The sequence below is a fragment of the Arachis ipaensis genome, chromosome B7 (genome assembly GCF_059453495.1).
Source record: "Arachis ipaensis isolate K30076 ecotype BB chromosome B7, ASM5945349v1, whole genome shotgun sequence".
Lineage (NCBI taxonomy): Eukaryota > Viridiplantae > Streptophyta > Magnoliopsida > Fabales > Fabaceae > Arachis > Arachis ipaensis.
The window spans coordinates 28,301,238-28,373,326 of NC_142442.1; the positions used below are offsets into that span (position 1 = coordinate 28,301,238).

The following is a 72,089-nucleotide window of genomic DNA, read 5'->3' on the forward strand; positions in this document are numbered from 1 at the left end:
TTGATTTACTGAGATTAATGGTTCTTGTTTAATTAAAATTCAAAGTTCTAGTAATTAAAGATAAAAGAGTTTTATATATAATTTAAATTACATAATTGAAGGTTTTGATTAATTTTATGAACTAAAAGAAAATTTATTTATTTATCTTTAAATTGTAAATTAGAGTATTTAATTAAAAATGATTTGTAATTTGAAAAATAAATAATAAATAAGTATTCTTAAAATTAATTATATTGAATTAAATCTGGTTTTGAATTAAAACTCTACTCAAACCCTGAATTCCCAATTCCAGACCCTAATTTCACTAACCCTAACCTCTCTTACCCAACTTACATACACATGTAATTTCCCTTTCACACCTGTTTGCTACTCAATGAGCCACGTTACTAACTCCTCACCGCTACTCACTCACCATCACCATTCCTTTTTCCTTTTATCCCACCCACACCCACGCAGAAAGAAAGGAAGAAATCAGAAGGAAGAAACGAGGAGGGATTGAGAGTGAGGAACCAGAGCTGCGGGAAGAGAGGGGAGGAGAGGAAGGGTGACGTCGGAGGAGAGAGCGAGTTCGCGGAGGAGAGCCAGAGGAAAGACGCGCCGTTGCTGTGCGAAGACCATCGTCACTGTCGAGCTCGCCATTCCATCGTGGAGCCGTGACGCTGTCGCATCGCCATCGTGCTTTCTCGCCGCCGCTACCGTCGATGGAACCATTATCGTCGGAGGAGCCATTGCTGGGAGAAGCCCTAGCCATCACCGTCGCAGATGAACAGGGGAGAAAGAGAAGGAGTGACGTGACGGGAGAGAAGGGGGACCTCCGCCACTGCAACGGCCGCTGGCGAGTTGCACGCCACCATGGAGTCACCATTCTTGCCACCGTTTAGCTGCTGCCACTATTTCTCGATTTGACGAACATGCTCCTTGTTCTAATTCCAGTTTTTTCGATTTCCGAAACCTTCATTGCTAATGCATCTCCGGGATAATCATAGTTGGTGCGGTTGTCGTTGTTGCTGCCTTGAAGGAGTTGAGGCTACTGCCGCTGCTCTGGCTGCATTGAGGGTTGCTGCCGCTGTTGAAAATTAAGGGATAAAGAAAGGGGATTATCGCGGTTAGTTCCTACGGGTTCGACAAATCAAGGTAGGGGGTTTATTTTAAAAATAAAGGTTTTAAAGTATGAACGCCAATAACATTAAATGAGTAATTGCAAATAGTTTATGGCTTCTTTGTGTGAATAATTGTTGGAATTGAGTTGAATCATAGCTGTGATTGGTGATTGGTTTAATGATTTCATGTAGTAATTATTGATGATGTTGTGTGTTTTGAAGTGATACATGATGTTAGTACTTGTTGATGGTGGTTTTGAGTATGGAATATTGAGATGGCTGCTGGAAATTTATTTGATGAATCATAACTTGAGATATGTTGTGATAGATGAGATGCTAAAGAATGGATGCTGTGATAATATGATTACATTGCACCTATAATGTGAAGTGGTGATATATTGAATTAAGCATTCTTGGGCAAATTTTGTTAGTTTAAAGAAAGTTAGAATTATGGTTTTAGAGGAATTTTAGGCTTGAATATAAAATATGGTATGAAGGGTTGTTAAAATTACTTAATGCAGAATTTTCTGCATAATTGGCAGCAGCTTAAAATAAAAACTGGGAGCAATTTAGACATAATTCTTTATCCAAATTATTTTTCTGTCAAACTTCAAGAAGTCAAGATTTCTCCATAAAAATTTCAGGGAATTTGGCCAAGTGGTTTGGAAGATATGAATTTTTGAAGTTTAGTGGTTGCTGCAGAATTTTCTGGTTTTCTGGTTCTGCAGTACCAACTTTCAGACGCTATAACTTTTGATTTATTTGGAATTTTGAGTTGCTTCCAAAAGGGTTTTAAAGATATATCAGTCTATTTTAAGTGAGTATAAATTTCACATCCATTTCTATTTTGTAGAGTTAGTTATGTCTCTTGGAAGTTGGGCTGTTTGCAGGAAATTCAGAACTAATTTAAAGAAACAGGACAGCACTTCCAACTGACTTTTAATTAACCAAACGAGATGCTATGGATCTGAAATTTATTTGTCCTAAAACTTATGAGTGTTAAGTATATCCTCACCAAAATTTAGAAGTAATGGATTAGAATTGAATTTATTACAGATTTATTAAAAACAGAACTGCTTGCTGTATTTTTTTCTAAATTCCCTTTAGTGCAGCAACAGATTTTATTAAGTTGGCTATCTAATTCAATTCTAATCCAAACGTGGTGAAACTTGGCTTAGACCTAAAGGATATGTACAAATTTAGCAGAATGTATAAACTTAGTTAAACAAAGGTGTGTAAGTTATCCCTAGGAAACGTTTAAAGTTAAATGGTGATGCGGATGTACGCCTAGTTTCATGGTGATGTGGAGGTACTTTTAGCTACTTGGTGATGCGGAGGTGTGTTTAGTTGTAAGACGATGCGGAGGCATAATGGAAAGGAAAGAAAGTAAGAAATAAAGGATGGAAAAGATACTTAAAGGGAAAGAAAAAGAATGAGGAACAAGGAATGAAATAAAAGTTGAGAATTATATTGAATGGGCTTTTGTGCCAAACTGCTAATGCGAAAGGGCCCGCCTAACTGATAGCTTGAGATTGCTAATGCGGAAATGTTTGCCTAATTGATAGCACTGTTCCTTACTGTGATACACATTGAACTGTTATTATAATGAGGCCTAATTGACACAGGTAACCGTGATGCCAAGGTGTCTAATTGACACAGTAAAGGGACCATATTCGGGGTTCACTCCGAGTAACGTCGGGTTGCGGGTAGACAACCGACGCATGAGCTCATGGCCTGCGCTAGGAACAGGCATGCATCATCTTGTTTGCGCATTTACATTTGATTGCGTTTGCTTTATTGTTCATTTGTGATTGAGCTGTTGTTTTGGTGATTTGCTTGTGTGCTTGATGAATATTTTACTTGTGTTGTAGTCTTAATAATGTATTTAGGAATGTTGTTTATGGATAAGGAACTGTTAATGTGACTGAATTTTTGTGTAAGTAACGTGATTTAAAGAAAGGAATTTAAAACTGTTTTAAGTGAAATTGTTTTTGTGATATGAACTAGCTATTTGTATTTACTTTGTTTATTGCGGCATTCACGTTCCCTACTGAGAACGTGTGGCTTTGTTCTCACCCCAAAGTTTTTAAAAAAACATTTTCAGAGGTACAGACAGGATGGCTAATTAAAAAGCTACGGACGAATAGAAGGCTTGTTTGGCTAGTTGCTTTTGGGTTTATTTCCCTCGCCCTTGATGTTGTAAAGTGTTGTATTTTTACAGAGGGGTAGGTTTGTATTTAAGTCTTGTATGAATAATTATTATGTATTAATATTAATTATGTGAGTATATGTTTATCTGACATAGTTGAGCTGAAGTATATACAATTTAAAAGGAATTTCGTTTTTCTTAAAATCTATCGATCAGTTAACGTGTAGAGGCTCAATATTAAATAGCTAATAAAAGAAAACTAGAGTCGTAACGCCTTACCCTTAGTACGATCATGACGTGCTAGAAGTTAAGGTGTTACAGTTTGATTACTTATGATTATGACTTGTTGGTTTGGATTACGGTGGAGTATGGTGGCTTGTAAGTGATTATGTTTTGAGCCGGATGCCGTGGTTTGATTATGTTTTAGGTCGGAGGCTGTGGTTCGATTATGTTTAGGGCAAAGACCATGACTGTTTGGGCTGGAGGCTGTAATTGTATAAGCTATATGTCTTAGTAAGTTGGTAAAAATTTTGATATACACATTGACTTGTGGTGGCGTGATGGATGATTTTGATTTTGAATGAATAATCGCATAACTTTGAAATAAAGATTGAGGTTAGAGAATTAATGAGTAACGGATTGGATGGATTTAAGAATGAAATAAGTTAAATTAGAGATAAGGATTTATAAGACGAGCAATGATGACTGTTGTTACACATATTTTGATTATACATGTATATCCTTCTATAGCAATTATAAAATTTTTCTGGTGAGACCATGTGGTTAGATTTTCACTCCTACAGCCTTATCTTTTTCAAGAAATGGATGAGAAAGTCTATGAAGAATTTTCTGTGCCTTATGGCTATATTATCATAGATGTCTTTTTCCTCGCCTTTGTTATCAATATTTACATTTTGTAAATAGTAATAGGAGTTGTGATTTTATGACATGGTTTTATATATATTTACATATATTTGAATGTGAATGTAATATTCTTTGTATATATATATATATATATATGTACGTGCGTACGAACAAAAGGAAAAAGTATTTCCGGTTTTTCAAAGAAAAGTCGATACGGTTTCGAGTTAAAGGCTCCTATTTTATTACTAAATATATGTATGTTGTCGTAATATCCTTACTATCAGAATGGTGTAGGCGAAAGCGTGACATTTTGGTAATAAGGGTGTTACAGTTATCAAATTTACAAGTTGTTGTAGTATTATCAACTACATTAGCTGGATATATGGAAGTTACGCAATCTTGTAAAGAAGCAATTTGATTGCAAAGGTTAATGGAGGAACTCGGGTATATTCAGGATAGGATTCCAATATTTTGTGATAGTCAGAGTGCCTTGTATATCGCAAGGAATCCAACCTTTTATTCAAGAACGAAGCATATGGGCATTCAATATCATTTTGTTCGTGAAGTAGCGGAGCAAGAAAAAGTGTATGTGAAAAAAATCTATACCAACAACAACTTTGTAAATATCATGATAAAATCAATTAATACAGATAAATTTGATTGGTACAGATCTTCATTTAGCCTATTAAAAATATGAGCAACATGAATATATCAAAAGAATGATTTTGATTGGGAGATTGTGAAAAGAAGAAGCGAAAATCTTCTTTTTAGTTTGAAGTAAACAATAATGCTTAGAAGTTACAAATGGTACAAGTAGAAGTAGTGGAACAAGTTGAAGTTTGAAAAAAATTAAAAAACATTATAAAATTTTGACTAGAATCAAAATATAGTGTTACAACTTGATCAACTTGAAGATGATACATAAACATAATCATCCTAATCAAAGATTATAACTTGATAAGATTAAAGTGAAAGAAACTACTAATACACACAACTTATGCGATTTGTGTAAGAGGTTCATAATGTGCAATTTGTGCACAACTTGATCAATTTATAAATCAAATGCACCTCCATAAAAAAATTATATATAGGTTATGTATTTGTTTGTTGAAAGTGAAGTTTTTCATGATCAATATTAATGTGAGTGAAAATTAAGAGAGAAAAATAATTAATAAGATTGTAATTTCTTTTTATGAGTATCCATAATGTATAAAATAGTATTATAACTTCTTTATATATTTTAAAAAAAAATTCAATTTTATCATTTTATTATATTATTTTTATTATTATCTAAATTTTTGTTTAATTTTATTTATTTTTTGTTTATAAATTTTAATTACATTATTCTATCCTTATTAATTATGGTATCTAACATATAGGAGGTACAAGCATTTGGAGATTGACCTTTACAAAAAAATGGTGAATAAAAAGAGATGTATGTAGAGCCATCCTGTTCATTAAGCCATTGTCCCTCAAGTTATTCACTAAGTTCAAAGACGTTTAAGGTGCAAGATTATGACAACCTAAATTTGAAAGGGTGTTAATGATTAGTCAAAGCGTTAATTATGCCAAGTGTATAAGTTAGTTATTCAGTTTTGATAATTGGTACACGTTCTGTTATTAGATTAGCTTGTGATCTTAGTAAATAAATAACTTAAAGAACGTAAGGCAAAGTTACCAAAGTGTATATTAGTCGACGATCAATGAAGAGTAAACCTACATTTCTTCTTTCACAAGAAAACGATTCTACAACTTTGGTTTTCTTTGATTTAACATATTGACACCACATCCAACTCAAAATTTTAAAGTAATAAGTAAGTGGATCTTTTATCTTATAAATCCCTCACTCTTTCTTATTTTTTTTGATGTAGGACTAATTTTATACATTTCACACTTACAACATTAACAATCATAATATACATACATATATATTTAAAAATACAAATAAATACAGCTATTACATCCCAAATATAAGAATCAAATTGTGATTTGTGATGTTATAATTGGTAATAACTCTCTATATAGTAAGTATAGATTTCTATGGGGAAGTGTATCCATTAGGAAAAGCATTTTCCCTATAGTACCTTATCAAATCTATGTTCTCATATTTTATTAATTACATTAACCAGAAGCTAACTTGTTCAAATTTACTTATACATAAAATTCGAAAGCCTAGAGGGTACAATGCAAAAATGCAAAATTGCAAACAACAGTGTTTCCTATAATAATTATTATTGGAATTATATAAGAAACTCTTTGAAATATACATGAGGACACTAGCTAGACACATATACAGAAAATGTTGGTGCGTGTAAGATCAAATTAAAGATTAAGTTATAGCACTAACAGTACATTTTACGTTTCGTTAAAGAGAATGGCAGCAGGAGGAAACTTCGTCTTCTCTAACCGTATGGATTAAATGTTGGTTAAAATCTTTTACGTATGAGTAAATTAAACTAATCATAATAACAATAAGGTCAGAGAAACAGAGAAAAGTAGCATTATATATGTTTGAGGGTATGAAAACAATCACTATGTTTTTAAGAAATGTTTTCATTCCATTTTGGTTATCAATTAATAAGTAATAACCATACGTATATAAATAAAATTTAATTTAATATATTTTTAATATAAAATAATTTTATATATATATTTAATTATGTAATATTATATTAATAAAAATAACTATTTTTATATTAAGCACATGAATATTCATCTAAAAAATAAATGCAATTGAATAATTATATAAAAAGTCAGAGTATAAAACTAAACCCATAAATAAAAGATAGAATGTGATATACATACAAATTTATCATATCACTTGCATAAACACAGAGAGGCTAATTAACTAGTAACAACTATGGTGACTGGGATCACTAAAGTAAATAATCCAATTAATATATAATTAATTTAATAGAATATAATGCTGAAATTTAGTGGATTGGTGTCCATTTGTTTAAAATATGGGTAGAAGAATTTTGTAGAAAAATTAATTTATATGAATTTAATAGTATTAAAATTTTCTTTTTTTATAATAAAATTATCTTACTTTTGTATACTTAAGGGAGTTTATAAAAGAAAATTTTATTTTTAGTTTCATGCTATTATGTAGATAACTATTTAGATATTTAAGAAAAAAATACTAAATATTCTCAATATTTGTTCAAAATTTCAATTTTATCTCCTAAATTTAAAGCGATTCAATTTTGTCCCAAAATGACCAAAATGATTTCAACAAGTTTCTATTTTAATTTAAATTTTTACTTTTAGATAATATATTATTTTTTGTCTTCAATGTTTAGATCAAATTCTAATTTAGTTTCTAACATTTTAAATGTCTTACTTCAACTCCAAAAAATTTTAAATGAATTTAATATTATCCTATCATTAAATTTGACTCGAATAATTAACCAAAAAACTTTTATATTAGTTATTATTAGTGAGTCAATTTTATTTATGTACTAAAATCGAACGTTATATTGACTTTTAAATATACTAATTTTTTTATGTCAAATTTAATTGTGAAACAACATTATTTAATTTAAACTAAAATAGAATGTTTGAAATATTAAAAACCAAATTAAAATTTAACCTAAACGTCGAATATCAAAATAGTATCTTATTCTTTATTTTTTAATATAATTATTCTACTCTTCTATATTTAAAGGTAATTGCATTGTTAGCAAAATTCATTTTTAATGTCATGCTTTCATATAGATAACTTTTCAGATATTTAACAAAAATAATATTAATTATATATTCTCCATGTTTGATCAAAATTTCAGTTTTTTCCCCAGGTATAAAATGTTTCAATTTTACCTTTCTATTAAAATTATTAATAAACTATTAATCGACATCTTTTTACTTTTTAAAAGAGAATTCGCTAGTGTTTTATCCACAAATTTGCTCTATTGAAGAGTGAATGTTAACATTCATTTTATATTCACTGTATAGGATTAATTGAAGGTTAGCAAAGCCCAATAAAAAGATCCCAACTTAATGAATATTGCTAATTAACTTTCACCTTATAGAATTTATCAAGATTAACAATATTTCCATATATATATATACTTCGAATATTTTGTCGGATAAAAATCTTATTAAGTAATTGAATTTCATGTTGCATTTACTTTTTATAATAAAAAGTTGAAAAGGGTTAACAATTGTTCTAAGTATTTGATACAAAATCTAGAGTTTCAATAATGATCAAATTAAAATATTTATATGTAAAACTGATGAATACCTGTTAAGAGAGTTGGTATACGTGGTTAAAAACTGAAATAGACCAGGTGATTGCTGTCCATTTAATAAAAGACTTTTATGAGAAAGAAAGAAAAAAAAATCCTTAATTTAAAAAACTTAATTTGAGAGTTTTAATTTTTAAATAAAAATATTTTATTCTTTTAATGTTTTCAAAAATAATTTATATAGAAAAAGTTTAGAAATCAGTAGTTTTATTAAAATTGGCCAGTACTTAATCAATAAAAAAATAATTAATCTCACACTATTAAAAATACTAATAATAACTAATTAATAGTTACAAATTACAAAATTTGTTAGATTCCCTAACCCTCCTCATTTATATATTTAAATTTGTACTATCTAAAAATTAAAAAAATTAAATTAAAACTGTGAATTATTACTCATCTCCAAAATATCTGTAGGTACTTGCTAAAAAAAACATTCAGAAGTCAGAACTGAAAAGAGTAGTGATATATGCAAATTAGGATATGTATATATCTTTCAATATGGCATGGCATGACCCATGGTGACGACATAAAAAATGACAAATGAAAAATGATCCCCACACTTGAAAGGAAAACCTTGTTGACACACTGACACACATGTACCAATTATAGGAAGATTCATTCTTCATTCATTAATATCACCCATATTATATATAGTAACAATAGCCCGTGCGCCCATGCCTCATTTCACATACAAATATGTATAGTACTAATTAATTAGTAAATTGATTAAAATTCTTCTAATTTTGCTCCCTACTATATCTCTTGCAATAAAGGTTAAGATTTCGCCGATTGGCATGAATATGTACCGCAATAAAACACCTATCACTATACGTGGCTCATGCAATATATTGTTTGAGAAAATTCCACGAAGCTTCATAGCACTGCACTGCTACGGACATTGGAAACACACCATCTATGTTTATTACAACTATTTTTCCTAATAATAACAAAACATTATTATTATTACTATCACATATTATTATGGTCAATTGGTTAAGAAAAACAAACACTATATTAATTATTCATTTCATAATGCTAACTTTCGCACACATAATATTTAATCTTCACGATATATAATCCCAATAGAGAAAGAGAAACTAACAGCAATAAAGAAACTAAACCTACATATATACGAACCTTATTATATAGTTTTCATTTCATCCGTTCTTCTTCTTATTCTCACTCAAATGCACATTCTAAGTTATTACTCATCACAACAAGGCAATAATAATAATAATACAATGCAACCCTCATCCTCTATGGAAAACAATGATTTGGAGAACAACAATAGCAATAAGGGAGTTTCAAACAACATCAATGGTAGTGGTAGTGGTATTTTTGCAAAGACACCATCAATGGTGGTGAGAAAGAAGTCATCATCAGAAGATTCAATTATTGTCACAAACAATAGCAATGGTCGAATGGAAATGCTTAGGAATTTCGTGACAAATTTGAGAGAGGTCATTCTTGGAACTAAGCTTGCTGTGCTTTTTCCGGCAGTGCCTTTGGCTGTTGCTGCAGATTTGTATAGCTTTGGAAGGGTAAGCACTAGCTAACCATCATTTTTACTACATGGTTCTTATGATTTTCATTTATTTCTTTTTTTCTTTTTTATGTCAAGCCGTTTTATGGTATTGTAATAAATCCAAAATGTCATGTATATCTAATACTTTTTTTTTTTTTTCCTTTTTATTTTGTTACTCCAAGTGTCACTATAAGTTTCCTTCTATTTCGTTTTATTCATAAATTTAGTTATGTATAAGAATTAAAAAACAAAGTTAATATTTAATAATGATACAAAATCATTTATTGGAATGTATTTGTTTATTTGTTAGTATCTGATTAACTAATTTTACTTTATATTATTCCATTAATACTATATGCCTTTTTGTAATTACAATCAATTTATAAGTCTCCTGTTTTAATTTTATAAGGTTAAAATTTTGACTTAAGTTTTTTTCTTTTTTTCAAAAAAACTACTAACTTCTTTCTGTGTCTTTATTAAAAAAAATGTATAAAAAGCCATTTTACACTAATGAAATAGGCAGTTTAGAATAAGTAAAACTAAAAAGTACATATAGTTAATCACATTTATTTTTACTTTTTTCTTTTTTATATATATATAATGTTTAAGTCTGGCATATATCTTACCTGGCCCAAATATGTAAACTAGTATGTTTGTGAGATGATTATCAAGCACTAGTTGTATCATATTATTAAATTTATCCTATTTTATAAAGTGTCTAATTTGATGAAATGACAATATAACATTTCATAACTATTTAACCATATTTTTTTTTACGTTTCTTTCAAATGATCATCCTATAATTATTATGTGCATGTATATATTCCAACGGTATATTAAAATTAAATTTTTTTATAAATATTTTTTATAATATTTAAAAATGTATTATCAATAGAAAAATAAATTACATGGATATTAATAAAATTAATTATTAAATAATAATCTAAATCTATATATATTTTATTTAAGGTAGAAATTTATACGTAAATATTTTTATGTGAAATTATAGATTAATAATTATTAAATAACTTGATATATTTAATTAAATTATTATTTAATTATTTTTATTTATTAACTTCAGAAGAAAATATCTGTATCGGAGTATTTCTCTATATATTTAAATATGATTTATTTTGAAAACGGTTGTCCTGTCCTATGCAGCCGTGGATATTTGCATTAAGCTTAATCGGACTTGCCCCGCTAGCAGAACGTGTCAGCTTCCTCACTGAGTATGTTTGCCATGACAACTCCTATCTAAGCTATATATTTATTTATAGCGATAATAATTTAGTGATTTATGATTCTTGTTATCGTGTTTCTAACTCCTTTTATTTTTCATTATTCTCATCCAACATGAAGGCAAATTGCCTACTACACTGGTCCAACAGGTACAAACACTTTAATAGTATATATGTTACACAAAGATATTGCATATTTTGAGATAGTTAATGGAAATTTGTGTATTATTAGTTGGAGGGCTTCTGAATGCTACATGTGGAAATGCAACGGAGATGATAATTGCATTATTAGCACTGCGCAAGAACAAAGTGGATGTTGTCAAGTTCTCCCTTTTGGGTTCCATTCTCTCGAACCTTCTTTTGGTTCTTGGTAGTTCACTCCTTTGTGGTGGCTTGGCCAACCTTAAGAGGGAGCAAAGATATGACAGGGTACAATAATAATAATATTTAAATTCTATAATTAAACTTAATTAGTTGTTCTATTTACACAAATTATTATTATTATTATTACAGAAACAAGCAGATGTGAACTCACTGCTATTGTTGCTGGGGTTGCTGTGCCATTTGCTGCCATTACTGTTCAGATACGCATTAGCAGGGGGAAGTTATTCAATTGCCACTTCTACCCTTCAGTTATCAAGAGCAAGCAGTGTTGTCATGCTAATTGCATATCTTGCATATATTGTTTTCCAGTTAAAAACTCATCGAGTAATATTTGATGCACAAGAGGTAGTACAATAATTCAAATTCAAGTTAGTTAGCAAAAGGCCAAAATCAGAAACAACCTTAGCTTGGACTATATATACCACTTTATTAATTATTTGGTGTGGGAATTTCACGTCTACAGGAAGAAGATGATGAAGAAAAGGCCGTTTTAGGATTTTGGAGTTCATTTTCATGGTTGGTTATTATGACATTGGTCATATCTGTGCTGTCCGAATATGTTGTGGGAACAATTGAGGTATATATATATATATATATGATTATTGTGGTAGCTATGAATTTTTTTCTTCAGTACCATGCATGATCAATTAATCCCCTTGTTTGTTTTAAATAGGCTGCTTCAGATTCTTGGGGCATTTCGGTTAGCTTCATTAGCCTAATCTTGCTTCCAATTGTTGGGAACGCTGCTGAACATGCTGGTGCAATCATATTTGCTTTTAAGAACAAGTTGGTATGGTTTAATTTTTGTCAGTTATATACACAAACTATATAGTTTAATAGAAATTTCACTCCGTATCATGCTTGACTTAGATGTATTAACTGATATTTTGAAATAAATTAGTGGGGGCTCATGGTTCAATTAATTATCATGTATGCAGGACATATCTTTGGGCGTTGCTATGGGATCGGCAACTCAAATTTCCATGTTTGTGGTAAGAATGAATTAATAGTAAGAGTTTGTTGTTATTGTTATTCTTTTAATAGAAATATTAACGTGACTTATTTTCTTTAACTATTGGAGTATGAAATCCCGTTATGTAATGTGTAAAACAAATAGTGTGAATATAACTTAGTGTAAAACAGAAAAAGCGTGATGGATCATTATTGAAGTATAGAAAATGTTGAAAAAATTGATCATGAATAGTCGATTTTCATCAGGTTCCATTAAGTGTGATTGTTGCATGGATAATGGGCATTCGAATGGATCTGGACTTCAATCTTCTTGACACAGGGTGTCTTGCTTTGGCAATTCTTGTTACGGCATTTACTTTACAGGTAAAGCTATAAATGCTCTACGCCTTCTATATATTAAAATTAAGAAATTACTACGGTAATTTTTGAAAATTTGAGGGTAAATTATCCCAATTATATATTATATTATTGTATGATGAGTCTATTATGTGTCTTTTTAACATATGAAATAATGAATTCTTTAATTAGTATAATTTTTAGTTAAAGTTTGTACAAAATAAGCTTGTGGAACATTCATAAAATACACTTTTAAGATTCCGGATTTTTTTGAAACTATGCGATAAGTTAACTATTAGAGATTTAGAGTATGATATTCCAAGTTCAAATAAAATGCGTAAAGAAATTTATTTTTACATGTTAAATATGTGTATAATTAGACCTACCATATAATAATACAACACAAGATAATTTCCTCCAATTTCCTGAGGGTACAAGAACCATTGCCGTAATACTATATGGCCAATTTCTGTTTTCTTTTACCTTACAGAAGATTTTTGTTGTATCTCTTGCAGGATGGAACTTCACATTACTTGAAGGGAGTTGTTCTTACCCTATGTTACATTGTAATTGCTGCGTGCTTTTTTGTTCTCAAAACTCCATTTACCGGTAAGTTATAATCCTAACGTATTGCATCTCATATTGCAACTTAAATTTCAGTATGTGCATCTCAATTTAGTTTCTGATTTCTATGTTGAAGGACAATAAATTAGATATGCTGCTGAATATAGAAAATTTGATGTTGGGGAAAATTCCCTAGGAGATCTCCGTTTATTGAATAGAATATCTAATTATGTACTTATCCAATTAGCATGTAAACTATGAAGTGGTTCTTGAATTGACATGGTTTCTCTTATGATGCAGACGACCCTGACATCGAAACTAAAACATCCTATCATGCTGTGGCCTAAATAAAATGGTTTTGTTCCCAGAAGCTAAGCTATGTCACCCTCTTTGCTTGTAACTGAAGCTCCTCACCTGGATTGGAGAATGACACCTTTTCTATGCTTGGTGGAACATAACATATGTGCCTTAGTAGCCGAGGGTTTGAGACTAAACATATTTCAATGCTTTGTATAACTTTTTCTTTGCAATAAGGTTAAATTTACTCTTAGAAAAAGAAATAATAAGGTTAAAGATTTTGGGTCTTCGCATATCCAAACCCCCCTCCTCCCCCCCTTTTTTTTATTTTTTTGTTTCTCCTATTATTCCCTCTGTTTTAATTCCCTAACTACCTTTTCCTTATTTTTAATGGATATTACTTTTTCATGTATTTAATTTATGTGCTTCGCTTTCATGTACTTATATATATATATACTTTACCAAGGAATAAGAATTCCTTTTGAATAGTGAAATTCAAAGTAGTAGTTCAGTGAATAAGGAATGTTGTGTTAATCAATATCAAAATGGTTAAATATTATGTTGGTAAATCTGCAACACTTCTAAGATTATTGGTGTGTACAAATAAATCCTGATGGGTTTATATATTCTAATATTAGCATATCAAGAATGGTGATCGAGGGAGACAGGGTGGAAGCAGTTTCAGGGAGGTTTGTGGAAGCTGCAAGAAATTAAGGTAAAATCATTCACTATATGTATGCTGAATGATTGATTACGGAGTGAATCAGCCTGTCTGAACTATATTTGTATATAATTAGTAACTACCAATCTACTGAAAACTTATTCTAATTGACTGGACACCTGGTAACAGACTGAAAAACAGAAGAACTAACAACTGATCATAGCTAATCATATCAGAAAATCTCTTCATGTAAGTGAACTGTTGGGTATTACAGAATGAACATCCTAACTTTCCTGTTTGTTTATACTTTATACTTTTACAACATTTTAAACTCACTCGATGAGGAAGCTTGTTGACTGAATTTTCTAGGAGCTATTGAACTAAAGACTAACTGTAAATGACTCAAAAGTAAATGTAAATAAAACTACATCTATAAAACTCACTTTATTTAAGGTTATAGTAAATGTACATACCTAAGCCTATACCCTAACCCTCAATTTTGTTTTTTCATAGTTCTAAAACCTATCTAAAACGCTCATCTCCTTTGAAAATTCAAAACTTTGACTGATATGGCAAAAGAGCCGAAGAAGATTAAAATGAATCCAATAAGAACTATCACTGAAAGTCCCACAGATGAAATACCGTTGATTTTATCATCATATCCAAGACTCGCTGATAAGTATCCTTTCACAGTGCCGTTGAATCCGGGTCCCGAAATTGTGGTTCCGACGTCGCCAAGCTGAGATGTGACTATGCCACGTAATGTCCACGAAACCGGGCAGATATAATAGAACCAAATCCACCATCCTGGAATCCTCTGAAACAATAACAAGGGGTCAATAACATCAGAATCCATAAAAGAGAAATGAAAAGTTTCATGGTTTGAACCAGCAGTAAAATTATTTTGCAAGCAAAGGATTACTCACCGATTTTGGCACAAGAAAACCAGAAAGAAGATTCCACAGAGAATAAAATGCTGAGGAAAGAACAGCTGCCAAGTGTTGAGAAGGAGTAAATCCAACGGCCATCATGCCGTAAAAGGTGAAGTAGGTGAAGGTTAAGAACATGAACAAGAGATAGAGAAAAAATTTCGCTGCAATGAAGAAAATATATTCATTGATCAGATGCATATTTTTTTCTCAATGAAGAAAGTATATTCATTTTTGCTTTGCTTCTTTTTTCAGTTACTACGAAATTTCAACACACTTTTTTTTTCCTGTGGAGAGGAGAAGTAGGCCAGATTCATTGTATAGATTGTAAAGGGAGAAATATCTACATACGGTAAGTTGAAATATTACCAGCTGTCCTTTCAAATTCGACCATCAAATATGTGATTATACCAAATAGAATAGTCTGAACAGCAATGTATGGTATCTCTATCAGCCCCTGTCAATGAGATTTAAGTAAAATTTAAAAAACGTTAACATTGGAAATAGTTTCCCGTATTGCAATATATATACCTGAGCGGCAGCGTATGCGATTGGAGAGTACATCCCAGCTGCTTTCTCCCTGTAAAACACTGTTCTTTCTATAGAAACAATGGGCTGCACAGAAGAAGCATTGTTTACCCCGAGAAACAAGCATGCAGAATACAGAGCTCCCATAACCACCATAAGATCCTGAGGAGTTGACCTACAGAATGATTATGATAAGTGTTTGATTATTTGGGTTAGAGGGAATGACCCCGAGAAATTAAATTTTATCAACTCTCATAAGGAGTCATCCTTTGACTAATGGAGAATAATTCTAACTTTTTGTCCCTTTGATTTAGTGTTCGAATTATTGAAAGCATTCTCTTTACAACAAATGAGAACATAGAGGGCAGTTACCTTTTTAAGCCAACTTTCCAAAATACAGTCCCAAATATCAGAGCACTGATTGCGGTGAAGAATAGCCTCATGGCATTATATGGTGGGCTTCTCCAGTACACAAGGTTTTGTTTCCATATGCAATAATAAAATTGGGAGAACAAGTTTTGTGAATATGTGGTGTCAAACTTCAGTGGTTTTGAGCCAGCAGGAGGGTCTCCATTTTGAAGAATCGAAGCTTCCACCTCCCTGGTAAAAATTTAAAAGAAATAAATATTGACAACAACAAAATTGACTAAACAGATTAATCATTCATTTCCAAAATCAATTTTCCTCTCCTAAAGGATAGTGTTTTTCTCCCTAAATATCACCCATCACCAGTCTGTTCTCAAATTGTAATGAAAAGATTATGCAATATCAAAGAAACTATATATTAGAAAAAAACAAGCACCTAAATTGGTCAGAACTTGTATATATGTCTGCAAAATCTGCACCAATTCTTTCTTCGACAGCCGAAGTAGTAACCTCAAGCACCCAAGTAGCTGGATTGTAGCCATCTGGAATGGGGGGAATTCCACTGATTCCCTGCAAAAATCACGGAGGAAAATAATCACAAACCAAAGATATAAACAACACAGCAGAGAAACTTGCATCCTGACTCGTTTCAGAAAAGAGGCTAAAGTGTCATTTCACCTGAAAGTAGTCTATCATTATCTGTGAGCGCACACCAAGCTTTCCCCCATATATTACTCTTCCCCCACGTTTCATAAGAAGTAACTGGGAATCAAGAAAACCAAGTATTAGGCTCATAATAGAAGCTAGTGCATCGCTAATTATTGGAACATTTAACTGACGAAAAAAGCTATAATTGAACTAACTTCATCAAATGCTTCAAATATATCAATACTTGGTTGATGTATGGTGCAAACCACAGTTCTTCCAGTATCAACCGTATTACGAACAGTTCGCATGACAATTGCTGCTGCACGTGCATCTAGTCCAGACGTAGGTTCATCCATAAAAATAATGGAAGGGTTTGCTACAAGCTCTACTGCAATTGTCAATCGCTTTCTCTGCTCTGTTGATAATCCAGAACTGCCAGGCATACCAACCAATGCATGTCTCAAAGTGTCAAGCTCAACAAGTTGCATTACTTGTTCAACAAATTCCTGTAATACCTCAGTGAATCAAAATTTGGAAACAATTCAAACCAATACGGTACATAATGTGTCGTTAAACAACTTACATGTCTTTGACTGATGCTGACTTCCTTTGGCAGGCGTAAAGATGAAGAAAACCATAGGGATTCCTCAATTGTAACTTGAGGAGAATGTATATCATTTTGTTCAACATATCCTGCTATTCTAGCAAATGTCCGTTGCACTTTTGGGTAACCAGATATTTTAATGTCTCCTTCTATCTGCCCTCCAGTTTTCCTGCCGGCAAGTACATCCATTAAAGTGGTCTTTCCAGCCCCACTAGACCCCACAAGTGCTGTAAGGACACCAGGTGAAAAAACTCCGCTCACATTTGACAATAGCTGCAACCGAGTTTCTGGTATGCCTTGCTTTCTAAACACCTATTTGAGAAAAGGGAAAAAAAAAATCCAAACCAGTTAATGGAATAGACTTTTTTCAGTGGAATGTATAAATTAACAAACTAGTTTAGACCTAAAGTACAAATTAACCACCTTCGGCATTTCAACAAAATAATTAACATTGTGGAATGTCATTGTCAGTGGTTGAAATGGAAGAATCATTCCTTTCTTATTACTTTCTTCTCTAATAGTCAATTCATGGACCTGATTCATAGCTGCAAAACCAAGTTATGGATTGTTAGACAATTTTGGTCAATACATGATTAACCCTGCACATTATATTTGGCTCATTACCATCTCTAGAAGAGTTATTTTCTGAATCATCGTCAGAAAGAATAACTGTCCGTGCTTTCTGAAGTGCTGTATTAAAAATAATAAAGACAAAAGGATTAGAGAGAAAGGAAAATGGGGATTATGAGAAGATGGCACAAAGAAAACATTGATGAACAGAAAATAGAATTTTAAAAAGTGGGTCGAAGGAATGACAGTGATAATTATATAGTAACAGAGAATGCATGCTATAAAATGGGAAGAGGAAAAGAGTGTGCGTATGTGTGTACAAAGAGAAAATATATTCAAAACTTACGATTTAGATAGGCCAAGGCCACAGTAACCATATTGTTGAAAAAGATTGCATAGAGTGCCAAAACGCCAACACCAATCCAATACCAGTAACCATCACTTGGTAAGCTGTGTAAACGGAGGATATTGTCACCAACTGTGTTGTGATTAATTGCAGATTTCTGCAAAAATTTACATAATAATTTATAAATATTCTTTAAGCCAATTCCAAATAAGGAGTACTTATATAACGATGAAATCAAAGGCTACTCATTGGTCAGATTGCCTACATTAACATCATCATCATTTAGTAAATTTACCAATTTTAGATACAAAAATCATTGTTGCACCTACACCATCAGCTGAAGATTTTCATACGAATTGATTCTTTGGAATGAAAACCTTCCTAATCAAGAGTCAAGAGTTTATACCAAACAACTAATGATTCGCTTCTGCCATGGTTACAGACTAAAATCAAGTGAGAAGGAGCTGAATGCTGAATATAAAGATCAGTTGTTACAGAAAGAGGAAGAGTTGCATTGCAAAACAAAATACCTCCATCCATCTTGAAGCAGTAAACTCATTAACAGAAATTGCGCGTTGTCCATATGTAAGGGGGGACAACCAGTAACCCCAAATCCACCATGGCTTAATCACACCTGAAGGAATAGCACAACAATCACTAACAGCAATATTTTCAATTTTCTTTGCTAACATTGTGTTGCCACCTACCTTTCGGGATAATAAACCCTCCAAGCAAGAATATAACTAACAGTGCAGCTGATCCAAATGTATTCGCAAGAACCATGTCCCGTGCAATAGAAGCCATCATCCGGAATAGACCTAGTGCCATTTGATGCACTGTAAACAGTAAAATCATATAGCGAAAAAACCTGAAACATTTAACAGAATTCAATGATTACAAGGGTAAGAACCTGCAACTGAAAGATGTAATGAAATTAAGGTACCTTCCCGCAGAAGGGGCAAATCCAACAGTGTAGTATACAACAGCAGACCATATTAAAGCCTCAATAACAGAGTAGGGTACACGGAGAATCCAACTAGAAAGAGACCATGCCCATGCAGGATAGAATAAATTGTCTCTTTGCTTATAAAATACTGGAAGCCGAGTTATCATGAGAGGTAGCTCAGAGAAACCATTAAACATCATGTGAATGAGCCCAAAAAATAGAGCAGAAAGATAAAGGTTTCCGTTAACCTCATCTGTGGGATGTAATCTTGTTCGCAGGAATATTGTGCATGTGACAAATCCAACAAAAGCAACCTTCAAGCGGAAGAGAAACATAAAATAAAACACAGAATTACTGAGAAAATAGACAGGAACAGAAGAAATAAGAACAACAAACATTTAACAAATTACAGAAATCAGAATCCGTAACATCTAAGTTATTACCATTTCAGAGACTCTATCATTTTAAGATTATTAGGTTTTATCCTCAGAGTTCGTCAAGGACAGCTAAGCAGGAAATCTATGTAGTCACCAGCCAAAGTCAATAACAGTCATAGATGTGAAGAAGTGCTCATTTAGTACACTGGCTTCCATTGAGTCTTTATGGGTTTTTCAATGAAAAGTGGAAATATGCACTCTAGAAAGAGATATAGATCAGATCAAGAGATTGTTGAAGGGAAACCTACATGATATGATACCGATACGATTGAATCATGGTAGAATTTTAAGAACAAGAAACCATACGTAAGTTTATATTTCTTTGAACTATTTTCCTTATTTAATAACAGTACTATCCGATAGAAAATCATGTGATGCTTTGGGTTTGGTTTCTTGAACTCTGTGCTGCTACTACAACCATATCATGTAACTTTGAATTGATAAAGAGATTCTATGTTCTGAAAAGAAAAAAGAAGTTCAAACAATCATCTTAAAATACCATATCAAATCAAGATTACCTGGAACGTCCTAAAGATATAAAGAAAACTGTGCCTTTTGATCAAAATAATTTCTCGTGAAAAGCAAGCTTTAAAGAGCTCCCACTTCGACACAGCAAACTGAGATTTAGCCAAAGCTGAAGGATGACATTTTGATTTATCAAACGGATGAGCCTGCATGGATTCCATATAGCTTCCAAATTTGGAATTCCTGAAGGCTTCTGCAATCTCACGAACTGAGACATATTGGTATGGCTTCGAAGGATCAGCCCAATATTGTTCCTGATCCTTTTTAGAGGTCACCTGACAAAAGAAAGATGTTATTAATAAGCAAAAATTTAAGGATGCTATGGCTTCGAAGGATCATAAAAAGTTTTGTTTTAAAATATACTACCTCCTGAAGAAAGTCTGCAACCCCCTTACGTGGTGGAAGTTGAAAACCTATTGACTCAAAAAACTCAAGTACGTCTTCTCTTGGGCCTTGATATACCACGTAACCTTCTGATAGGAGTACCAGATCATCAAACAGGTCAAATGTCTCAGGAGCTGGCTGAAGGAGGGCCATGAGCACGGTAGCCTCCATTTGATGGACAAAATTCCTTATGCATTTTACTATCTGGTATGTGGTAGAGCTATCAAGTCCAGTTGATATTTCATCCATAAATAGTGTTTTTCTTGGACCAACAACCATCTCTCCTAAACGATGCAATGCAACAACTCATTGATTGCGGCTTAAATTGCAGTAATAGTTGAGATACAGTCAAAATATTTCATTCAATTCATCATTAATGGATCATCTAGAAACTCCTAGCCAATCCAGGAACAAATACACCAACTACAAGCACTATTACCAACAAGTATCAGTATGAGATATAACCCAACTTTGCACAATTAAGAATATCTGTATGTATAGCTATCGTTCTACCTGATGTAACTGACTTCCCCTTTTAATTATCTCAATACCTTACACATTATAACCAAATACGGCAACCAAATGCAGTTACTTCCACAAAAAGGGTAAAGACAAACCTGTTGTAACTCTTTTTCTTTGTCCACCTGAGACCCCCCTAATCATTTCGTTACCAACTATGGTCTCTGAACAAATATCAAGACCAAGCACTTTCAAAATGTAATCAGTTATTACACTGTGCTTTTTACCACCAATAGATGATGCCTGTGGAATAAATCGAATTTCACATTCAACATTAGAGAATAGCCTTGAGGCACGTATTATTTTCACACACATTAAAGATGATAACCTTCATAAATGCGTCGATTTCTGGACTAGGTCGTATGTTCCTGTCCTTCTCTAAGCGGCCCAGGTCCTTGGTATAAACTGTAAGAAAAAGATGAAAGAGTTGTCACCACGTATTTAACCTAAGAAATTTTTCTGTCAATAATTTAAATATTTAATTTTACCTGCAAAACCTTCTTTTGCGCCTTGACATCTAGCAGCAAAGTCAAGAGTTTCTCGCACGGTCAGTTCTGCAATATTATTATCTGTTTGGCTAATGTAAGCAGATGTCCGTTTAACATAAAAGTCATTTATATCATAGCCGTTGTATGTTATGCTGCCAGTTTTCTGTAGGACATATAACAAAAAGATAAATCAAAATAGGAGCGCTTTATAAACAAGGGACCGTTAATGAACAATCAAATTGAAACAAGAAACCCAGGTAACATTCCAATTCCCGGAAGCCATTGCTTTTTTCCTTTTACATAATAAGTCTTACAGGTATTGTGGTAATAAGACAGAGATTAGATTATTGACATTGAAAATTAATTTAGAATATCTTTCCTTCCATCTTGAAACTGTTATCCTTTTTGAGCATATACTTCTATGGTTTTTGCTAAGAAATCAATTATTTTAAGTTTTTAACCAATAACTAACAAAATAGCAGATGATGAACAAGATTCAGAGTTTGAGTTGTAATTGTTGGTTGATTTCCATTTTCCCCCCTAATTTTTATATGAATTTGAAGAATCCTTAAGAGTTCAAAATTGTCACTTAAAGCAAAATACAATCTAATTTAAGAGTGTACAAGGAGTTTGAGAACAGTCAGCTACAGTTATTCAGCATAGTACAATACTTCAATAATTAGTCATTAAATATTGTTAAATTAAACTTTACAATATCATTATTGACCACTTATTTCAAAACAGAAAAATGTTATTTATTCTGTGGTGTAAATTTTTTTTTTATCCGCAATATCTACTATTTATTATTTATTCCTTTTTCTTTTATCAAAATAAATTATTAAAACCTTTTTATGGAGTATAAAAAATTTAGTTCATGGAATATTAAAAAAAATATCTCTACGAGTATATACTAAAAAATAGGCAAATAATTAGAAGCCACTATTTTGCTCAATTAACCAATCATACTTGAAATGATTTTCAGTGTAGCACGCAGAATTTTATCAGTCGACATGCTTAGATTTTGCTTTCTTCACTCTTAATTGTGTTAGTAATATTTTGGAAAAGAGAGGTAAGTATCTTCTATACTGCTTTTGTTAGTGATATTTGCACCTTTAGGTTCTTATCAAGCTTGCCCGCTAGAGCCGAAAGTAAAGTGGACTTTCCCGATCCCGGAGGTCCAAGTAGCAAAGTCATCCTACGCAACGAAAGTGGGATACATATTATTAGAACAAAGCACACACATGAAAATACTGAACCCATAGCTACCAAAAAAAAGGAACCCTTGACTCGTGATAACAACGTCATCACGTTCTGTTCCAAATGCCAACTACTAACTATATAGCGCTATTGATATAGGCTTCAGCTTAAGGTTTGAGTTTGGTAACCTAATTAAGGAAGATTGTTAAGAAATTTATTTTTATAAAAAATTATAATAAGGTAAGTATTATTTGAACCTCGATTCAGATTTTTCTGTTTAATCTAAATTAAAAAATATAAATACTTTCTAAATTATTAGCATCTAGCAGTTTTTTATTGACGAAAATCTTCTCATTTTTTTTTATAGAATTATGATCTAAGTGAATGAGATTGTGTGAATCTTATTCTTGTTGCTTTAAAAAAATAGATATAAAGTAGCAAAATGCATAATACATGTTTTAATGGGATTCAAAATTAACCATATTATAGCTTGTCCTATAAAATATTAATTATTTTGTCTGTTAAAACATGTATTTACTATCCATTTCTCAACACTCCATTTCAAAACACGCAAACTAGAAATGGAAAGATTATTGATTGCTAATAAGTTACCTTATTAACTTATTGGCCTGTTAATATCTACCACTTGATCAACATTTTCAACAGGATTATTACCTTAAGTGTCAAGTATTAAGTTTATTACATGCTCTAGAACAATTGCTTTTACGGTAATTCTAAGTAAATAAGAACTTTCAATTAAACATAATTTCAGTACTGTTGGACAAATTCTTGGAGATTCTAGTTATAGAAATGGTAAATGGTAAATGTTATATGAACTATTTTTATATAATCTTTTGAATATATCTTAATTATTTTAGCATTTAAAGTGAAATGTACCTAAATAAAAGTGAAGAATTTGTTTTTTAATATAAAAAAGAAAAATATAATTTTAAAATGTACTAAAAAAAACTCATAAATATCATTTTTCAAACCTGTAATGCTATTTAAGACTCAGTGCATCAGCATTACGGCCAGTATTTTCTTACTTTTGTTGCCATAACGATTTCGATGCAATGGCATGGGTGTGCTTGAAACGGCCAAAAAACATAAATGATTTTATTTGAATTTAAACTGAATTAGATTGAATTTTAACTATTATATAGAAGAAATAAATGGTTATAGCCTTATAGGTACTTATTTCAAAGTACACAGTATAGTTAACATATTTTAAAAATGATAATTTTAGAAAGAGAAAAAAAAATCAAAATATATTTTATTTAATATTTATTAATTATTGTAATAAATATTAAATAAGGTAAATTCTAATTATTTTTGGCTAAATTTTTTTAGTTATCAAATATTTTTATTTTAAAAAACAAGTAATTTTTTTAAAGCAATTACTCAAATAAAAATACTAAAATATCTTTTTATAAAGATACTTTGTATAAAAGTATGATTTATTTATTTGACCGTAGTTTAAATAAAAATAATATTTTTATAATATATTAAAATTTAATTCTATAATTTATTATCCAAAAATAAAAAAAATCACATAAAAATAATTATAAAATCTTCTTTTAGAAATATCCTTTTTTTGAACAATGTTAGGGGAGTAATTTTGGTGTTTTGTAATCATCGCCATCAATAGTGTTTTTAATGGTGTGAGATTACATCTAACGGTAGGAGATCAATCACTTTTGTTTTGATAGTTAAGTGCTCGCCAAAAAATACAAAAATTGCGGGACCCTAGACCTTTCCTTTTTTTTAATATAATTTTCCTTTTAAACTTTAATAACACAAATCAACTAATTTTATCAAGGTTGACAAAATTTCAGTTCCATTATTTCTTGTCAATTTCATCCATGATGATTTTGAAATGAGAAAATTTCTACTTTTATCACACATTCGTAACACACAGATAACTATTCTTCGCTTCTTGGTTAGAGAAGCATTTGAGGATTTGAATTTGCGGTGAATTAGTTTCGTCTAGTTGGCTTAAACTAGTATCTACGAAAGACTATTTACCTTCCAGGTTTGATAACACCACTGACATTGTTCAATATAGTAAGTGAATGCCGTCTAGGTCGAAATATCCTCAAACTCGTTAGTATATTCTGCGCGCAACCACACGAAACAATTTAATTTAATTTCAAAATTAGAATGATGCACATAATAATCAGACAAAGAAATACAGAAAGAATAAATCAAGGAAATAAGGAATTATGAAATTAAACCTCAATGACGTCACGAGTGAAATTGATCAGAGTTGGGAGAGATCTAGAACCGATTTGAACATCAGCATGCACATTTAAATCCTTGTACCTCACTTCAATCTTCGGCACCTCCAATCCAACCCTATCATTATTCAACAAAATAGAAGAAAAAATCACGGATCCATAATACGGTTCTGATTATTAGAGATAAAGAAAAAAGGGAAGGAGAAAGGAAAAAAGAAAAAGAAAGAAGATCGTTTAACCTATCGAGGCGTTCTTTGATGGCGAAGAGGAGGTGGTAATTATCTTGTTCATTGGTAGCAAGGGCTTTCTTGACGACGAGCTCACGGTGCTGGCGACTGAGCTTCCTGACGTCGATCAGTTCTTCTTTTTCACCTCCGCCGGGTTTCGACTTCTCCTCCGAGCCGAAGGGAGATCTCCGGCGAGACGATGAGGCTCGGAGGACGGCGTAGTTGCTACGCTTCTGAGACGGCAATCTGGAGAGAGCCGCCCACCGGAGCTCCTCCTCGTCCTCCTCCACCGTCTCAGCGTTCGACGCCCTCGCAAAGCTCTCATTCCCGATCGATACTATCTCGAAGTACTCGCTCCCATCGGAGGTCGCCATTTCCTCTCGGCCTTTCTTTCTCTCTAAACCGTTGTTATCTCTCTCTCACACACTCTCTTTAAACCGTTATTCTCTCTCTAAACAGTTATCTCTCTCTCTCTCTCTCAATCGCTGCCGATGTAAATGTAGCGTTTCTCTTTCGCTTTCTCCCTCTCTCTCTCTCATCTAGAGAAGAGTATTAGTTACAGTTTTCGGTTTAGATCGGAGAAGAACGAAAGAAGTCGCATGAAAAAAGAGTAACGAGTGCGTGTGTGAGAAAATTGTGATGCGTTGCTTTGTGTTATGTGTTACATTATATAACAAGATACTACCGCGAATTTTGAAGGTGGATGAAATTACGGAAATGCCTTGAACTACAAGGCTGGGTCGACCAGTTAGGGAAAACTGGAGAGTTGCGAAAATGCAATTAGCTACTGTAGCTTAGCTGGCTTTTTTCAACTCTGGAGTGTGTTTTATAGTTTCATGCAATTCACGATTTGTAATGCCATGTGTTTTTATGTATAATTGAGCTTTGTCCTATTCTTCAGTGACTCATGCCCACACGTGTTTTTTGGTGGGAAAATTAAAAAAAAAATTAAAAGATAAAGTATGAATGAAGTTCAAAGGCGATGTTCTAGAGACTTATTAGAGAGTAGAGACAATCCAAATCAAAGATGTTTATTCATTTATTAGAGAGTTGTATTTTTCCTTTTTTTTATTTAACATTCTTTCTACTTATTTGAGAGATTCTCTCTATCAAAAACAGAATTGAGTGGAAATTAAAAAACGCCATGACGTAATGAGAAGCATATGTAGGGAAGGTTATTTTTTTCCCTTCGCATGCAAGTATATTTGTTTTCAGTTTCACGCTTGTAAATTTAATTCCATTTTGATGGAGTCTAGTTCATTATGGACTTGTGGACTTGTGGTTATTTAGTACCCACTTCAGTCGAGCTGTAGAGAGGAACTAAAGCTTCATTCATATCGTTTTAATTCTTTCCATTTCAAGTTAATTATATATTTGTCCATAACTATACAATTGATATTTAATCACATTTCTAATTAAGTCCCTATTGAACCTCAATATTCTTTATTTTCTTTTTTTTTTTTAATTTCTTTTTCCTATTCTATTTTTCTCTCTCACGTTTTTTCACCCTCATTCTCCTCCACTTTTTTTTTCTTTTTCTTTTTCCTCTTCCCCGTCTGTACCCTTCAACTTGAGCTGTAGATCACACCATAAATAAGGAAATAGTTGTAAAACTAATAAATGAATTTTAAAATAATGGTGCTCGATTACTTGAAGCATTTTCTTTCCTTGCAACTACATGATAATAGTGTATTGTTTAATTATACGGCTGTACTCCACAAATTATTTTGCTGTGTAGATGGATGAAGAAATAATTGTGTTAATAATTTGAAGTTATTTTTGTGTTGTTTATATATATTTTGTAAGTTGTTTTTCGTGTTTCTTTATAAAATTGATGTGTTATTCATAATAATTTTCATGTTATTTTGACAGATTTTTTGTGTTATTTTCATAGAATGAACAAACCCTTATTTTTGAATTACTTAGTTGACAATTACTTGTAACCGAATTTTTCTCACCTCATCAAACATACTTCCTCGTTTTAAAATATTTATCACTTCAAAATTTTAATTCATTGAAAATGTAGTGTATCTAAATGTATATTGAACTTTTACTGTACTAATATTATAAATTAATAAATATTTTGAAACAATAAGAGTAATTGAATACTAATATTTATGATTTTATTTAATAGTATTTTGAATTTAATTATTATGAATTTTTACTTATTACTTGAAATTAATAATGCCTATAAAGCACGATAAATAGTGAAAAATCCCATATCTGATGAATTAATAAATTAAAGGAAAAAGGTGGCAAAAGCTATATGTAGAGACTTATAGTTTCTCTACTTAAACATGTGTCTGACTTTAGTTTTCTACTTTTCTTACTCTCTCTATACTCTTTTATTAGAAAGGTACGAATATTATATTGACTGGATGGTTATTTTATAGGATAAGGAGTGAATAACCGAATATGATGGGACAAGGGGTTCTTTTAGAGAGACTTGTATATTGTACAAATTAGTTTTCACATAATAAGTGTTATTATTTTGGTCATTTTACGATAACAGCCATCACTCTTTTTTTCCAATTTAAAAACTTTTCCATATAAAAATTATGTATAAATTGGAATTTTTAAATAATATATATATATATATACTCTAGGATGAATTTTAATATTTATACTTACGGTGCTTATTATATGCCCGTTGTTAAAATTAAAGTTGCAATTTTTACTATTTTGGTACCACTTTTTTAATAATATTTTTTTGAGTTAATATTTAATTTGGTCTCTCGCGCAAATTTTAATTTAGTTTTTAAAGTTTCAATTAGTGTATGACCCGTGCTCAGCACGGAAAAATTTATAAAAATAAAAAAAATTATATGCTTTGATATTTAAAACAAAAGTACAAAATAATTATTATTTTAAGAAATTTATAAAATTATTATCAAAATCAAAGTTTAACTTAAAAAAAATGAGTAATAATTATTTTATATTTTTTAAGGTAAAATAATTATATACAGAATTTAAAATAAAATTAAAATGTTTACATTAGAATACTATTTTTTCAAAGGTTTCTCTATAAACAACATTGATGGTTGAATTTGCAGACATTTCTATGTGATTCATAAGTAAAACTTTTAAACCTCTCTTACTCTTAACACTTGAAAGTGCCACATATACTTAGCCATGTGTAAAAACTGATTTGGGCAAGTACAATCTAACATGAGATAAAGTTTGTCCCTGAGACTTATTAATTATCATGGAAAACGATACTATTATGGAAACTGTTTTCGTTGGAATCTAACTGGGACGATTTTATTTGTTGGTACCATATTCATTCTTGGAATCAAAACAATATGACCAACATTGTTACCCATTAAGACTTCACATTCTATGACATGATTTCCAAGCTTCCTAACTTGTAGCCTTGTACCATTACAAAGACCACTAGATTGGTCAATATTCCTCAATAACATCACCGAAACACCAACCTTGAGTATTAATTTATGTGGAGGCAAACCAGAGCAATTTATGCTATTCAGTAATTCAAGACCATAGAGATCTAGTTGACTCTCCGTATTCCCTTCATCCATACAAATGGAATTCGAACTAAGATATAATTTTTCCCTCCAGGAATGATAGCCATCAGATGGTTGTTGACCTCTTCAACGATGTCTAGTTCTTGCTTTGAAAAAATTCTTTGAGGACATATTTTCCAAAATATTTGATAAGAAAAATGAACCAACTCATCAAATGCCTGGTCCGAAGAAGGAATAACAATATCTCCTGGAAGACATATCTCATATTTACCATCCATATTGTCTCCTATTAGACCATCACCAACTTTCAATAACCACTCACCAAATTGTTCTGTCTCATCTTGATCTGAAGCAGTCGTCCCTACAGAGTCTCATATTTTTTGTTAGTTTGAGCACCTGACGAAACTTCTAAAGGTAAGACAAATTCACGGTTGAATGAACGATATCTTGTCTCGATCCTCGTGGAATGACAGAAAGAATTTATCTAAAGTCTCCACCTAATACAACTACTTTTCCTCCAAAGGGAAAATCTTTGCTATATGTTGGAGAACAACTCATGATATCACCCAAGCATTTATCAAGTGCTTCATAGTAGTACCTACTAACCATTGGAGTCTCATCCTTATAAGTTTGGCTTTCAACAGCAACATTGCTTGAGAGGAACCAGATTTGATGTTACATACAGAATCCTCAGTTATATTCAGTGGTATTTTGAACCTTGAGTGTGCCGTTCTTCCATTGGAAAGCAGTAAAGATGCAATACCACTCGAAACAACGTTTAACACTATATCACCCCTTGAGCGAATCTCAGCAGACATAAGATTCCAGAGAAATATTTTTCCAGTACCCCCATGACCATACACAAAGAAAAAACCCCTTCATCACAATACACAACTGTAACAATTTTATTGAATGCATATCTCTGCTCAGGTGTTACGATGGCTAACATGTCTGAGGCATTTTTCTTTAAATCATCCCTGTTAAAATTTAGCTCTTCCCTAATAACCCTTTCGGTTAACAAAGAACTATCAACTTCAGTTGCTAAAGGCATAGGAGGATAGTCTTTCAAGGTTTTACCATAGGAATGTAAAATCTTATCTATATTCATTAAGCACAACTGCTTAATCTCATCATCTGACATTGTTAACTCTGCATATTATACAATACTATAAAAATTCAATCAAACTAAAAATGATCAATAAGGAATAACTTTTATCATTGTAATTAATAAAAACTCACCCCTCATGTTCATCACGGCTCTCTGTCGATACAAAATATCATCTGAGAGTTCATGCCAACATCTATCCCAGACATGTTCTGGTCTTGAGATATTGTTGGATGTTAATAGAATGACAAATAACCTCCTAACATATGATCCTGAGGCCCATGAGCTTGCTTCCTTAATTGCATCAATGAATTCTTTATCATCTTGCAAGAGTCCAAGGGCGAAGCATGCATCTCTATACGTAGCATAAATGGTTCCTCCTACTATTCTTATATCTCGAAAACTCATACATTCTCTTTGAGTATTCAAGAGAAGTCGTTGGTAATATTCTTCGGTATTTACTGCAAAATACTTGGTTAAAATTCCATTTTTAAGTTGTTAAATGGATTAAGCTACACTATTTTAATTATTATGTAGCTACACATCCGCATAAGAATAATTTTCCTAAAAATATAGAAAAATAAAAAATTGTATAATCTACAGATTATAACTGTTGAAAGTTATTTGAACATTTATTTTCTATTGTAGATAAATCGAATAAAATGGACGTGGGGTACAGGCTGTTAAGATTTTAAATTTAAATCATTAAATAAGTAAGATCAAAATTGAATATAAACTCGTCATTACCTACATGTACATGAGTCAACCTTCCAATGGCAAAGCCTTTCTTTCGAGGAAACCACTTTGAAGAATCGTCCTTCCAAACAAACTTGGTTGGAAACTCAGCATAAATCAGACTTCGAGCATAGGGATATGACATGTTCGCCGCCATCCATCCCAAAAATATGGACTTATGAGATATTGCTCTTTCAACGATATCATTCACATTAGAAGTTTCACCATAAACCACAGGTTTCTCATCCTCCAAATGGAATGAAAGTCTAATCACAAACAGTTTTTTCTCTTGGATTTCGTATCCAAATAGACGCCAGACTGCCTCACATGCCGAAATGTACCTACAATCGTAGTAATTCCTAATTTCGTCAGCAACTTGTGTGGCTTTTGACGGATCACCCGAACTTGAGCAACAATTCTGGATTATACAGAACAATGAACTTATTGTCTAGTATACATTCTCTTTTCTTCACTGTTCGACCGTTATCAGTACGCCTATATTTGGGAAATTCGGCCTCATCAATGAGTGTTCGTTGTCTAAACTCTTTAGGATAGAACTTTGAACAGGATCCATTCTTCATGCAAGGTAAATTCTTGTTGTACGGACCACATGGACCATGTACTATACAATTTTGAACAGCTCTATGTAGATTTGGCCTTTTATTTTCATCAAAAATCTCAACTGTTATATGTTTGTCTATGTCATATGGTGTTTATAGCTTGAACTTGTTACTCATGAATAAAAGGATATGTGCATGCGAAAGCCCTCTCTTTTGAAACTCTACAATTCAAACGTCTGAAAATTGAAAAAGACAAATGAGCAAAACATTACAACATAAGATTTTAATAAAGCGTTGCATAAACACAGACTTACATCCCAAAATTTTGCCAAAGATTTTTCCCTCTTTTAGGTCATCAATCAAACCATCAAGCCTGATCTTAAAAACTCGACACAATATATCAAGACGGTCTACTGCCTTCAATCCAATGGAAGTCACTTCTCTTTTTTATCTCATCCCATTTAGGGTTACAGGTCATGGTGATAAAATAACTAGGATATTCTGCATATCTGTAAATTGCAAATGTATCTTTACAATTATTCATCATATACCTAGGTCCACTGGTAAAAGTACTGAAAAGAATGATTCTTTTGCTAAGCCTTGCAGCATCTACATCCCCGTTTATAAGACTTTCATGCAGACATTTGTATTTATCAACCCTCAACTGTGGTTGTTTACACCTAAAGAATTTTTACCTCTCTGATTCCACCATTGTGTAAGCATCTATCAGAAAATGTTGGAATAATCTCTTTGATCTCAAAATTAACGGAGATTCACCCATCCTTTTCTGTAGTCAAAAAGCAAAGAATTGTCGCAAAGTGATTGTTTTGTTTTTCTTTGTAGGCCTAACAGAGATAGAATTTGATGTTGCAATACCCAACTGAAATCTATCCTCACCATACGAAAACAATAATGGATATTGCAAGGCTAAATAAGATGGATGAAAAACATCAATCCGCTGGAGCTTTCTAGATTGACTCTCTATAATAATATCTCTATCTTTGCTAAATTATTCGACATCGCCAACAATCAATGCAGCCACTTCAGATGCAGATGGCAAGTTGTATGTCCTGCCATCTGCAGTCCTTTTACTAATTAACTTAAGCTTTATGTTTGTGCAATTTTCTTGTTGGTACCTATCTCTTGCATAGCGAAAACTCTTTACCAAACTATTATATTTGTCTAGCATGTTTCTTAATATTGCCACAATTTTTCTATCCCGCTCATTTATAGCTTCACTGGAACTATGAAAAAAAAAATTTATGTTATTTTCTCTCACAGATAAGAAATAACTAAAAAATTTGACTGGTTGCATGAAAATTACCGAAGTGTACCTATTCGATTATCAATCTCATTTTCTGTGTCATAGATATATAGTTGGACAAATGTTGGTCACAAACTATCAGGAGGAAGTAAGCTACCAATGCTATGGTAGTTTTGACCCCTAAACTTAAAAATTGGAGGAGCAGTCCCATTGTTTACCCCATGGTCAATTTTTTCGGCCATTGATGTAAAACAAAACATTGAATTAAATGTCCTTATATTTTTTAGGAAATGAATACTTCTTTGATCTCTTTCAGTATGAAGCTGAATGAGCTCATCAGGAGGCACAGAAAGTAGAGGAAACTCGATCTTTCCTTCCATACAACATATTGAAAATTTTGGTTGGGACGACTGTTTGGATTGAGCAAGCCTTTCTCCAGACCACATCCATGCTTTACAGTGTTGACATTGATAAATAGGATTTCCTATATCTCAGACATCTGTCGAATGAACTCTCTTTAGATACTCAGTTGTCATACCGATGCAATTTAGTCCATGATTTACACAAAGATGCAATAAACGTACAGATAAAATTTTTACATACCGTCTAAATTTTCTGAGGATGGTATAAAATTATCTTCCATATCCACATCCAACATTGAATCATCATAACCATTCAAAACTATAATAAATAAAAATTATAAAAAATGCAAACATATATGTTGATGTATTACTAATAATTCTTATCTCTTGCAAACTACAAACTTAAATTCTTGGTATAATGAGAAATTACCTTCATCATCAACAAAAGGGTCAACATTTTGGCCACTTTGTGTGTCACCGCTTGGTGGGTGCGTCTTAACAGTCGATAAATTTACATCTTAATAAAGTTGTGCCAAATTAATAGCCACCGAAGCAACAACAGAGGAAGATTGTCTTTTTTGCACCTCAATTATAGTAGAACTTCTTTACAAAAAGTTTAATTTTATTCAATTAAATGTTAGACACTATAGGAAAGAAAAGAATATAATAATGATAATCATCTTTTTTAAATTACTTTTCTGTTAAGCACGATCTGTGGGAATCGCAGTGTAATGGAAGCTGATTTTGCGGAACGACTTTCGTTAGATTATTCGTGGGTCCTTATACACTGGAGTATGCTAGAATTGTAATAAATCTATGTTATATAAATGATTTTCGATGAAGTATACTTTTTGTTAAATATTGGGATATGAATCATTTGGCAATCATTAATTATACGTACTATTTGTTAACACGGACAGTAGAGTTCTTGTCAATGAGGGATCCGTCCGTAGAATTAAAGATTTAGATCTTATCTCTGATGTAGAAGGTCTTACATAATTAGGAGGAGTATTTTTCTGTCCAATTCCATGCAAGGCACAGTGTACACCATACATAGATAGTTGCTTCTCTATGAATTAGTAATGAGAAATATATAGAAAATTTTCGTCATTAAACTGATATAAATTAAATTTAGATAAATATGAGTCAATTACAGTGAGAAAAATGTCACCTTTATTTTCATTGAATTGTAAACTGAAAATATTAGATGAGGTACCAGTTTTTCGACACACTATTTTTTGACTTGTAGTAATATGATGCACATTTTTATGTACGTCAAAATTTGTATTATTGTTGTCTTCAACACTGTTAAGTCAAGAAAAATAAATGAAACAAAAATAATAATTATTTAATTAACTAATCTCGTATTTGATTTTATACAATTTTAGTAGTATACTTTCGTAGTTAAAAATTTTTTTTGTATTGGTTTAGTTTTATTGAATTATTTTTTAAATTATTAAACTAAATCAATGAGTATCTATATCATATTATTTAAAAGCTGGGTTCTCTGGTAGCATGATTTTAAGTGGCTAAGTGTGGCTAATGTTTGATTGGCCAATGACATATTAACATGTGGCAAGTGGTGAATTTTATCTATGAGTGCATTAACTATGTGTCAAAAGGATCTCTTAGTGTTGAGCGCCTAAGTTTGTGAGATTTACTGTAGGGACAGTGGAGTAATTTTGACTTCAAAAAATGACTATGACATGGACTGACTAAAGTGTGAGTAGACAAAAACACTAAAATTAAGGTGAAGAGGGCAATGTAGAAGAAAAAAAATAAAGAAAGGTTTTTTTTATTATTATTTTAGGATTAGATGAATAGATTTCTTTAATGGTGAAATTTAAAAAAACGAAAATAGTTCTTTAAGATTTGAATTGAAAAATCTAAAAAATCCGTGTTAATACAAAATTTTCTTATATTAATTATAAGTAAAATTAGATTCAATTACAAAAAATACTAATTCATCTTTTCTTGTGATTTTTTTTTTGGAAATAATGAAATTTTTTATATAAAAAAAATTTGAATATTTTAAAATAAAAAAATTAGTAAAATAATAAAATAAAAAATTAATTATTATTAATTTTATAATTTTTATAAAATATATGTTTTATTATCTTTAATTTAAGAGTAATTAATTTTTTATTAACTTTTTTATTTTAAAATATTGATTTATAAAAAAATCAACTTTTTTTTTTTAAAAAAAATCCTGCATATGTTGTTGTACAAATTGCACCCAAATAACAAGGAGATACACAGCCGCAGATCGGAGGAGACTTCGATGTTGTCAACTATCCTCGCCACGGCGCTTGGTTGCGGACCTAGAACGGGACAGTAGTGGCTGAATCTGCTACTGTATGTACCGAATGCGCCCAAATCACAATACAATCGTCAGCCAGAATCCAAAATCCTCCCCCGAAACAACACGGGAGGCTTACTCATGAAACCAACGGTTAAGAACTCACCCTCAACAATGGTTCAAGTTGACTCCAACTAACATGAACCCCAGGTCATTGTCGCTATCCACGGCAAACCTTTCAAACTCAAGTGTGGAAAGTTTTTTGGTCATTTAGGTTTTTTGGGTAGCTTTTTAAAATTCCTAATTGGTCTTTCTTCTTCTTAATCTGATTAACTCTTAAAATGATGGTCCTAATTAATCATCCAACTTTTTACCTTGAATGATTACCTAAGTTACTCAGGTCAGCAAAGTCAAACAAACCTTTCAGTCTCTACTCACTAAGCCACACGCCAACATTCTTTTGGTTTGGTCCACTTAGTCACCTTAGCCATGAAAAAAATAAGCCACCAGAGTCTATACCTATTTAAAATATACCCAGTTATGACTTAAAAATAAATACTATTCAATTTAAATAATAAATAAAACTCTAAATTTAAATATAATTTTAAAATTTTAATTTATTTAAATCAAGTTAAATAGATCTACACAAAAGCATCAAATTTTCTATTTTTTCAATTAGTATGAAGTTTTATGTATTAATTTAGATTAAATAGTATATTATTTTAAATTATGATAGAGTATATCTTAAATAATATTAAATAATTAATTAACTTAAATAGTACCTGAAGATTTGAAGATGGCATAGTTTTTATGTAATTTATAGCTTATTAAATATGAATTTAAAAAAAATTTATAAAGATGAATAGTTATTTACAGCTTTTCAATCACTAAATTAAAATATTTAAAAAATTATGTATAATACAAACTACTTCGCTAATATTCTCAACAATGATGATAGTTTAAACTGTATTTCTCATAAAAAAATAGAAATTAAAAAAGTTTCACAAGAACACTTACCAGAAACACAAAAAAAAGCAGACTCATTATCATCAAGTCTTTTTCGTTTTCTTGCCAAAATTATCCTTCGTCTTAACCTTGCAACCTTAGATTGTGTGATTGGAGTGGGATACATTATCGTTTTTAAGTCATTTATCTACAATGTACTTTTCTCGCAATAATGAGCTACGAATACAAATTTTCAAATTTTAATACTTATCTTGAAATTAAATTTTAAATATCCGTTAACTTACAATACTGATTATTTATTGATTAATTTATGAGGTATTATTTTTTACTTAAAAACTAAAAAACTTAATTTTTAAATATGTAAAAATATATTAACAGTGACTTTTTATTCACAAATTAATAATCTAATTAAAAGGGATATATATATATATATATAAATAAAAGCCAAACCAATTTAAATATAGTTATCTTAAGCAAACTAATTTTTATATTATATATTATTAAATAATTAATTAAAAATATACACTCATGCACAACAATTTTTAAATTTGAGTTTAGAAGTGATTAATAAATCACATTTTTTAATCAATGTATAACAAAAAAATTAGTTAAGGACAAAATATTTAACATAAAATAATTTTAGTCATTTAAAATTTAAATATTAAAAATTGGATTACGTATTAAAAATTAAATACAACTTTGTGATAATAATAATAATAATAATAATAATAATAATAATAATAATAATAATAATAATAATAATAATAATAGTAGTAGTAGTACATGTTTTTCGTGGCATGTAATTTTTAAATTTATTTTATAAATAATAAAATATTTTTTGGATAATTAAATTAAGTGAATAATAAAAATTAGTATCCAAATTAATAAACTTTAATCTATTTGATAAAAGAAAATGAAACTTACATAATAAAACTTACATAAAACATAATGTATTGTATAGTAACAGCATTTTTAGAGAGTGCATAATAGTCTTATTTTTTTCAAATATTTAACAATTATATAAATATTATTTATTTTTAATTACTAAACCGTAAAAAAGTAAAATTGTAAAGAAGTTGAACAAAATAAAATGAAAACACTAATCAATAGAAGACTAATCTACACTTAAAAAATTTATTTGAAATGAAAAAAAAATAAAACTTACATAAAAATGTGTAACAGTAACACTTTCAAAAAATATCTAATAGTCAAATACTAAATATAATAATTATATGTAATTGTAGAGTTCTTATATAGAACTATTGTATTTTGGGCTGAACTAAAATTTTAATGTGTATATGTTATAATTTGTTGGAAAAAATCAAAGAAATTATTTTTATTTCAAATCAAAAGGTTTTTTTTTTGAACGAAATAAATAATTTTTATTTACGGGTCAACCTACTTTAATGAGCCACAAGAGCATACAACACCAATATCCTAACAATTACTCTTACTCAGTAACTACTCTCATTTAATAATATTTTTTATTTGATAATTTAACTGACTAATTAATAATAAATTAAAAGTACTTTTTATTATTGTTATTATTTTATTTTAAAAAAATTCATATACTAATTTTTATTTGCGAATTTTGAGTTTCAGGTTGAAGATTTTAGAATATGAATAATATATATCGGTCCCATGCCATAATTGTTTAAAACTTGTACCATCTTCTTTGTGAACCACTCCTATTTCAACAAATCTGTGGTCATTTTATTTTTTTATTGTTGTTTTCTAAACCAGGCATCATACGCAGCAAAATTAAGATAGTTTTATCCTATTCATATGCATTTTTTATGAGTTTAAATTATTAGAAAAATAATTGTATAACATAGTATCATATTTTCTATAATTTAAAATTTGAGACTTTGATTTTTATTGACTCCAAAAAAAATATTGCAACACAAGACAAATAAAAAAAATATGCAAAATTTAGACAAAATAAAAAAAATTACGTGAAAAGACGTATTAAAAATATGATCAATTGTATGATAAAATTAATTATATATGGGTCGCATGCAATTTGGGATTAGAGTTTTAAATTACATATATTAATGAATTAGCTCATAAATACAAAAAAATATTGTATAGAATTTAAATTATTTTTGTATTAATTTTTATATAAAATACCCATATCATTATAATTATTCAGAAGTTGCATATAATTCGAACCTTATGAATTCAATTTATTATGTATTTGCCTAAACCGAATTGAATTATATATAAATGCAAATTTGATTTATTTAATTTAATTTATTTTTATATGTGGTATGATTTGATTGAAAGAACAACAATTTATATTGCTTCGTAGATTTTTCTATAATTTTATCTAGCATCAATAAAATTCCACTATCACTGATTTTAGAAAAAAAAAATAAAATCTAAAACGATAGTTAAAAATAAATAAAGAGAATAGATTTAATTCTTCTTTAATTGTATGCATTTTTTTTATTTGCATTTTTATCACAATCCACAAGTTCTATGTTTTATAAATTAACATTAATTCATATATAGTATATAAATAAATTTAATTAAAATAAATAATAATTTATTTATTTTATTTTATTTTAGACTTTATAAATGAAAAGACTAATTCACTAATATAATGAATTATAATTAATGTAATATAATTAATTAAGTAATATAAATTATAATAAATTATATTAATATTTAAATATCTAATCAAATCAATTGGTTGATATAATTAATTCAGTACAATAAATTGTATTGAATGAGTTAAAACAATTAAATCGAGAAACACTCTCTAAAGCATGTCACGTCAGCTTCATCATTAAGTGCAGACATCCGATTTTTATATAATAGAATAGATAGAATAGATAGATTGTCTTTATTTAGTTTATAAATTTTGTAAACGTGACTTGCAAATTACAATAGTTCCTGAAATAATTTTCGATACACAAATATTAATAGAGCGTTAATATTGACAGCCAGATACCATGGTGGAATTTGTAAAACGATGCCATCTTAATTTTGGCGTTCAAATAGCTCAAAATAATGTTAGAACACTTGCTTTGGAAGGAAAAATCTCAATAAACACACTTACAATATTGTTTTTAGCTATTTGAGTGTCAAAATAAAAATAATATCATCTTACAGAGTATAACGTAGTATTCAACTGTTTACATCCATTAATATCTGTGCGTCAAAAATTATTCCAAAGACAAATAAGAGTTACATTCGTAAAGAGGATTAAATAGAGACAATTAAAATTTTAGAGACTAAATTAAAATTTGTATGTAAATTTAAAAATCAGATTGAATATTATCTTAATATTTTTAAAAAAATATTGTTAAATAATAAAAAATATTATTGTAATTTTAATAATACTTTTTAAAACATTAAAATTCAAAAGATACCGTAAATATTTTATGAGTAGATTTGCCAATATTTAAAATTTTTACGAATAAAAATAATAGATTATTCAAATAAAAAAAATAACTATCATAATTTTAATTATTATCATTGTCCAAAATAAAAAGGGAAAGTAACTGCGATGACTAAATAAACGATAACATTAAGGAGGAAAGAAAGCCTGACACGAAGTTCAGAAAGTTATTGGTGAAAATTCAGGTGAAGTCGACTTGACATAAAGTTGATAACTGAGAGCCGTTAGATGATTTGACTGATTTGACTAAATTTTCATCCAACAGCTCTCAGGTATCAACTTCACATAAAGTCGACTTCACCTGAGTTTCTACCAAAATTATAACGACGCGTCCTTTTTTCGGCGCAACACCTAGACATCATAAGCATACTAAAGAAGAAGGTCTCATATTATGGGTGACGTTTGATAAATATATTGGGAAAGAGAGAACAAATAGAGAAGTGCGTTTTGAGTTTTTTAAACGTTTTATTTTTATATTTGACAATTTTTTACTTCTATTAATCAAGTGAAAAATTTATTTTTTTTACTAACTTTATTTTTTATTTTTTTCTATTAAAAAGATACCAATAACTATTATCTTTATAATTTTACAGTAATTTTTTCTAATTTTTTTAATTCTTCGTTTCAATTTTCCTTTAATGAAAATTATTCAGATTTGTTTCAATTATTAAAAAGCTATATGTAGAGACTTTAGTTTCTCTACTTAAACATGTGTCTGACTTTAGTTTTCTACTTTTCTTACTCTCTTTATACTCTTTTATTAGAAAGGTACGAATATTATATTGAATAGATGGTTATTTTATAAGGAGTGAATAACCGAATATAATTGGACAAGGGGTTCTTTGAGAGAGACTTGTATAATTAGTTTTCATATAATAAGTGTTATTATTTTGGTTATTTTCCAATAACAGCCATCACTCTTTTTTCCCAATTTAAAAACTTTTCCATACAAAAATTATGTTTAAATTGGGATTTTTAAATAAATTAAATATTTAGCCATATATATTGTTCATACCCTATCCCAACGCTAAGGTCCAGATCCAAACGAAATGCCCGATCCAAAAGAATTGAGCTTCACTCTCCGCCGACCTTCGTCCTGCGAAGTCGGTTCCTATCACGACTTGCTCTAAAGAAGTCGGGAACGAAGATTAGCTGGCAGATAAACACTCACTCAAATGAGTAACTGCCCCTAAAATCTCTCAACCCACTTCCAGGAGCCATATCCCAACTTTCCTAAGATAAAGGGACGGTTATTCCCCCTTAAATGGTGGAACTACTCCAACGGTGGTTATGGGTTCACCACTATAAATACACTGACACTCCTCAGGTATCACTAAGCCCAATACTCTCTATACCTGTTTTGCTCCCTTGCTGACTTAGGCATCGGAGTGTCCTTGCAGGTACCACCCCCCATTCTCTCAAACACAAGTCGGACGGAAGCTCTGGATCGCAAATTTGCTCAAAGGCTTCCTTCTTCAGACGATTGGGCCAACCCAACTAATCCACTCCAATAATCTTCGGTTACCCATCGTAACATTGGCGCCGTTGCCGGGGACCCGAGAGATCAGCCAGTAATGGCGGATATGTCACCTGAAGATGGTCATGTAGCGTCAGATTCCGAACAAGAGAATCTAGATACCGGAAACAATGATGCGGAGCTAACCCATCACCAGGGAACCAACGACCAACATAGGGAAGGCACCTCCGGGCTAAAAAATCCGAAGATGAACTCCTCGGAGGGGCGTGAATCGGGAAAGGACGGACCACCCCCATGCGACTGAACTAATGGGGCTAGTCCATGGCCACGAAGGTCGTTTGGAACAGTTGGAACAGGAGCTAAAACGACAAAGGGAGACAGAGAAGAACCTAAGGGAGGAGATGGCGCGGCGAAAAGAGTTAGAAGAAAAACTCTTAAAACTAGAATCCTCCCTCAAAGGTCGGAACTCCCGTGGCGATCGAGAAGAGTCGCCCCTAGGAGGGGAGGACCCATTTAGTGAGGACATAATGAGGGCAAAAGTTCCAAGAAACTTCAAAAACCCTGATATGGACTTCTATGATGGGACCACGGATCCGAAGCATCATCTAAGCAATTTCAAAAGTCGGATGTATCTGGCTGACGCTTCTGATGCAACGCGCTACAAAGCTTTCCCGACCACCCTGTCAAAAGCGGCAATAAAGTGGTTCGATAACCTCCCTCCAAGGTCGGTCACCAGCTTTGAGGACCTCTCGAGAAAGTTCTTAATGAGGTTCTCCATTCAGAAGGATAAAGTAAAGCATGCACCGAGCCTCTTGGGAATAAAGCAGGAGGTCGGAGAACCTCTACGGGACTATATGAAAAGGTTTAACAAAGCATGCTTAGAGATTCAAGACTTGCCCACTGAGGCAGTCATCATGGGGCTAGTAAATGGGCTTAGAGAAGGTCCCTTCTCGTAGTCCATATCAAAAAGGCACCCCACCTCCTTAAGTGATGTACAAGAAAGAGATGAAAAGTACATCAACATGGAGGAGAATGCCAGACTACGAGAGCCGAGTTGGCGACCCGGGCACCCCCACTCGATAAAAGAGAAAGAAAGAGAACCCAAGAAAAAAGAAGAGCTCGGTCTCGACAGACCGAGAAAATATCACTCTTATACTCTTCTAAAGGTTTCCATAGTGGATGTATACAGAGAAATTTGTAATACTGAAAGGCTACCGCCTCCCAGGCCCATTAAAAATAAAAGGGGAGGAAGTCGCAGCGACTACTGTGAGTACCATAAGATTTATGGTCACTCAACAAACGATTGCTACGACCTCAAAAATGTGATAGAAATACTGGCCAGAGAAGGCCGACTTGACAGATATCTCATGGAAAGGTCGGACAATCATGGGAAGAGAAAGCGAGATGACGAGGACAGAAGAGAGCCACCACCGCAAACTCCGGATCGGAGAGACATATATATATGATCTCAGGTGGATTCGCGGGAGGGGGACTCACCAAGTCCTCTCGCAAGAGACACCTCAAGCGAGTCTACCAGGTCGGGGGCGAATCACCCAACCTCCCTACTATCTCATTTACAAAGGAGGATGGGCAAGGAGTAATCCCTGGACACGATGATCCAGTGGTGATAACCATGATCCTAGCCAACGCCCATCTCCACAGAACTCTAGTAGATCAAGGGAGTTCAGCAGACATCCTTTTTAAGCTCGCGTTCGACAAACTAGGGTTGGATGAAAGGGAGTTAAGAGCCTACCCTGATACCTTGTACGGGCTAGGCGACACGCCGATAAAACCACTAGGATTCCTACCCCTCTACACTACCTTTGGAAAGGGGGAAAAAATCCAAAACTCTGAGCATAGACTTTATAGTCATCGACGTGGGATCAGCATATAATGCCCTAATCGGCAGAGCTACCCTAAATCGACTCGGAGCGGTGGTGTCTACCCCTCATCTCTGCATGAAATTTTTGACACCTGCGGGGATAGCAACGGTACGGGAAGATCAGAAATTGGCAAGAAAATGCTACAATGAAAGCCTGAACCTGAGGGGAAAAGGCAAAGAAGTCCACACCATAGAGCTCGGTGGTGCGAGAGCCAAAGAAGAGCTGTGACCACAGCCAGGAGGAAAAACTGATGAAATACAGGTCGGCAAAGAGGAAGGAAAAAACACCAACATAGGGGCCAACCTAGGGGAAGCCTTAAAGCAAAGGTTGACCAAGCTCCTAAGAGACAATTCTGACCTCTTTGCCTGGAAAGCCTCCGACATGGCTGGGATAGACCCCGAGCTTATGTGCCACAAGCTCTCGATATATCCAGGGTCCCGACCTGTACAACAGCGAAGGCGTAAGCTCGGCCCGGAACGAGCCCAAGCGGTGGAGGAGCAGGTACAGGCACTCCTAGAAGCCGGCTTCATCAGAGAAGTTAAATATCCAACATGGCTAGCGAATGTAGTGCTAGTCAAGAAGCAAAATGGCAAGTGGAGGATGTGCGTCGACTACACCGACCTGAATAAGGCATGTCCCAAAGACCCTTATCCACTCCCAAGCATTGATGCTCTAGTAGGCTCTAACTCGGGATATTAATACTTGTCGTTCATGGATGCCTACTCGGGATATAACCAAATCCCGATGTACAAGCCGGACCAAGAGAAAATATCATTCATCACGCCCAGAGCAAACTTCTGCTACGTGGTCATGCCATTTGGATTAAAAAATGCAGGGGGCACATACCAAAGGCTGATGAACAAGGTGTTTGCTCCCCACCTCGGGAACTTAATGGAAGTCTACGTAGACGACATGCTAGTGAAAACCAAGGAAGAAGCCGACCTCTTGACAGACCTCTCGCAAGTCTTTGATACCATAAGGTTACACGGGATGAGGCTAAATCCCGCAAAGTGTGCCTTCGCAGTTGAGGCTGGAAAATTCCTAGGGTTTATGCTAACGCAAAGGGGGATTGAAACAAACCCAGACAAGTGTAAAGCTATCCTGGAAATGAAAAGCCCGACTTGCTTAAGAGAGGTTCAACAACTGAATGGCCGACTTGCAGCCCTCTCTAGGTTCTTGGCAGGGTCAGCATTAAAATCCCTTCCACTGTTCTCTTTACTAAGAAAGGGATGCCAGTTCGAATGGACTCCAGAACACGAAGAAGCGTTCCAGGAGTTCAAAAGGTTCTTGAGCCAACCTCCAATCCTAACCCGACCTCTAGTTGGGGAAGATCTCGTCCTATATTTGTCTGTAGCAGACAAAGCTGTCGCATCAGCCCTGATAAAGAAGGACGAGGTCGGACAGCATCCAGTGTACTTCATCAGCAAAGTTCTACAGGACCCCGAGCTAAGGTACCACAAACTAGAGAAGTTTGCTTACTCCTTAGTAATAGCCTCACGGAGGCTACGGCCTTACTTTCAAGCCCACACAATAAGAGTCCGAACGAACCAACCCATGAAGCAAATCCTCAAAAAGACGGATGTTGCAGGGAGAATAGTTCAATGAGCAATAGAGCTCTCCGAGTTCGACTTGAAGTATGAAACTCGGATAGCAATCAAAGCCCAATGCCTCACCGATTTCATAGCGGAGTACGTGGGAGACCAAGAGAAAAAGCCAACTACATGGGAACTATACGTAGATGGATCCTCAAACAAGACAGGGAGTGGTGCAGGCATAATACTGGTTGATGAAAGGGGAACCCAAATAGAGGTCTCCCTCAAATTTGAATTTCCAACTTCAAATAATCAGGCAGAATATGAAGCCCTGATTGCAGGATTGAAGCTGGCAGAAGAAGTTGGTGCAACAAAAGTGATGATATTCAGTGACTCTCAAGTGGTGACCTCCCAGATAAATGGAGAGTATCAGGCCAAAGACCCAAATATGAAGAGCGGACGCCCTCTCCAAGTTAGCGAGCACCAAACCAGGAGGGAATAATAGAAGCCTGATCCAGGAAACTCTCCAAGAATCCTCCGTGGTGAAAACATAGGAAAAACAAGTTGTCCTTGAAGTAACCGGGCTAAACCTCGGATGGATGAATCCCTTGGTCGAATACCTAAAATTCGACATCCTCCCCAAAGAGGAAAAAGAGGCTAAGAAAATCCGGAGGGAAGCACAATACTACACTCTGGTGAAAAATATCCTCTATAAAAGAGGAATATCAACGCCATTGCTGAAGTGCGTACCGACCTCAAGGACCACTGAAGTACTAGAGGAGATTCATAATGGGATATGTGGAAACCATCTCGGAGCCAGGTCGCTAGCCAGAAAAGTGATCCGAGCTGGATTCTATTGGCCGACCTCGCAGAAAGATGCCACAGAATTTGTAAAAAAGTGCCAACCATGCCAAATGCATGCAAATTTCCACGTGGCTCCCCCCGAGGAGCTCATTAGTATAACTTCTCCATGGCCCTTCGCAAAATGGGGAATGAATCTGTTAGGTCCTTTTCTCCAGGCCCCAGGACAAGTCAAATACTTAATTGTGGGAATAGACTACTTCATAAAGTTGATAGAAGCAGAACCATTAGCCACCATCACAACCCAGAGAAGTCGGAGGTTCCTCTACAAAAATATCATCACAAGGTATGGGATACCCTATTCCATTACTACAGATAATGGAACCCAATTCACCGACTCTACCTTTAGAAGCCTAGTGGCCAGTATGAAGATCAAACACCAGTTCACCTCAGTGGAACATCCACAAGCAAATGCATAGGCCGAGGCAGCTAACAAAGTCATACTGACAGGACTAAAGAAAAGACTACAAGATGCAAAAGGAGCCTAGGCTGAGGAGCTCCCACAAGTGTTATGGGCTTACCGGACGACACCACAATCTGCCACTGGAGAAAAACCCTTCCGACTTGTCTATGGCGTAGAAGCCATGATACCAGTAGAAATCAGCGAACAAAGTCCAAAGGTGATTCTCCATGATGAGATCGGAAATATACAGGGGCACAAAGAGGAGCTGGAATTGCTCCCCGAAGTCTGAGAGCAAGCCCAGATAAGAAAAGCAGCATTGAAACAAAGGATGACCACCCGGTACAACAAAAAATTCATTCGAAGGAGTTTCACCCCAAACGATTTGGTCTTGATCAGAAACGACATTGGAATCAACAAATCGGGGGAGGAAACACTCGCTGCTAATTGGAAGGGACCATACAAAGTTAGTGAGGTCTTAGGAAAAGGTTATTATAAGGTGACCGACCTAAACGGCACCGAGTTACCAAGGTCGTGGCATGCTTGTAATATGAAAATGTACTATAGTTAAAAGCGAACTCTACTCCCTGATGTACTCTTTTCCCAACTTCATGATTTTTTCCCAAAAATAAAAGGGTTTTTTCTGAAGAAGGGTTTTTAACGAGGCATCACAGTAGAGACTAAGGGAAAATAGACCATCAAAAACCCTTAGTAGCAATGAAGTACCTTCGCAAATAAATAAAGATCTTTTACGATATCTCTTATAAATTCCCTCTCGCTTTTTTTTTCCTTCTACGAAACACGCTGACTTAAGCTCGACAAAACGTGAAAATCCCATGAAACGACCTAGATGGTCGTCAGGATAAAACGACGAGGTACAAGTCGGTGTAAAGAGGTTATATAAGTCGATCATGATAAGTTCGGACAATATCTGACTTACAAGTCGGAAAAACCGAGAAACAACGAAATACATCGCAAAAATAACCTAAGTCATAAAGACTCAATCAAAAAGTTGAGTATAGGGAATACTAAAAGAGATCGGAAAACCTATTAAAAGCACCAAAGCAAAAGACTGTCCCAAGTTCTTAAAAGAAAAAGAAACTTAAAAGGAGGGACAGTCAGCCAAGAAAAAGGGGTTTTTCAAAACAAGGATCAGAGAGTTTTTTTTTCCAAATTTAAAAACAGAAAAGCATGCACACAAAAAGGCAAAGAAAGGTAACTTAAACCCTTATCCAAAAAAGGGTATTTCTGTTCAACTTAAACCCTTATCCAAAAAGGGTATTTTTAAAATATTTTGTTTATGGCCTTAAAAGGCCAAGGAAAATGTCAACAAGCCATCACCACCACACAAAATAAATAGTTTAAAAAAGAGGGGACCCACAGGCCGGGCCCTCATATAGCCACAATCAATTTTTTTCAAAGAACATCACCACCAAAGCCGAGAGGAGTAGTCAGAGCACCACCAGAGTCAGGAAGAGTAGTCGGAGCGCCATCAGGACCAGGGAGAGAAGTATCCATAGGAGACGGAGTAGAGGTTCTGGGAGCCTTCGAGGAACTCGGAGCATCCTTTGGTCGATGAGGGGACTCCATTATCCTCTGCCCCCGAGTCTTTAAATCTGACTCGGAGACATATTGGGGAGCGGGAGGAGAGACTATAGCCCCATCAATGACGACTTTGTCGGGATCCAAGGGAGAGAGATCCAGGTCGAGAGCAAGAACTCCGACCTGTTCCTTAAAGATCCTCCATGCTTCCTCGGCCCCGTCAGCAATGGAGTCCTCCAACTTGGTATAGGCATTCCGAGCTTTCAACAAATCCCTCCTCACCTCCACGAGATCCTCGAACAAGCTTGAATAACTATCTTGCACCTTCAACCTCAGACCCTCCTCCATGTTGCACTAGGCCTGCAACTTACTCTCCCTCTCCCGAAGGCCATCCCTCTCCTCCTTCAATTTGGCGACCTCCTCCCTCAGCTCCCTCTCCTGCTCCTGATATAAGAGAAGCCTCCCATCCAACTCTTCAACCCTCGAGGATGAACCCAGAGAGCTGAGAGGAGTCTTCTCAAAAATATCAAAGAACTTCGTGCACACCCCCGCCGCCCTCCCCCATACTTCTCGGAGGAACCCCACAATGGCCGCCTCTACCTCATCCAAATCCTCCAAACCATATTTCTCACAGGGGGAGGCCTCCAACCAATACAGAGAGAAGTGAGGGGAAAGATTCTCATCCAGGAAGAAAGGGTGGTGACCCTCTACGGCTTGAACTTTGAAAAAATAATTTTTGAAGTCATGAAAGGATTCATCAAAAAGGGTGAAGACTCTCCGACCTTATATAGCTCGGAAAGACACCCATTGCTGCTTGTTATTTTGCCCACTAAAGGGCTTGGTTATGTGGAAAAGGAAAAAGAAAATCCTCAAAGAAGTCGGAAAGTCTAAGGCATGGCTGATAAACTGGTAAATTTTCAGAAAATCACAGGAATTGGGGTGAAGCTGGGTAGGAGCAACACGGTAATGACGTAAAATAGCAATCTTAAAATCAGAAAAAGGGAGAAGAACGCCCAGGCGGGTGATCATACTCTCATACATATAGAAGAAATGAGGGGCTGCCTCAGAAGCCCTCCCGAAACAAACCCGGTCTTCCGGACCTGGGACAAGAAGCTCATACTTCGGCTCATTTTCATCAGAGGTGCAGAGCCTGTGATGAGTGCGAAGGTTGGTGATAAATTCGGTATCAACCAAAGGTTCTTCTTCTAAGACCGTGACATCGACCCACTGAGCAAGAATTTCTATGGAAGACATTTCTTTTCCTAAAAAGGATTAGTGAAACCTACAAAGGAAAAACGGAAAAGAATAAAAAACATGGTTTCTAAGGGGCCCGGAATCAAACAGAAGCCTACAAGCCAACTCCTCTCTCTAAAATAAAAGCATGCAAACAGGAGCACTTTATGAAAAGAGAAGAGGAGAAAAACTAACCTTTGTCTGGAAAAGGATAGGTGCAGAGAAAAATGAATGCCTTCAAATAAGAATTCCTTCCGAACAAAGGAGAAGCAAGTTTGAAAATTCGCAGAAACGAAACAACGAAAGAGAGGGGAAGTATTTATAAATACGTTAGGGGCATAATGGAAAAAGTAGAAGCGGTCATTAATGGGTGCACCATTACCAAGGTAATTAATCCCTACGCATACACGAACCTCTAACGGACGCGACGTTTGATTAGACACGATTGTGAAAATCAAAAGTCACGAAAAGTCACGTCGGTTCCAAATAATCATGTCGGTTCCTCTACAGGTCGGCTACGACCTCGAGTAGGGGCACAGTTCATACCCTGGCACAATGCTAAGGCCCAGATCCAAACGAAAGGCCCGATCCAAAAGGATTGAGTCTCACCCTCCGCCGACCTTCGTCCTGCGAAGTCGGTTCCTATCACGACTTGCTCTAAAGAAGTCGGGAACGAAGATTAGCTGGCAGATAAACACTCACTCAAATGAGTAACTGCCCCTAAAATCTCTCAACCCACTTCCAGGAGCCATATCCCAACTTCCTTAAGATAAATGGACGGTTATTCTCCCTTAAATGGTGGAACTACTCCAATGGTGGTTATGGGTTCACCACTATAAATACACTGACACTCCTCAGGTATCACTAAGCCCAATATTCTCTAGACCTGTTTTGCTCCCTTGCTGACTTAGGCATCGGTGTGTCCTTGCAGGTACTACCCCCCATTCTCTCAAACACAAGTCGGACAGAAGTTCTGGATCGCAAATTTGCTCAAAGGCTTTCTTCTTCAGACAATTGGGCCAACCCAACTAATCCACTTCAATAATCTCCGGCTACCCATCGTAACACATATATATATATATATGAAGCAAATTACATTTTTACGCTGTATTATAAAAGTACGTAGGTTTGAAAAAAAAATATATGCCGATTATATATACTCTGGGATGAATTCTAATATTTATAATTACGGTGGTTATTATATGCATATTGTTAAAACTAAAGTTGCAATTTGTAATATTTTGGTACCACGTTTTTAATAATATTTTTTTAAGTTATTATTTAATTTGGCTTCTCGATTTATGCGCGAACTTCAATTTAATCTTTAAAGTTTCAATTGCTTTTATTTAATTTATAAATTTTGTAAACTTGACTTACAATGATTCCTGAGATAATTTTTGACACACAAATATTAATGAAACGTTAATATAGACAGCCAATACCAAAAATTATTCTAAAAACAATAAGGGTTACATTCGTAAAGTTTGAGGACTAATAATATTACCTCAATATTTTTAAAAAATATTGCTAAATAATAAAAAATATTAATGTAATTTTAATAATATTTTTTGAAACATCAAAATTCAAAAAACCGTAAATATTTTATGAATAAATTTGTCAATATTTAAAATTTTTATGAATAAAATAATAGGTTACTCAAATAAAAAAAATAACTATCATAATTTTAATTATTATCATTGTCCTAGTCACAAAAAAAATTATTATCATTGTTCAAAATAAAAAGAAAAAGTAATTGCGGTGATTAAATAAACAACAACATCAAGGAGAAGAGAAAGTCTGATACGAAGTCCAAAAAGCTATAACAACGCGTCCTTATTTTCTATAAATGTGCATTGGAAAGAAAGAATAAATAGAGAAGTGGTTTGATTTTTTTAAATGTTTTATTTTTATGTTGGCAACTTTTTACTTCTATTAATCAGGTGAAAAAAAATTTATTAACCTTACTTCTTATTTTCTTTTATAAAAAGATACCGATAACGGTTACCGTTATGATTTTACAATAATTTTTTCTAATTTTTTATAGTTTTTCGTTTTAAATGTTTTTCATTAAAATTATTCAAATTTGTTTTTTTAGGAAGGTGAATATTTTAATTTTTTTTATTATTTTTAGTACTCTTTTATATTTTTTTTGTTCATATAATATATATTGTTGATTATAAAATTTTTATTGTTTCTTATCTGTATGAGTTTTTTTCTTATTCTTTGATGTATTCTATTTTCATTTTTCACAAACAATTTTATTTTTTATTCGACTTTGTAAAATTTGTAATTATAATTATTATATGCTACCTTTATTATCAAAAATTTGTATAATATGAATCGATCCTATCAAAAAGGACAAAATAAATAAAAAATTAATTATAAATAATAATAGAATCATAAATAATAAAAATTTATAGTTTAAAATAATACTAAATTAAAGAGTACTGATAGTACTAAAAAAATTATAAAATATTTTTTTGTTGTTTGACATTATAAAATTTATAGAATTTTTTTTATATTTTATATTTTTTATTATATTTATTTTATTTATATGATAAATAATGTTTATATTATTTTTATTAATGTTCTGATTTTTTATGTATATTGTTATTTTTTGCAATTCTTATTGTTTCTTTGTTCATGTTAACCCTTTTTTTTATCATTTACTGTTCTTTATGTCTAATATTTTTGTTTTGGTTGAAATTTTTTATTTTTTATTCGATTATATAAAATTTATAATTATAATGCTCGTATATTATGTTTTATTATAATTTTTTATAATATAGATTATGATCTCATTTAAAAAGATAAATTAAATAAAAAATTATTCATAGATAATAAAATATATTTTTATTTTTAATATAAAATATATTTTGTTAATTTTCATATATTACTTTAATTTAGTAAGTAAATATTAATTTTATTATAAAATTAATTAATAATATTTAAATATTTAAATTAAGATGATAAGATAATATAAAAAAATATTTAAATTAATGTCTTTTTATTAATTGTTCATCTAAAAGTAATTTTGAGTAGTATAATTTAAACAATATTTGTTTTACTATATTTATTTTGATATAAAAATTGTCAAACATAAATCACATTAACACAAACTTACTTTTCATCAAAATCAATTTTATACAAACTTTTATTTACAAATTGTAATCCAAACACACACTATATCTGATTTTATAATTGCTTATACAAATTTGGTTTAAATAAATTTGGTTTGGATATCCTAAAAACAAAAGCAAAAAAGGATTAAATCAGCGAGAATATGAACGATTTTTTTCCATCTGAAATAACAAATATATCTGTACTATTAATCACTCTTTCTAAATAAAGAGCTTGATAAAGCTCTAGTGCAACAACAAATTTGGAGAACCAACCTCAATAGAAGAATGATGATTCTGCGACGCAAGTCCACCAGAAGACAATTGGAGACAGGGGTCCATCAACGTGAGGTAAAATGATTATAAATTCCAATTATTTAATTTATTTTTATGGATTGTGACCATTTAAATATTATTAGTTGGAATGTAAGGGGAGCGTCAAATAAGATGTCTCGGGTGCACTGTAAGGAGTTAGTACCAAAATTTCAACCAACTTTTTTTATTTTGGTGGAAACTCATATTGGGTTTGAAACTATGAAAGAATTTTGGGGGAGATTAGGCTATTATCCTGTAGGGATTGTAGATGCTGTTGGACATAAGGGAGGAATTTGGTTCCTCTCTGCTAATTTAAAATTTTCTTGTAAAATTCTTTGGGCTATGAATCAATGTGTAACTTTGGAAATTGATGGTGGTGGGCGAAGATGGATTTGCAGTGCGGTTTATGGCATCCCTCAAGCCACTAATAGAGTAGAATTATGGAGTCATCTGCTTGATATTGGTTTGTGCATTCAGGACCCATGGGTGGTGGTTGGGGATTTTAATGATATTTTGAGTGTTCATGAGGTGAAGGGGGGTAATTACTATTCGACTCGCAGTAGTGTCTTTGCAAGTACTCTAGATTCTTGTGGTCTTTTTTATCTGACAACCTCTGGAAGACGGTTTACTTGGTTCCGTAAAATTCAAGGAAACAGAGAAATTGCAAAGAGATTAGATAGAGCTTGCTGTACTACAGAATGGCGTCTTCTTTTTCCAGAAGCTTTTGTTGAAGTTCTCAGCCGTTCCCACTCTGATCATTGTCCCCTACTTATCCGATGTCAAGGAGTTCCTATCAAGAAAGGAAACCGGCCTTTTAGATTCCAAGCGGCATGGGCAACGCATCCTGATTACAAGGCCATTGTTCAGAAATCTTGGAATAGTACAGACTTTGGCATCCATAGGAAGTTGTTGGGGGTTCAAGAAGCTTCGTTGGAATTCAACTCTACGGTCTTCGGCAATATTTTTATTAAAAAGAGGGAATTGGAGGCTTATTTGAATTGTATTCAACGAAAAATGGAGGCTGACGATGATCTGATTTTGAAGCACAAAGAGGAAGAATTGAGAGCTGAGTATAATCTAGTTTTGGCCCAGGAAGAATTGCTTTGGTACCAGAAGTCAAGAGATCAATGGGTTCGGTATGGTGATAGAAATACTAGCTTTTTCAATATGCAAACTATCATTAGAAGAAAATCTAACAAGGTTCATGGGTTGCTGGTCAGTGATGGGTCCTGGTCTGATGATCCGGAAGTTTTGCAAAGAGAGGTCGTTCATTTTTTTCAAAAATATTTTTTGCTCTACTGAGCCTGTTGAGGTTAATTGCATGGGAGAAATTCCTATGCCATCTCTTAGCCAGGATGCTTGTGATAATTTGTCTAAACCAGTAACAATGTTGGAGGTTAAAGAAGCTCTGGATAATATGAGCTCGTTCAAAGCTCCTGGGCCGGATGGTTTTCAAGTTTTTTTCTTCAAGGAATATTGGGATGTGGTGGGTCATGAGGTGTGGCGTACTGTTCAGAAAGCATTCTTAGGGGAGACTTTAAGCCATTCTTTGTTGGAAACTTTGATTGTTCTTATCCCTAAATGCGACCCTCCAACTAGATTGAAGGATTTTCGGCCAATAAGCCTTTGTAATGTAATTTATAAGCTAGTGACTAAAGTGCTGATTAATAGATTACGACCTTTTTTGGATGAGATTGTTAGCCCAACTCAGGGAGGGTTTATACATGGTAGAAGAGCGCCTGATAATATTATTGTGGCCCAAGAAGTTCTTCACTTTCTTAAGCGGACAAAGTCTAGAAAAGGAGCTATGGCTTTTAAGATTGATTTAGAAAAGACTTATGATAGAGTTGATTGGAATTTTCTTGAGCACACTCTTGAATCTTTTGGCTTTCCTTCTCTAATTATTCGGCTTGTAATGAATTGTGTTCAGGCTTCAAATCTTTCCATCCTTTGGAATGGGAATAGATTGGACAGCTTCCAACCTCGCAGAGGGCTCAGGCAAGGAGATCCAATTTCTCCTTATTTATTTGTTTTGTGCATGGAGAGATTGGCGTGCTTCATTTCCAAACAAGTTGACGAGGGTATTTGGGATGGTGTGACTGTTTCTAGAGGAGGACCTAGAGTTTCTCACTTGATGTTTGCAGATGACCTCCTCCTTTTTTGTAAAGCGAAGAAAAATCAAGTTCAGAATGTTGTGCACACCTTGGAGTTGTTCTGCAAAGCTTCAGGTATGAAGGTTAACATTGAAAAATCTAAAGCTATTTGTTCTAGAAATATCTCTAATAGAAGGAAGGAAATGTTGTTTGGTGTTTCTCATATTCCTTTTACTAGTGACCTAGGCAAATACTTGGGGGTGAACCTTAACCATCCTCGAGCTGCTATGTCTATTTTTTCGGACTCTTTAGAGAAGATCAAGAATAGGCTGGCTAGTTGGAAAGGTCGGCTCCTTAACAGAGCAGGCAGGCTTTGCTTAATTAAATCTGTTGCTTCTTCTCTTCCTATTTATCAAATGCAAGTGACTCTTTTTCCTACTTCGATTTGTCAAAAGATTGATTCTGTGCTTAGACAATTCTTGTGGAAGGGAAAGGTGGGGGAGCGATGCTTAAATTATGTCAAGTGGAGCAAAGTTGTCACTCCAAGAAAATATGGAGGCTTGGGAATTAGAGATACCCAGTGTGTAAATTTTGCTTTATTAGGAAAGTTTGTTTGGCAATTACTGCATAATAATGATAAGCTTTGGGTAAGAATTATGTTGGCAAAATATTTATCTGGGAGGTCTTGCTTTTCATCCAGTTTTTCTAATAATGTTTCAAGCACTTGGCGAGCGATTTATAAGACAATAGAAAAGCTTCGTGATGGTTTTGATTGGTGTACAGGCAGGATGTCTCAATCCTTTTGGTATCATGCTTGGCGACCATGTGGAACACTAGCTCCTTTGGTTCCTTTTGTGCACATCTCTGATTCTCACTTGAAGCTAGAAGATGTCTGGTACCATGGACATTGGCGGTGGGATATTCTTTGCACAATGATTCCGGAAGAAGTTAAACTTGATTTGATGCTCTTTGATCCTATCAAGCAGGCAGGAGATAAAACAGGTTGGTTTTGGACAAACTCAAATACTCTCACCTACTCGACTAAAAGCGGGTATGAATGGCTATTGAAGAAGAAATTTGGCTGGAACGATAATGAAAATTGGCTTTGGCTTTGGCACTTGAGAATACCGGAGAAGATAAAGTGTCTGCTCTGGCTTTGTCTCAACAACGGAGTTCCCACAGCTAGTTACCGGTTTCAAAGAGGTCTTGCTACTTCTGATTTTTGTCAGCGATGTTATCTTGCTCTAGAGGATATTAACCACTGCTTTAGAACTTGCCAAAAAGCTCGTCAGATTTGGATTAGCTTAAATTTGGGAATGACCGCTGAGGACTCTAGTTTGAATTTTGTGTCTTGGATTCGTTCTAACCTCAACAAAAATGAGTTTCTCTTTGCAGCGGCCTTTTGGTGGATTTGGAGGGATAGGAACAGTGACATCTTCCATCAAGATGATCCATGGAGTAAGGAGAAAATTGTTCACTTAGTTCAACATGCTGCTCGCGATTTCTCTAAGGTTGTTACCAACCAAAAATATATTATTTCTTCCTCTTTGCAATATAACTGGGAACCACCTCCAATGAATGTCTATAAAGTGAACTGCGATGCAAGCGTTTTTGAAAATGGGAAATTAGCGGGCTTTGGATGTATTATTAGAGACAACATGGGAATTTGGATGAAAGGTTGTTCTGCCAGTATACCTCTTTCTAGTGTTCTCTCTTGTGAGCTTCATGCTATTTGGAGAGGGCTTGTTATGGCTTGGGATTGCGAGTGTAAAGAGGTCATATGTGAAACTGATAATCTTGATGCATTTCTTCTTGTTTCACGAGGCACAACCAGCATGATTACGAATGACTCTGATCTGCTTGGCAAAATCAAAGAGATGCTTCAGCGCAATTGGACAGCTACTTTAGTGCTCATCCAGCGTACAGCAAATAGAGCGGCTGATTTAATGGCTAAGACTGCTGCTTTAAACAAGCAGGTGTACCTAGAGTGGTTACAACCCCCTAATAATTTAGAAATTATTATTAGAGAGGAGTGTTACTCTTTTTCTTAGGTGTTTTTTCTTTGTGTTATGTTCAGTCACAAAAAAAAATGAAAAAATTAGGTTATGTAACAAACTTATGCCGAATTAATCACTGCCCTTTTAAATTATATCCTGAATCTTTCTGACGTATGAATGAACCATCAATAATTAACTAATGAACAGAAATAGGGCTCTAAGATTTCACACAAAGTAAAATCAAAATCTCATGAGTTAAATATAGAGTTACATTGGTAAAGTTTGAGGACTAACAATATTACTTCAATATTTTTTAAAAAATATTATTAAATAATAAAAAATATTAATGTAATTTTAATAATACTTTTTGAAACATCAAAATTCAAAAGACACCGTAATATATTTTATGAGTAAATTTGTCAATATTTAAAATTTTTATGAATAAAATAATAGGTTAGTCAAATAAAAAAAAACTATCATAGTTTTAATTATTATTAGGGTTCAAAATAGAAAGAAAAAGTAATTGCGGTGACTAAATAAAAGACAACATTAAAAAAGAGAGAAAGTCTGACATGAAGTCCAGAAAGTTATAACAACGTGTTCTTATTTCTGCACAACACCTAGACAACATAAGCATACTAGAAGCAGAAGTTTAAGCTGATTTTAAGGTTCAGCAAGGATCAAACTCTTGACCTTTCAGATCTAGAGCTCTGATACCATGTCATGGAACCACTCATCCCAAAAGCTTAAACTGATAGAAAAATGTACACTAATAATTATATCTCTAATACTGAATCAGACATCCTAGACCTCCATTGTACACATTGTACATATATTCCATTGGCTCCCTATACTTTCTCTTTTTTTTTTAATATTTTATTTTTATGTTTGGCAACTTTTTACTTTTGTTAATCAGGTGAAATTTTTTTCATTAACTTTACTTTTTATTTTCTTCTATCAAAAAGATACCGATAACCATTACCTTTATGATTTCATAGTAGTTCTTTCTAATTTTTCGTATTTTTTCGTTTTAAACTTTTTTTATTAAAATTATTCAGATTTGTTTTAATTACTAGAAAGGTGAATATTTTATTTTTTTATTATGTTTAGTATTCTGTTTTATATTTTAATTTTTATATTTTTGTTGTTTATACGATATATATGGTTGATTTTATGGAATTTTTATTGTTTGATCTGTATGAGTTTTTTTCCTATTCTTTGATGTACTCTATTTTTATTTTGTATAAAAAAATTTTATTTTTTATTAGACTTTATAAAATTTGTAATTATAATTATTATATGCTACGTTTATTATCAAAATTTTGTATAATATGAATTGATCCTATCAAAAAAGACAAAATAAATAAAAAATTAATTATAAGTAATAATAGAATCATGAATCATAAAAATTTATAGTTTAAAATAATACTAAATTAAAGAGTACTGATAGTACTAAAAAAAATTTATAAAATATTTTCTTTTTGTTTGACATTATAAAATTCATAGTACTCCTTTTCGTATTTTTATTTTTTATTATATTTATTTTATTTATATGATAAATAATGTTTATATTATTTTTGTTAATGTTATAATTTTTCATGTATATTGTTATTTTTTGTAATTCTTATTGTTTCTTTGTTCATATTAACTTTTATTATTATTTACTGTTCTTTAGGTCTAATATTTTTGTTTTGGTTGAAATTTTTTATTTTTTATTCGATTACGTAAAATTTATAATTATAATGTTCGTATATTATGTTTTATTATAATTTTTATAATATAGTAACTTTCATATGTTACGTTAATTTAGTCACCAAAAAAAATATGTTATTTTAATTTAGTAAGTAAATATTAATTTATTATAAAATTAATAAATAATATTTAATTATTTAAATTAAAATGATAGGATAATATAAAAAATATTTAAATTGATGTCTTTTTATTAATTTTTCATCTAAAAGTAATTTCGAATAGTATAATTTAAACATTCATTTTACTATAATTTATTTTGATATAAAGATTGTCAAATATAAATCACGCTAACACAAACTTACTTTTCATCAAAATCAATTTTATACAAATTTTTATTTACAAACTGTAATCCAAACACACACTATATTTAATTTTATAATTGCTTATATAAATTTGGTTTAAATAAATTTGACTTGGATATTGTAAAAACAAAAGCAAAAAAGATTAAACCAGCGAGAATAGGAACAATTTTTTTCCGTGGAAATAACAAACATCGTCTGTACTACTAATCACTTTTTCTGAAGGAAAAAATTGGGTTATGTAGCAAATTAATCACTGATTAGACTAGTATCCCTCTCAAATTATATCTTGGGTCTCTCTAACATATGAATGAACTATCCGTAATTAACTAATGAACAGAAACAGGGTTTCAAGATTTCACACAAAGAAAAATCAAAATCTCATGAGTTAAATATAGAATCCTTTCTAGTGTGTGTGAGTGTGTGCAGTGTAAGATCTAAAAAAAATAAAATCAAAATCAAAATTAAGATATAAGCATAGAGTCAGACACCCCCCCCCCCCCCCCAACAAAAAAAAAAGGCATAAAGATACCTTTGTTCAATCTTATAGCTTGAAGAGTGAAAAACTATACAAAATCATCAAAAAGAAAGAAAGAAAAAAAAAAGGCACAATCCAACATAACCTATATACATGACTTCCTAAAATGCTATAGTGCCATTAGCATTGCCTTCTAATATGACACACTATAGCACAAAAATATACCATGACTTCCGTTTAGAAAGATCCATTCAAAAAACAGGATGGAAAGTTAGAACTTAGAAGCCATGACATGTTAGCAGATGCAATGATCAAAAGTAGTGAAATGCCATCCTGAAAACTAATAGTTTTTCATAGTTATCTATCGTTTAAATAGTCAAATTGGTCCCTCAGATTTCACTCGTTAGTTAAACTAATCTTCTAAATTTCCACTAGATCAAATTGATTCTCCAAATTTACCAAAGTCAACCACATTCGTCCTTGTCTAAAGTGATATGAGAAACCAACGTGATTTGCATTGAGAAATTTGGAAAACCAATTTGATTTAGTGAAATTTAAAAGACCAATTTGTCCATTTACTAGTCACCTATAGTTATAAAGTGAGAGAAATGTTTTTTTTTTTTCAAGTTACAAAAAACAATGTGCTCCTTTCTCTCATTATAACAATAGACAATTATAGATAACTGACTTATCAAAATAGCATTTTTCCATCAAAAAAATCATTGACAAGAAATCATTGACTTCGCTATTCAGCATTTCTTCTTGGTGCAGCTAGTCAATTTCCAGTTGGTCTTTTCCGACTTAGATTTCTTGTTCTTGGGTAGGAATGCTTCGTCATCTGATTCGTCACTGTCATCCCGCTTCTTCTTACCGTGTTTCTTCTCGGCTCTTCCACAAATCACAATTTTGCTCTCATCTTTCTCCTCTACAGGCGCAGATGTCTCCTTGGGCTTCCATATGAACAGAGATCTGAATAACAAATCAGACTCAGAACACCATGGTTTTACAGCTTTTTTTCACACATTATTGGTAACACTAATGATCTATCATTAACAGAATATCAGATCAAGTTATGTATGTACCATGTCAGAATTGATTATAGTATCACCAGTTTCAATGTTCATAATAATTTATGGTCCTAAAAGCACTTGTCAAAGACCAGTTATAAGGGTCTATTTGGTTTCTATTTTCATTTTCAATATTTTCTGCTTTCATAATTTTGTTAAAAAGTCAAACTCATTTTATTTCCTGTTTTAGCTTTATTTTTTCCAGAAAATCCTGAAAACAGAAAATACTATAAATAAAAATAGAAAATAAAAACAAAAACAAAAACCAAACATGCTCTTTCAAATCATAGAAGGCCTTCAAAATTTTCTATTTGGATATGGAAAATCTCAACAGCAAAGGTAACATGAAGTTTGTCATGGATAAAATGGAGGGAAAAAAAAATTCACAAGCATCATTATCCAGTTCTCTAGGACTGATTAAAAAGAAAATTCGAACCTTGAACTTCCAGATGCTAGGATATCATCGCGTGGGTGTAACTTATTCACTGGAGTGATGGTTGTGATGTTTGGATCCATGACTTCAGCTACCAATTGTCCGGTACTGGTATCTATAAAATCAATGGGATGTAAGGCAGCTCCATTATAGTTCTCGCTTATATAACGACCAATGACGGCAAGCGATTCCGATGGATCCTGCAATTACACACATGCCATTGCCCATTGTCCCTAAGCAACTTACAAAAATAAAACATTATAAACAACTAGCACAAACTTTAACTTTAAAATAATAATACCTTTGGATCCCATTCAGCTTTAAAAGGGGTCAAGTAACGATTGAAATCATTACTGTGAACAATTTCTCGGCTGGGGGAGTCCATATTTCCAAAGATTGAATCCCAAATACGAAGACGGTTGTCTTGTGATGTGGTAAGAATTTTGCACCCAGACACTGGAGAGAAATAGGCTGAGTTGACTACACCACCGTGCTTAAGTTCATATATGGATGATTTTGGTTCTATTCGACGAATATCCCAAATACGAGCCTAAAAAGAGAGGCCATTACATGTTTTAAATACTAGTATATATACAGTTAGCACCGAGCATCAGATTTACATTTTTTAACTGAATAACTTTTGTATGGACAAGAGTAAGAACTCACAAAATGATCATTTCCACAACTCAATAGGAGGTCTGGCTGAACTGGGTTGCAATGGAGACCAACTACCTTTCGACCTTTTTTATGGATCAAAATTGCATCACTAGTCTTGTGGTTGGAGCGAGTGTCAACCCTGTAAATGCCACAGGTTGCTACGGATTAAAGACACATAGCTACAGATTAAAAGGAAACAATTTTTTTTTTCCCTATTCAAGAAAAATAATGACATGATAATACAAAAAGAAAACTTTCATATTAGGAACAAATTCAGGCTCTGGTGGATGCAAATATCAAGTACTTTATTATCAAGTACTTTCATAAGCTTACCATGTGTGATGTACGCATTCATTACTTTGTTATTAAGTGATACTAATGCCTAACAAGAATGGATATCTCTTCATAAAATTAAAAACTTTAGGAAATAAAATACCAACCCAGGTTACTTACATGTGAAGAAAGCCAAAGCTATCGGCAGCAAGCACAAGACCCTTTTCAAAGTTAATATCCATGCCATAGAGCATTTTCCAAGTATTTGGACCCTAAACAAAACATTATAATAAAAATGTTGTAAATAGACAAAAAAAAACATTTAGGGAAACTTCAATGAATGGCCATTTCTAACTTTTTTTTCTATTTTCTACCACTCTTTTCTTGCCAAAACTACCCAGAAGTAAAATTGAAGTAAAACAACTTGCTACAAGCCTACAACCATTCCAATTAAAAGCAGAAAATTAAAGCAGGCCAAAACAAAAACCCACACATTGAGCACATCATAGTCAAGAAGTTAAACCAGACATATCAGAAATGAAAAATGTTACCTGCCATCCATCAGGGTTCAGGTTCAATGGACAGGATGATATTCCAGTCTCCATGTCAGAATAACTAATTGTTCCATCTGAGGATGCAGAATAGACCATGCAATCATTTCTAGGATCAAACCTACGAAATTTTCCATATTGAGAATCAGATTCTGAGTTCACAGATACAAATAAATGCAACTTACTTCATGATTTTTGATAAAGCAACTTACTTCATGTTATTCAGAATACAAGAATGTATGTTACCATAGACCATCCTCTCATGTACTTTCTGAAAATCCCAAACTCCAAGTTGTCCTTTCTTTAGGGTCAAAGAAGGAAAAGCACAATCAGTGGCATTAAAAAAGGTAAACTGGAAAGTGATCTGGACTAACATAATGAGAATGTAATTTATTATAATTACCTTATCTCCAGATAAAAGGATGTTATTTTTTGTCGGGTGGAACTCCAAACAAGTTACACGTCTACTGTGATATCTAATAACGGCACAATTCACTTGATCTGGGATCACATATTTGGGCTTGATCTATTGCATAATGCATATAACGAAGAAAATCTTGTAAGATACAGCTGTGTCATATAAATAACCATAACAATGAAAACACATTCATGTAAAATTATTAGCAAAACCCAATGATTCATCTCAACCATGTAAACTTCATAGAATCCTACAATGGCTAACTAAGCAGATGAACTTAACACTAATAGCTTAGAAGCAAGTAAACTGAAAAAGGCTGCCTAAAAGTACAAAATCTACTTGGTTAATTAGGCTGAGCATAGGGTAAATGCCATTATATTTATACCATCAAATCAATGGCTTAAAAGATAAATTACAATAGCACTGCATAGACAGGCAAAAGAGTAAGGCGCTTAGAAAACTCCTAGTTGTTTTGCTATTTGGTTAGAGGAACTCTTATCCTCTATCTTCTATGATTCTTCCATTTGTCTCAATGAAATTCTTCTTATCAAAAAATAAAAAACAAAAAAAGCTCAGACTTACCGAAGGAACAGAAGGTTTTAGCTGGCGTTCAAACACATACTCCAATGGTTTACGTGTCTTTTTGCGAGGTGCCGGAATAACTCCATACTCAGTGGTCACCCGATGAGGGCAAGTCAAAGTGGTATGTCCTTCAATTCAAAAGATCACAGCAAATGAAGAACATTAACAAAGAATTACCAATAAATTAGAGAAATTAACAAGTTGTTATCATGCCAGAGTGGAAATGGAAACAATGTCACAAAAATGAGCATCCCACAATAAATGGATATTTAGGGGGAAAACATTCTTAAACGATCAAAGCTTTTAAGTTTTAACATAAAATATCCTCTACATATATGAATACCTCAATGCTCACTCATACTCATTGAAGTATATGGTAGTGGCATACATGTTATACTCCTGATGATGTCACTAAGTAAAACAAATACTTTTCTTGATTACAACTTAAAAACAACAGCGAAAAATAGAACCCCCTCTCCTCTCTCTATGAAAAAAAAGGGCATTTTGATGCATTTTGGTAATCACTATCAGTTTAAGCATTCCATGACCATATTCACTATCACTATAACTAAATTTTAGTATTAAAGTGTTAAACAAACCTTTTAAAGAAATTAAAACAAAGGAGTCCTATATAGAACAACAATACAAAGCAATGAGCAGAATATAACAGTTAGTTAGTTACTTACTTACCAGGCATTTTACAGAGAAAGCAAGGCTTCATAGGGCAATCAATATAAGTAGCACCCTTGAACCCCGCTTCATGTCCAGGCTTCTTACACACCTATAAAACAATCAACATTGACATTTTTTGTTTTTAACCAAAACAGCAACGAACATCATGAACTTAAAAAAAACTAAATAATATAAAACTTCAACCTTGCAAACTTTTTTGAGAGTGATAGTGATCGGTGCTTTCCCTTTCCTCTTACAATCCAAACCCACTTCCAACCTCTCCGCGTTCCCATTCCCAGCAACATTAACATCATTGTCCTCCTCCTCTTCTTCTTCTTCTTCTTCTTCTTCTTCTTCTTCTTCTTCTTCTTGAAGTGATTCTAGCCCTTCCTCTTCTTCTTCTGAGGAACTGTGTTCAGTGTCGGAGTCCCTCTCGATGATGACCTTCGGGAAGAAAGCTTTTCGAGTTATGGGTGCCATTGGCGGTTGAGAAAAAAGGAGCAACCTTTTTTTTCTGTTGTTTGGGGGGAAAACAGAGTTATAGAGAGTACTATACAGAAAAAGCGAAAGAGAATGAAAGGTTTTTGAGCCTTTTGAGGGAAGACACGGAGGGGGGACTTTGACGACTTGGTTTTGTTGGTTTTGGAGTAACGCACGTCACGCTTTATTTAAATTACGGAAATGCCCCAATGATTCTTGTCTTCCATTTCTTCCTTCACCTATGGAAGGACAAATTCGGAAACTACGCCGTTGTTTAGTTGAAAGGGAAAGTTCAATGACTTTTACTTGATTCTTTCATTCTTTGGAACTACCAGTATTGTTATTTTAAATAAACAAAATAAGTATAAAAATCTGGATAGACAAAAAAAATTATAATTTTTTATTTTTTTATTGGTGATGCAAACGAAATTATTATAAAAATATTTTATTATTATTTGAGTTAATTATTTTATTATTATTAATTGTTTGAATTAATTTTTGACTTATTATTTATTATAATTTTTTAAATTTATTATTATTTAAGTTAATTATTTTTTGAGTTAATTAATGTTATATTTTTTTATTTATCAGTTTAAAAATTATTAAATTTAAATATTTAAAATTATATATTAATTTTTAAACAATTTTTTTAAATTTAAAATTTAAGTTTATAATCAGATTTATCGTCGATTAAATCCGATGATAATTATTAATTTAATTATTAATTAATAATATATTACTGTCGAATTTATTCGGAGAAAATCCAATAGTAAAAATTACCAATAAAATTTTTTATGGTAATTAGTGGCGAACAAAAAAATTTACCAGTAAATAATTACCGGCAATATTTATATTGTCAGATTCATTTCGACGGTAATTATAGTAATTAAATATATTGCCGACATATATTTTTGATAAATTCATTAATAAATCTAATGGTACTCAATGTTTTTTTTGTAGTGAATTATTATACTTTAATTTGAACATCAAATCATTATTAAAATAATAGAATTAGAAGTATAAAGATTTAAAGGTTCATCTAGAGTTGAACCGAATATAATAAAATAATATATTTATATATAAAATATATATTTCTAAAAAAAGTTGATTTTTTGTTTTATTATTTAAAATAAGTTAATTGTTAAAAATTCACACCAATTCGATTAATTAATAGGTTCTTTTACCGATTTTTTTTTTTTTATTTTTCACTAGTCCATTATCAATCGATTTTTTATTTGAATAGAATTAATCTAGTCATCAATTTTTAGTTAACTCAATTAAACGGTCAATTCAACTCAATTCTCATAATCATGTTGTGAACGTTGTTAATACAGACCGTAAGATATATAGGATAATCCCATAGAACATGAAGCAACATTCCTCTTTTCCATGACATTTTGGACAATTATCTTCGTCTGCTTGTAAAGTGTTATTTTTCTCCATTTTTTAGAATTTTACGTCACATGCTGATATAATAGATAAATTATATAAAAATACTATATGTACATAAAAAAAATTAGCTATCAAATTAATTATTATAAATTTATATATAGTAATTATTAGAATTTTATATTTTAATGTATATTCTATATTAATATATAGATAATTTCAATATACACCTAATTGAAAATTATACAACTAATAGCCAACTAATAGAGTTACATTTTCACCATTTAATTTCACTTTTTTTTCTTAGTTTATTTTGTGTCTTTTACGCCAAACCTTTGTGTATAATTTTTTTTTTCAGTGTTCTACTTCATCTTTTTCATACACCATTTTCTTTAATTTTATAGTTTATTTTGTTTTAAAATTTAACCACTTATATTTTAACATATTTATCATTTTATCCTCGTTTACTATATTAGAATATATAAAAAATTTAAAAGGAAAGGTCGAATAATGTAACAACATTTATAGATTAAATACACAACATAGCTTTTAATTAAAAGATAGGAATGGAATTGTGAATAGTTTTGTATATGTCTTTGTGTGTGTAGATTAGTGTCATACTATACAAGTGTTGACCATTGATAATAGATATAATTAGAAACCAACTATTTATTGATAATATTATTATTGAAATTTTATTTTTAACTTGTATTATTATTCAAGCGAATATAATTTAGAGATGTCAACGGGATAGGATGGGGGCGGGGGATGCCTCCCTGTTCCGATTCCCGCCCTTCAGATTTTGTTCTCCATCTCCGTTTTTATTTTCCGTCATGGGAGAATATTACTCCTCATTTCCATTTTTCACGGGCTCCATTCCCCTGCGGAGACTCCATTCCTGATCTCCATAATAGTTCTAATTAATTATTAATTTTTATATGAATAGAACTGCAAGTATCTATCTTATACAAAAACTGCAAAATTTTATACAAAAAGTCTAAATGACACAATGGGGGGACGCAACGACGAGCCAAAGAACAAAGTAGTGGACAAGGTGGGAGACGCGGCAACAGAGAGGAGAATGGACACGACGACAGAGTTACGAAAAGGAACGCCGCAAATAGAAATTACGACGCGGTAAGGGTGATGGCACGATGAGGTGTGACGATGCGGGGAGAAGGGTGGCGAGGGGGTGGCTGCGAAGAGGTTGGATGGAGTATGGACAGCGTTAGGGATATCTGAATTGAAGAAGGGTTATGCAAATAAAGATTAGGAGTTTTGGATTTCTATATATATGTGTGTGTGAGAAATGACTAAAAAATATATATGAGAAATAAACTATTAAGGATAATTCAGGAAATTCATAAATTTCGAGAATAGCGGGACGGGAGCGGGGATTCCCGCTCGGGTCCCCGCACCTGCTTCGGGAGAATTTTGTTTTCCATCCCCATTTTTGCGAAAAAAATTTCCCATAATCGAATCCCCATTCGAGACAGTTCCCGCAAAATTTTCGCGTCTCGAAAAATTTTGCTATCCCTAAAACATATGAACCACATACTAAAAACATCCAAAACTTCACTAACAAAATCATCAAAAGTAATTGATAATTCTATTAGAAGTCATGATACTTGGCCGATATGTTTGGAATTAAAGTTATAACATTTTAATAAGTGTGTGCGAAGAAAAATGAATAAAGAAAATTTATTTTAAGAGTAAAAAAAAACTGAAATTGGTTTTGAAATTGAATTATTTTGTTTGGCTTTGCTTTGGACAATTAGTTTGTAACTAAAATGGCGTAACCAATTATTTTGTTTTGTAACTATGGCTTAAGAATGAATGACATTGTGCTAATGGAAAAGATTTATGAAAAGCGTATGATTTTCAAATTAAATTTATTAGGCAACAAGCCAATAATTATCTGAGGATGTCAGAGAATTGGTTCATCATATTTGAATGAAGGTGAATTTTATGGTGTAGAAGAAAAAAAATTTTTATACATAGATTTGTGTTGTTACAAAAAATAGTTGACATGTGTTTTTGAAAAAAAAAGACAAAGTCTGTTGTTTTGCAGGTGAGATGTAGCTTTAAAAGTGAAGTATAAAGACCTTTTCTCTCTTTCACGTAAGAGTTTTAATACTTAACTTAAATAATTATATTTATCATGATTAATTATAATGTGTTAGAAATTTTTTTGTTTTTGCACAAAAGAAAGCATTTTGGGTTGAAGTCAGGTTTTTTTGTTATTGCTCCATAAATCTTAAAGCACATTTTTTCATTTTATCACATAATTTTAATTTATTGAAACATATATCCATTAGTATATATTTATACGAGTTAATTTTAATTTCATTCTTAACTAAAAAATATATAAGAATAAAATAATATCTTAAAATTTAAAAATTAATTTTCTTATTTATCGGTTAAATTTTAGTATAACATTCTCATTCTTATATATATACAAGTATTTTATAAAAGAATAATTTTTTTTAATAATAAAGATAAATTTTATGTTTTTGAATAATAATAGTAATACAATCATTTTTTTTCTATAATTGTTTCAAATAAAGGAAAATTGATTCTTTAACTTTATTTTATAATAAAACTAAACGAATGGTAGCTAATCAAAATTAGTTTTCAGCTTTTTTTTGTCCAAATTCATAAAATCCAAGATAATAAAAATTACTCCTTTTTAAGAGAATAATTAATAAAATCAATCCATCCTAAACAATTTTTATAAAAATTAAAAATATATGAGAGTTAATGATCATAGGAGGATCACTAGTAAGAATAGTAATTATACTTGGGGAATAAATTTTTTATTTTTTTACATAAATATGATAAAGTGTAATTTTTTATTATGTAATTTTAAATAAAACTAAAAAAATATATTATGAAATAAAAAATACACTTAATAATTAACAATATCAATAGAAAAAAATAGAAAAGATTCATTTTTATTTTCTACTGCAATAATAATGAATGTTACATATTAAATGAGTGAATAATATACATAGTATTATAAGTTCATAAACTTATAAATTCAAACTTTCATTTTGTATTTCTTCTTGTAATATCCAAATACGAAAAAAATTAGTACACAACACTATCATGTTAAAATAATTAATCATTTTAAATTTTAAATATAATTAATCAGTCTAATTATTAAAATTTTCACATGCAACAGAAAGAAAGTCTTATAAAACTGCATCTCACTTTTAAAATGATAGACCTTATCTTCTTATTTAAAGGACATTTGTCAATTATTTACTAAAACAACACAAATCTATAGTTGTAGAAAATTTTTTCTTTCTACACCAAAAAATTTACCTTGAATGAAAAGCAACAGCATTTCACATGCATGTTTGTTGATTCTAATAGAATATAGCAATATGCATATGCATAATAAAGCTCACATACAGAATGTGATGAATGGACTTTAGGAGTGTCGGCATTTAAGTACTACTATTTTTGAGGTGAACTTTTGTTTTTTTTTAATGTCCAAGACTAGATTATTATTCTCTTCCTTAATTTTAAAATGTTAAAAATATTCTCTTAAATAGATATCACACAAAAAATGCATAATGTGTGCATTAATACAGTAAAATTGGGAAAATTGAGTTAGAATTGGAGATAGTGTTAGTTATAGGATTTTGATTTTGAAATGTTAATAAAGTGATTATGAAGGTGATGAATGTATTTTGTGAATTTTTTTTAGTTAAAGAAGGAAAAATAATTTTTGTTTAAATATTTAGAGGAAAATTTGAAATTTTAGAAGAAATATATTGATTTATTTTAGACAACATTTATGGTGAGAAGCTTATTAAAAATTTAAAAGCAGCTCTTATAAAATGTAATATATGAATACCATAAATATTGTCTAGTTAATTTATTAAAGCAATGTTGTTTTTAATTTGTTCTTTAAAGTTGTATTTGGATCTGAGTAGTTTTGAGTATAGGATAAGATAGGGACATTGAAATAAAAAAAAAATAGAGACACAACAATTAATATTTTTATATTTTATTTAATGATAAATTGAATATAAGATAGAACAATAATAAAAAGTCTAATTTATCTTTATTTTGTTCTTATAGAAAATTAAAAGAAATAAAATAAAAAATTATAAAAAATTAATAATAATAATAATAAAAAAAACAAATAAATTGCATCTCTGTGTCCATTCTTTTTTATAGTAAAAATATAAAATACTAATTCAGTGTCACAATATACAATGACTCTATCTATATTTTATCTATCAAAAAGAATTTTGTATCTAAAGATCTTATCCTTCACCTAACTGATCAAAGAGAACACTTATAAAATGTTGGGCTAATACTTTTTAAGTGTCGTCTTTAGTACATATTGCAATAGCTCAAAAATATTGTAATAATAACGTACTAAAAATAAATACAGTGTAAAATTAAAAGGGATCATCAGACTTATTGGTTGGGAATGGATCCTCCTCTCATACATAATCAGAATCCCCAACCAGGTAAGAATTTGATATTTATGAGTTAGAATAGGGCTGCATACGGATCAGATCAGATTGGATATAATATCCATATTTTTTCAGGCCAGATCCGATCCGCATACTTGCGGATCGGATCGGATATCGGATATATCCGCATAATTAAAAAAAAAACTATTTTAAGATTCTATTTGGCTATTTTTACAAAAAATATCTATAAAATTTATTTTTCACCTGTTTGAGCCTATTTACTCCTAAAATATTATCAATAAAAGTTCTTTTGAATAATAAAAAAAAAAACACAAGATTTAAGTTTAATTATTCTAAGTTGAAGTACAACATAAAAAATTAAAAACAAGATATCATAAAATTCATAAAAAACCACACTAAAATTCATATCACATTAGGGTTTACTTTCTTAAACTATGCTATTTATATGAGACGTGCGGCTATGCGAATTTGCGGATCGGATCCGTGGATATCACTGCTAAATTCACTATCCAATCCTACCACAGTGCGGATTGGATCTGATCCGATCCGATGGCTCTGCGGATCGGATGCAGATAATTATTGCGGATATGCAGATATTATCCGATTCATGTGCAATCCTAATTCTATCTGCAGATCCAGAGGATTCGCCGATTTAAATGAAAATAATCCTTCAACCACCAATGCCTTTGTTCTCTTCCAAGGTGTCAAGAAGCCTTTCAAGGGATTCTCCTCTCATTATCACATTGATACTACTATTTTTGAACCTCGTGTACCTTTTTCCGCGTGTGCGACACTAAACAAGAGGTACGGCCGTGCCAAAATAAGAGACACAACGATTCCAAATTCTCAGACTTCGTCTTGGTCCGGAGCTCAAATTCAAAATCACCTTTCAATGAATTATTGTATCTTACACTATAAGAAAATAAACTTTTTATCACATTTTTAAAATGTGCTGAAAAGTGCACAAAATCGTGCCGATAGCTTTTCATGATATTTTTTGAGTTATCGGCACATTTTTTAAAGGATCACATTCGTCAACGTGCCTGTTGTTCTGTCGCCACGCTTTTGAAAAAACTAAATAATATAAAACTTCAACCTTGCAAACTTTTTTGAGAGTGATAGTGATCGGTGCTTTCCCTTTCCTCTTACAATCCAAACCCACTTCCAACCTCTCCGCGTTCCCATTCCCAGCAACATTAACATCATTGTCCTCCTCTTCTTCTTCTTTTTGAAGTGATTCTGGCCCTTCTTCTTCTTCTTCTTCTTCTTCTTCTTCTTCTTATGAGGAACTGTGTTCAGTGTCGGAGTCCCTCTCGATAATGACCTTTGGAAAAAAATCTTTTCGAAAGAGAATGAAAGGTTTTTGGGAGAAGAGTCGAAGAAACGGAGGGTGGACTTTGACGACTTGGTTTTGTTGGTTTTGGAGTAACACACGTCACGCTTTATGTAAATTATGGAAATACCCCAATGATTTTTGTCTTCCATTTCTTCCTTTACCTATGGAAGGACAAATTCGTAAACTACGCCGTTGTTTAGTTGAAAGGGAAAGTTCAATACATACTCTGTTACAGTAAGTATTACTTGATTCCTTGGAACTACCAATATTGTTATTTTAAATAAATAAAATAAATATAAAAAATAGGGCAAAAAATATAAATAAGCCAGGGGGAGAAGAATTTTACATAAATCAGCCAAAGCAAAATCTGATTAATCAATCAACCAAACCACGTTTACATGTAGTTCAAACTTACCTGCTTCAAACTTGGATTGCATGTAATTCGAATCATATAGATTCGAATTACTCACTGACACTCAAAGCAACATAATTCGAATTCAGTTGATTCGAATTACGCAACAACATGTAATTCGAATCATATTGATTCGAACTACTTCCATGCACGCCATTCAACGTAATTCAAAGTGGATTAATTCGAACTACACCAAGTGTAGTTCGAACCAGGCTGGTTCGAATTATAAAGGAGCAAAGTTGTATATATACGGTGTGAACGTGAGTTGCTCTCATTAGAGGGGTAAAATGGCTAGTGAGGAGAGTTTTGTAGTGTTGGTTCACCACAGAGGATCGATTAAGAGAAAAACACATTCCGGTGTGAAGTTCACCGATAAGGATTCTCTTTGTATTATCGTGAGGCCTATGACTAGGTATAATGACCTTGTTAACTCTGTACTGCTGAAATTTGGTCTGGAAGGTGTGAAACGGGTTAAGAAGTTTTTCTATCGCATTCCAATCATGGTGCTCCAAGAATCCGTGAAGTATGATTGTTTCACGATCGGGAGTGATGAGGACTTGCAAGTCATGTTTCATTGTCGCCGGCAATTTCCCGAAGTGAGGACACCAGAGCTGTTGGCAAAGTTGGTTGATGTGGTATCCAGCTCGGGGGGTTCGAACCGGAATATCCCCACTTTAGGTATGGTAGCCGGTTCTAGCTCCAGACCTGCCGATGCTTCTTCGTCCATCCCTGTGTACGAGCCACCCGTCCAGCCTGTCGCCTCCCCTTCGTTCGCTGTTGATCTCAACGATAGTGTAGGCGTCGAGGTGGGAATAGGGGATTTTGTGCCGACCTCTTTACAGTGTGCTGCATCGGTTGGGGTTGGAGATGGATTGTTGGATGATCCAAAGGATGATGATGTGGAGCCG

General features: G+C 32.4%; 4 protein-coding genes across 4 annotated transcripts; 1 reads left to right on the forward strand and 3 right to left on the reverse strand.

Annotated features, from left to right (window-relative positions):
* Positions 1-9,311: 9,311 nt before the first annotated feature.
* Positions 9,312-14,173, forward strand: LOC107609576 (vacuolar cation/proton exchanger 3). The gene is made up of 11 exons (XM_016311577.3): positions 9,312-9,904; positions 11,050-11,117; positions 11,248-11,276; positions 11,359-11,555; positions 11,640-11,855; positions 11,974-12,087; positions 12,184-12,300; positions 12,449-12,502; positions 12,729-12,845; positions 13,334-13,427; positions 13,683-14,173. Exons 1-11 carry the CDS (start codon positions 9,551-9,553, stop codon positions 13,727-13,729), a joined length of 1,407 nt encoding a protein of 468 aa, XP_016167063.1. The 5' UTR covers positions 9,312-9,550; the 3' UTR covers positions 13,730-14,173.
* A 366-nt stretch (positions 14,174-14,539) lies between these two features.
* On the reverse strand, positions 14,540-25,901 carry ABCG31 (pleiotropic drug resistance 3). The gene is made up of 24 exons (XM_016311755.3): positions 25,304-25,901; positions 25,062-25,182; positions 24,853-24,941; positions 22,741-22,825; positions 21,631-21,793; positions 21,471-21,547; positions 21,241-21,385; positions 20,606-20,907; positions 20,233-20,514; positions 19,275-19,591; positions 19,039-19,199; positions 18,862-18,965; positions 18,332-18,488; positions 18,040-18,105; positions 17,839-17,960; positions 17,395-17,727; positions 17,027-17,317; positions 16,842-16,925; positions 16,600-16,733; positions 16,170-16,397; positions 15,801-15,972; positions 15,639-15,726; positions 15,267-15,433; positions 14,540-15,157 (listed from the first exon to the last, which is right to left on the reverse strand). Exons 1-24 carry the CDS (start codon positions 25,663-25,665, stop codon positions 14,876-14,878), a joined length of 4,332 nt encoding a protein of 1,443 aa, XP_016167241.1. The 5' UTR covers positions 25,666-25,901; the 3' UTR covers positions 14,540-14,875.
* A 2,611-nt stretch (positions 25,902-28,512) lies between these two features.
* On the reverse strand, positions 28,513-36,233 carry LOC148550675 (uncharacterized). Its single transcript, XM_088494579.1, has 8 exons — positions 36,119-36,233; positions 33,233-33,319; positions 33,044-33,121; positions 31,090-31,313; positions 30,629-31,034; positions 30,016-30,342; positions 29,638-29,925; positions 28,513-28,820 (listed from the first exon to the last, which is right to left on the reverse strand). The coding sequence occupies exons 1-8, from the start codon at positions 36,231-36,233 to the stop codon at positions 28,513-28,515; spliced, it is 1,833 nt and encodes a 610-aa protein (XP_088350705.1).
* Positions 36,234-58,496: 22,263 nt separating this feature from the next.
* Positions 58,497-63,859, reverse strand: DDB2 (damaged DNA binding 2). Its single transcript, XM_016311536.3, has 11 exons — positions 63,312-63,859; positions 63,126-63,216; positions 62,436-62,563; positions 61,839-61,961; positions 61,648-61,736; positions 61,436-61,556; positions 61,065-61,156; positions 60,621-60,750; positions 60,256-60,504; positions 59,958-60,154; positions 58,497-59,423 (listed from the first exon to the last, which is right to left on the reverse strand). Exons 1-11 carry the CDS (start codon positions 63,585-63,587, stop codon positions 59,204-59,206), a joined length of 1,716 nt encoding a protein of 571 aa, XP_016167022.1. The 5' UTR covers positions 63,588-63,859; the 3' UTR covers positions 58,497-59,203.
* Between the last annotated feature and the right edge of the window lie 8,230 nt (positions 63,860-72,089).

What these genes read in the sequence shown, in the direction of transcription:
- DDB2 (XM_016311536.3), bottom strand. Translation starts at nt 63,587, where the DNA reads ATGGCACCCATAACTCGAAAAGCTTTCTTCCCGAAGGTCATCATCGAG. An exon ending in CTCTCAAAAAAGTTTGCAAG is followed by an intron (nt 63,217 to 63,311) that starts GTTGAAGTTTTA and finishes ATTGTTTTATAG; the next exon opens with GTGTGTAAGAAGCCTGGACA. An exon ending in AAGCTGAATGGGATCCAAAG is followed by an intron (nt 60,155 to 60,255) that starts GTATTATTATTT and finishes GTGTAATTGCAG; the next exon opens with GATCCATCGGAATCGCTTGC.
- ABCG31 (XM_016311755.3), bottom strand. Translation starts at nt 25,665, where the DNA reads ATGGCGACCTCCGATGGGAGCGAGTACTTCGAGATAGTATCGATCGGG. An exon ending in CTGCTTCAAGATGGATGGAG is followed by an intron (nt 18,489 to 18,861) that starts GTATTTTGTTTT and finishes AAATTTTTGCAG; the next exon opens with AAATCTGCAATTAATCACAA. An exon ending in TCAGCATCAGTCAAAGACAT is followed by an intron (nt 17,318 to 17,394) that starts GTAAGTTGTTTA and finishes GAGGTATTACAG; the next exon opens with GAATTTGTTGAACAAGTAAT.
- LOC148550675 (XM_088494579.1), bottom strand. Translation starts at nt 36,233, where the DNA reads ATGTATCCCACTCCAATCACACAATCTAAGGTTGCAAGGTTAAGACGA. An exon ending in TGCTTTTTTTTGTGTTTCTG is followed by an intron (nt 33,320 to 36,118) that starts GTAAGTGTTCTT and finishes AACTTTATTAAG; the next exon opens with ATGTAAATTTATCGACTGTT. An exon ending in AGCCGTGATGAACATGAGGG is followed by an intron (nt 29,926 to 30,015) that starts GTGAGTTTTTAT and finishes TATAATATGCAG; the next exon opens with AGTTAACAATGTCAGATGAT.
- LOC107609576 (XM_016311577.3), top strand. Translation starts at nt 9,551, where the DNA reads ATGCACATTCTAAGTTATTACTCATCACAACAAGGCAATAATAATAAT. An exon ending in CGTGTCAGCTTCCTCACTGA is followed by an intron (nt 11,118 to 11,247) that starts GTATGTTTGCCA and finishes TCCAACATGAAG; the next exon opens with GCAAATTGCCTACTACACTG. An exon ending in TCTCAAAACTCCATTTACCG is followed by an intron (nt 13,428 to 13,682) that starts GTAAGTTATAAT and finishes CTTATGATGCAG; the next exon opens with ACGACCCTGACATCGAAACT.